Here is a 72,089-nt window from a genome sequence, read left to right on the forward strand (position 1 = left end):
GTAAATGCTTTTTTTTAATTTTTAATTTTTAATTTTTTTAGAGATGGAGTCTCACTCTGTCCTCCAGGCTGGAGTGCAGTGGCATGATCTCGGCTCACTGCAAGCTCCATCTCCCAGGTTCACACCATTCTCCTGCCTCAATCTCCTGAGTAGCTGGGACTACAGGTGCGCCGCCACCATGCCTGGCTAATTTTTGTATTTTTAGTAGAGACGGGGTTTCACCGTGTTAGCCAGGATGGTTTCGATCTTCTGACCTCGTGATCCGCCCGCCTCGGCCTCCCAAAGTGCTGGGATTACAGACGTGAGCCACCATGCACAGCCCAGTAAATGCTTTTTAAAAGAATAGAAAACTATAGAGAATATGACCTCAACTATGTAAACATATGTATAAGGGTTATGTATTTTACTAGCAAAGAAAAAATATATACTGGTAGAAAACAGCCATCATGTCAACAGTGATTATATTAGGTAGAAAAATTAGGAGAGACTTTAATTTTTTTCTTTTTTCTTTTCTATATTTTACTATTGATTGCTTATGAGTTTTATAAGCTTATGGTTGCTTATGAGTTTTATAATAAAATTTTTAAAATTTTTGCAACATGGAAAGTTATACTTCTTTATATACTAAAAACAAAAACAAAACTATCTATTTAAATACTTTTGACTTTTACTGCAGACTTACAGACCCTTGAAAGAAAAGGCAATTCCCTCGCACTAGTTCTGGTGTGACTCTCCATCTCTCCCTTCATTTCCACCTTGGTCTTTTTTCTACCTCCTACCTGGCTAGTCATCTCCACCCAAAACGCTTGCTTGGCTTAATGGTTAGAATTCAGGGAAAAGGAGATCTTGAATTCCTAATCTAAACTAAGGTTATACATGTGGGAAATAATAAAGAGAAACCAGGTGATAAATAAGATTTGAAGGACTTAAAATACCCAGACTTTAATTCCTCTAAGATTATGGTCATTAATCATGCTTTTATATCATATTATCTCTTAACATTTAATTTCTAAATATAATGTTCATGAGGAAAAGAGAAAATAGCTTGGCTTCTCTCTTCACCGAATGGTTGTTCTTAGTATCTTCTAGATGTTCCAGAACTGATGTCAGATTTGGCTCATCAGAGTCCATAAACCATATTGGTGAGGAAGATGAATAGGATTCCTGTTTAGCACAGAAAGACCTATGTTAAACATTTACATACAGACGAACCCAAATATGCAATTAAACCACACCACTAAATGGCAACATTAACATGGATTTAAACAAAATGTATGGGGGGAAAGGCAACACATTAAAACCCATGTGAGGAGTTGGACTTTTGAGACGACCATTCTCCTTGCATAGCACTGTCTGCTACTACAGCTCATAGAAGTCAATAATTTTCTTCAGCACTGGTAGGCAGCCTCTAAATGGCCCCAATCACCCTCACCTCCTGGCATTCACACCCTTGTAAAATTCCCGCCTCTGGACCTAGTGACTCACTTCTAACAAAGAGAATGCAACAAAAGTAATAACATCACTTCTGAGATGAGGCTACAAGGACAAAACGATGCCTGCCTTGGTCACCCTTCTCCTGCTCTTTCCATTGCTGCCTCTGATGGAAGCCAGTTGCCATGTGATGAGGTGCCCTATGGAGAGGCCCACATGACAAGGTATTGTAAAAGCCCTCTGACTAATAGTCATCTAGAAATGGAGGCCCAGTACAACAGCCTGTGAGATAAATCCTGCCAACATATACGTGAGTGAGCTTGGAGATGGATTCCCTCCCTATCCCGCCTTGGGATGATCATAGCCGCCACCAACACCTTCACTGCCTGGTGAGAGGCCAAGCAAGTGAACCCAAGGTAAACTTCACAGAATCCTGACCCACAGAAACTGTGAGATAATGTTTGTTGTTTCAAGCTGCTAAATTTGTTACAGAGCAATAGATAACTAATTCAAACACCATAAAATTCTAATATTTTATTCTATCACACAAACCAAATAATACCAAGAAATGCCATTGCTATACATGTATTTTTGGAACACAATTACATCTGATGTTTTTAAAAAAGCTAATGAACTAAGCATTATGTGCTTTTACCCACTAACATTTACTCTGTTACTTTGTACTGTTTTCTACTATAAATTGGGGAGAAGCCATTATTGTTATATATTAGCTTCAGAACAACTAGGTTCAAGTCACGGAAAACAATATTGCACAAACAACTTTAGGAAATACTGCTTTGAAAACTGTAATCTGAATTATAGCTGAAGCCACAGAAATCAATTATTTACCAAAGGTTCTTTTAAGAAAAACAAGTTGGCCAGGTGTGGTGGCTCATGCCTGTAATCCCAGCATTCTGGGAGGCCGAGGTGGGTGGATCACGAGGTCAGGAGATCAAGACCATCCTGGCCAACACGGTGAAACCCTGTCTTTACTAAAATAAAAAAAAAATTAGCCGGGCCTGATGGCATGAGCCTGTAGTCCCAGCTACTCAGGAGGCTGACGCAGGGGAATCTCTTGAACCAGGGAAGCAGAGGTTGCAGTGACTTGAGATTGCACCACTGCACTCCAGCCTGGTGATAAAGACTGTCCACCCCCTCAAAAAAAGAAAAAAGAAAAACAAGTTGTATGGAAGGAGGACATCATTAACAGTATATCTCTTCAATAATGGTTTATTTTACTATTCTCATTCTTCTCATTCCTCTCTTACTATGTCCCAAATCTCTTTACAGGCTAAAATTAATCCTATTCATAAAGAACACCACTTACTGAGTATTGCATTTTCTTCTTCAAATTCTTCAACATGCATTGGGAATACACCCTATGGACCATTTTTACGTGTTTAGTTTTGGGTTTTGTTTGTTTTTTTTTTTTGGCTAAAGAAACTGCAACTAGATTTAGGACCTCATTCTATTAGGTTAGTATTTGTCTAGTAAACTTCAGCATAAGCAAAATAAAATACATGTTGTTACTCTGGACTGAAACCCCTCAAAACCATATTTTAAAAATTATAAAAATAAATTAACTGAAATCATGTTTTTAAAAATCTTGTAGATGAAAAGATATGATATATAGTAGGTTTAAGTACCTATTTCAATGGTTCCCAAAGTGGGGCCCTCAGATGCCCAGGTCCAAACTATTTTAACAGGAATACTAACATGGTGACATTTGCTGTAATGGTGCAAATACAATAGTGGGTAAAAATGCTGGTACTTTAGCACAAACAAAGGCAGTAACACCAAACTACTAGTAGTCATGGTATTCTTCACTACGCACCGGAAAGGTTTAAAAAGGAAGGGCAGGCTGGGCATGGTGTCTCACGCCTGTAATCCCAGCACTTTGGGAGGTGGAGGCAGGTGGATCACCTGAGGTCAGGAGTTTGAGACCAGCCTGGCCAACATGGTGAAACCCTATCTTTACAAAAAATAGAAAATTTAGCTGGACATGGTGGTTGTATGCCTGTAGTCCCAGCTACTTGGAAGGCTGAGGCAGGAGGATTGATTGAGCCCAGAAGGTGGAGGCTACAGTGAGCTGTGATCATGCTACTGCACTCCAGCCTGGGTGACAGAATAAGGCCCTGTCTCAAAAATAAAAACAATGTCTATGATGATGCAGTGAAAATTTTACTACGTCTTTATCCTTGAATATGTCTTTTTAATATTTCAAGTGATGAAACTGGAAGTACACATGAGCATTTCTGCAGACTGCCTGAGAAAAAACCCTTGCGTGACTAAGTTGTGAAGTGAATTAACCACTTTAATGGGATACCATTTTTACTTGAAAGGATGACTGACAAACAATGTTATTTCAACTTGGGTTTTTGGGAGACATTTTCTCAAAAAATGAGATTCTGTCATTTCAAGAAAAACAACAGACAGGCCATAATAAAATTCAATAATAAAATTGCTAATAATAAAATTCAAGCTTTTGAACAAAAAATTAGTTTTAGAAAATTTATATCCACCATAGCTTTCCAAAAATATTCTGATGAGATTGATGGTGATATTGATGAATGTATTTTGATACTGTATAATCAAATGTATCAACATGTAGAAGATCTCGGTGAACCATTATTTTCTAAATGACCAATGCATGATGTTATAATATCATGCAAGGGTAAAAGATCCAAAATTCAAGAAAAACCAAGTTTTGATGGAGTATCAAAAAAGAAGCCTAGGCAACATGGCAAAACCCTGTCTCTACAAAAAGATACAAAAAATTAGCCAGGTGTGGTGATACACACCTGTAGTCCCAACTACTCTGGGGGCTGAGGTGGGAGGATCACTTGAGTCCCCGGAGACTAAGGCTGCAGTGAGCTGTGATCACACTGCTGCATTCCAGCCTGGGCAACAAAGCAAGACCCCACCTCAAAAAAAAAAAAAAAATATATATATATCTCCCCACAATGATCTAAAATGGCTATCTGTATGAGACTGGACATTGTTCACATTTTTTCAAGCAAATATCACACAATGAATTGAATGCAGATGAAAATGACATACCAAACATCAAAGAAATTTGCAAAAAATGTAAGATTGTGCTACTTTGGGTTTAGAAATGTTTTCATAAAAGCATTTATAACAATATGTGGTGAGCTTTTAAAGAATAGTTTAAATATTTCTGATTTAATTTCTAGTGATAAATACCAATAGATATAACCTATATAAACCAAAGCTCCTTGGGCCCTCAATATATTTTTAAGACTGTAAAGGAGTCCTGATTCCAAAACTTTGAGAACTGCTGCCTTCCCTCCACTTTCCTTCCTTCTCTAAAATTTCTTCCTTGGAAGAAACATCCCTTTGCCATTCCATATTAACTTACAGAGTTCCACTGAGGCCAGTTTTGCTACCTCCCTCTCACCTTTCCACCTCCCTCTCTTGACACAAAACCTAACCAAAGGACTCTACCAGCCCACCCCATTTCCAGTGATGAGCTGTCAAGGTGGGCTAAGCCAAGAAAATCTGGGTTTTCCCTGAGACTAGACCTCTCTTTCTGGGAGATCTGGAATCACAGGGACAAGGCTGGCCACCTTGGGATAGTCAGAATTCATCCTGCCTAAATGGGGAGAGGTTAGGCAAGTTTCTAGAAAGCCAAGCTGCTTTCTAGGAAGTCAAAGATAATTATACTTTCTGCCACAACTGTGAGAATGCCCATTTTCTAACATTTTTACCAAACTGATAAATAAAAGCTGGTACCTAGAAGAAAAAAAAGGCCGGGTGTGAGGGCTTACGTCTGTAATCGCAGCACTTTGAGAGGCCGAGGCTGACAGATCACCTGAGGTCAGGAGTTTGAGACCAGCCTGACCAACATGGTGAAACCCCATCTCTACTAAAAATACAAAAATTAGCTGGGCCTGGTGGCAGGCACCTGTAATCCCAGCTACTTGGGAGGCTGAGGCAGGAGAATTGCTCGAACCTGGGAGGCAGAGGTTGCAGTAAGCTGAGATCACGCCATTGCACTGCAGCCTGGGTGACAAGAGCGAGACTTTGTCTCAAAAAAAAAGTTTCCATATAATATAATTTGTTCCATCTCTAGAAACCAATTCAGCAATGAGAACTGAAACCCACCACTTGGAAGGTTTCAAGGATTTAGCTCTACCTATTGATGTGTAAAGCATTAGTTAAGGTAGAAACACACACACACACACACACACACACACACACACACCCCTATGTATTCAGTACCAGGAAACATGACTGGCTAGATGGTATAGTCATCCAACAGAAAGCGCACAGTAACTGAAGCCACTGTAGAGAAGGAAGTTATGACACAGATCTACAATATTGTTGAGCGAAAAAGCAGATTACAAAAAAAATCTGATTTTTCAAGGGAGAGGGAACATATACAAGCATAGGAGAAAAGAGATGAGCAGATGACTGGAAAATACAAAATTCTGATAGTGATACCTTCTGAGTGGGAGAATTATCAGTAATATTTTCTAGTTTTGCTGAAAAATTTTCTAAATTTCTTAAAATAAGGTTTTGTTATCCATATTATAAAAGATCCATCACCCCAGGAAACTTAACGTTCAGCACAAACTCTACAACATGTTCAAAGTTTGTTCAGTTTAATATTTAAGAGACAATCTATTTTGAAAGACATCTAAAATGATGACCAATATTTAAACCTATGCATTAATATTTTTCAATCATATGCTTTAAATTTTGTAATTTTGATAAGGTTAAGCTTTATAGCCACCTTGAAAAGATAAGTTTTCTATTTGTCTTCAAAATATGACCTAAAATATGCCAGTTTTTAAACAGTGAATGGTGCTCAAAAATTGCAATATAAATTCAGGCAATAGAATAGCACTTACATAGAATGTTTAAGTGCTTCTAACACGGCTGTTTTTCACCAGTTATGAAAACACATTACAATTATCTAAGCATCTAATTATTCAGGTCCCTTGTTTCTCCTCCATTCTATTAGTTTTATAGTAATTTTAAGGCCTGTGAGGAAGAAGTTGTCTGTGATGGCTACCACAAAGGTTACTATAAGTGGACAAATTTCAAACAAGTTTATCACCACTACCATCCCCACCATAAAACTGTCTTGATCAAGGGCAACACATTTCAAGGTTAACCAAGACAACCTCTTTACCTGTCACTGTTCAAGAAAAGGATTTTTTGGTCTTATTTAGAATTAACTTTCTGTATCTATTTTTCTCCATAAATCCACTGAGACCAATGTGTGGCTCTATCTCAAGCACCAGCAAGCAAAACTGCCTGCCAGAATGTTCAGTTTTTGTATCTTTCCAAATGTAGGACACAGCTCTCTTTTGATATCATAATGTTTTGAAAATTGATGCACAAACTTCTTGAAAGTTCAGCCAGGCACAGTGGCTCACGCCTGTAATCCAAGCATTTTAGGAGGCCGAGGCAGGTGGATCACGATGTCAGGAGTTCAAAACCAGCCTGGCCAAGATGGTGAACCTCGTCTCTACTAAAACTACAAAACTTAGCCAGATGGGGTGGCAGGTGCCTGTAATCCCACCTACTCGGGAGGCTGAGGCAGGAGAATCGCTTGAACCTGGGTGGCGGAGGTTGCAGTGAGACGAGATCGTGCCACTGCACTCCAGCCTGGGTGACAGAGTGAGAATCCGTCTGAAAAGAAAAGAAAAGAAAAGAAAGTTCAGATATACAGCAGTTGTAATTCTTCTGAAAGCTAGTTATGGGACACATTACTTTCATACTTTGCTGTTCAATAAATGTGGGGTGGAGAATGAAGTAAACTGACAGAATTACCATATAAAATAAAATTCTAAGTGCTCTGACAATAAAAGAAACTTACACACACACACACACACACACACACACACACAGACACTCTCACACACGGTTTTCCCTGCTAATCATTTTACAACGAAACAACCAGAGTAGCTAACCCAGAGCCCACAACAGCAGAGTAAAAATTCTAACACCTGGTTAAATAAAAATGCACATATACCCCTGTGAGCTAAAAAAAAATGCTTAAGTATTCAAAGACAGACAGCAATTACAGCTACTGAGAACATCACTGTAAGCAAACTGAGGCAGAGAAAACAAAGGTGCTGATGAGGAATTGAATCACCTAACCTGCAGAAACCCACTGGATGGTTTCCTAGGTTCCGAGTTGGCATTATCTTTCAGAATGATTTCTAAAAGAGATCACATAATACTGTTACAAAGGATCTGGAGAAAGGGACCCTTGCTTTATCTCTCTGGCTGTCCAGTCATGCTTTACATTTTCACTTCTTACACTCTCTTTCATATGAAATCAATTTACCGACTTCCATCAAGCCCTTAGAGACCTTTTTGTACTATCCATGACAAGTTCTTGAGGTAGCTCTGCACTTTTGACAAATTCTTAGCAGTTAACTTAACAAGGCAGTTAAGATTTTTGTTCAAGCACGATATAGCTAGAATAGGGTTATATACTCAATAAAACAAATATTTACCAAGCATTTACTGACTGGAAGATAAAAAGCACAAAGCATAATTATAAAATATTTTCCCCTGCCACCATAAAAAAAATTAAAAAGGCTTACAGAATATAGCATAACATGACGAAAGCAAAAATAGTAAGGACCAAAGAGGGGAGGAAGGGAAAATATCAACATGAACTGAATATGACCCTTGATGGTCAGACATGTAAAGACAAATTGGGTAGGGTTAAGGGGTGGAGGTCAGGGACACATCTTACAGGGGAAAAACAGCTGACAGCAGCCTGAAAGGAAAAGCGGGCAGACACCTGTACAGGACTCTTACCTTCCGCCTCGACGGTACAATGAGCCTTTCCAGAACACAGTAGCGCGCGGCCAGGCCCCGGGGAGAGGGATCGAGAGCCTGCATTTCAACTTTTCCTCCGTCAACGAGTCCGTTTCCATTGTCAGTTTCTCTTTAAACACAAACTTAAAAACAACTGGCTTAAATCTACTATCGCATCTTGCATGGTCATGTTTGTGCCTTACAGTGACAGGTTGCAAATGATAGAAATTCAACTCAGACTGTCACAAGAAAAGAAGGAAAGGCTTGTAACTATTTAAACATATTGCTAATTAAAGATGTCTGGACAAATTGACTCAAAAAAAAAAAAAAAAAAAAAATTGGCCGAAGACGCGGGAACAGGGAAAACCTCACTGAAGAATGACGCCTTAAAACTTAAGGGCCTTGGGTCCCGGCGTGGTGGCTCACGCCTGGAATCCCAGCAGCACTTTGGGAGGCAGAGGTGGGTCATTTGAGGTCAGGAGTTCGAGACCAGCGTGGCCAACACGGTGAAACCCCTTCTCTACTAAAAACACAAAAGTTAGCCAGCCTTGGTAGCGGGCGCCTGTAATCCAGCTACTCGGGAGGCTGAGGCAGGAGAATCGCTTTAACCCGTGGACTGTCAAGAGACATAGGCTGCAGTGAGCCGAGATCCCGCCACTGCACTCCAGCCTGGGCGACAGAGTGACACTGTCTCAAAAAAAAAGAAAAAAGACAAACTTTTTTTTTTTTTTGAGAGAAGTCTCGCTCTTGTCCCCCAGGTTTGAGTGCAATGGCTTGATCTCGGCTCACTGCAACCTCCGCCTCCCGGGTTCAAACGATTCTCCTGCCTCTGCCTCCCAAGTAGCTGGGATTAAGGCGCCTGCCACCACGCCCGGCTAATTTTTGTATTTTTTAGTAGAAACGGGGTTTCACCATGTTGGCCACGCTGGTCTCGAACTCCGACCTCAGGAGATCCGCCCGCCTCGGCCTTCCAAAGCGCTGGGATTACAGGCGTGAGCCACCGCGCCCGGGCAAAAAACCCCAAACTCTTAGAGGCCTTTTCCCTTCCGCGCCTGGCCTCAAACAACGCTGGAGCTCCCTGCCCCGCCCCGTCGCGGTCCCGGGAACAGTCCCGCTGAGGGCGACCGTGGGTCCCAAGAGGGTTCCGGCCGCGCGGGCTCCCACCTCCGTGCGCAGGGATGGCGGCCAAGAGGGGCCAGCAGCCCCCAAGCCAGCCCCGCGCCAGGAGCGGGAGAGACGCGCCCTCCGCCTCCCCCAACCCAAGCCTCGCGCAGTCCCGGGGGCGGGGCCGGGCCGTCGAGGGAGAAAGGGGCGGGGCCGGGCCGTCCAGGGAGAAAGGGGCGGGGCCGGGCCGTCGAGGGAGAAAGGGGCGGGGCGGGGCCGGGCCGTCGAGGGAGAAAGGGGCGGGGCCGGGCCGCTGAGGGAGAAAGGGGCGGGGCCGGGCCGTTGAGGGAGAAAGGGGCGGGGCCGGGCCGTTGAGGGAGAAAGGGGCGGGGCCGGGCCGTTGAGGGAGAAAGGGGCGGGGCCGGGGCCTCTACTGGGTAGGCCGCCGTGGGTCCCGGGACTCCCCCTCTCCGCCCTCGCCCTGCCCTGGGAGGCCGCCGCCCGGAGCCTCACCGTCGTGTTGCAGTGGAGCGTGAGCTGCGGCCGCCGCTCCTGCTTCTTGTGGAAGGTAGACGCCAACAACTTGAGCGTGGCCTTAACCCTGACAGGGACGTCTTCCCCTCATCTCCGGCGGGAGGGGCGCGGAAGGGGTGCCGCCGTCGTTGCTGCGACCACCCGGCGGGACGGCCCTGCCGAGCTCTGGCGGCTCCGCCTCTCCCCGCCGCCTCCACCTTCGTGGGAGCGCGGATGGAAAATGGCAAGGTGCACCGAGGCCTGGCGGGGGAGCGGTGTGGCGGCCTCGGGGCTGCTCCCTTTGTCACCGACTCCACCGACAGCAGGGGCGGCTCCTGTCAAGCCGCAGCTTAAAAGGGCAACAGCGGCCGGGCGCGGTGGCTCCCGCCTGTAATCCCAGCACTTTGGGAGGCCGAGGAGGGCGGATCACGGGGTCAGGAGATCGAGACCATCCCGGCTAACAGGGTGAAACCCCGTCTCTACTAAAAATACAAAAAATTAGCCGGGCGCGGCGGCGGCACCTGTAGTCCCAGCTACTCAGGAGGCTGAGGCAGGAGAATGGCGTGAACCCGGGAGGCGGAGCTTGCAGCGAGCCGAGATCGCGCCACTACACTAAAAAAAAAAAGGGCAACAGCACCACCGCCCCCGCTACCGCCTGGGAAAGGGCTGCCCCAACCCTGCCACCTTCCCTGTCACCCCTCACCCCTCACCCCGGCGCGTCCCGCGCGCACCCGTTTTGGGGGTTGCACGAGTCCAGAGCGTGCGCGCGCTCCCGGCTGCCCCCTCCTCCCCTTGACCCAGCACCTTTCTGCCCGACCCATCTAGTCCCAACATTCCTCACACTCGCCTACTGGAGGCTCAGGGCCGCACAACCACCAACTGTAGTGTGTGTGTGTGTGTGTGTGTGTGTGTGTGTGTGTGTGTGTGTGTGTGTGTGTGTGTCTCCCAAGGGAACAGAGCACTGCTGAGTTCAGGCTGATTATTAGGTCCTGGACTGTCAGCAAAATAGTCACAAGAAGGCTGTGGGCTGTTTTGTCTTTTGTGGTGACATCATGTTGCTCACGTTTTGTGTTTTTCAGAGTTCATTAGTTTCTATTTGTTCTCATTTAATATCCAGCTCAATATATTGTGTAAGTAGAATACCCCCAAACTGAAAGTCACCTACATAATGTGTGGTGAAAAATATGTCACCCACTTAAACTACAGCTTAAACTATAGTTGAAGATGTGTACACACTAGTTTTGTGTAGCCGACACTAGGTAATGGGTAAAGGCACAGGATCCTGGGGCTCTACTGCCTGGGTTCAAGTTCCAACTCAGCCATTTGCTGGCTGTGAAATACTAGACAGCTTTAAGCCTCAGTTTCTTTTTTTTTTTTTTAAACTTAATCCCAAATGTGATAGTAAGTCTCAGTTTCTTGATCTGAAAAACAGAAATTATTCAATGGGAGTCTATGTGAAAACATTAAAGTTTTTAAAGCCACTGCCTGGCTCAGGAAAGTCCTCAGCTTTAGCTGTTATTAGCTATGATTATTATTGTGTTGGCTACACGTGCATTAATGAGGTAGGAAAATGCTCAAGGATAACAACCAAATATCCAAATTATCTCATCAGACGGAGAGAGATGCATATGTGTGCATGCTCATGTTTCAGCTCAGAGCCCTTTGTCTAGAAGGCTCTTGAACTCAGAGGTCCAGGCACTATCAACTTGACTTTGCAGTGGAGTTATCACTTTTGTTGCTCAATGAAATTGACATAATGCTCTTTTTTTTTTTTTTAGCACCAACCATGTGCCGAGAGCTAACTGTGTCAAGAAGAGCATGCTTCAATTGGCTGGAGTGAACAATTCAACTTGTGAGAAATGTTAGTGTTGAGACAAGAAACATAAAACCCCAGGGTAAGGTAGGAATCACTGAAAGGCAAAGGAACTGGTGTCCAGTAATGAGTTAGGCTTTACTGGCTTCTGGCCCTACAGGTGGCTCTTTGGAGAGGAAAAAATTAAGCCAGGCCCGAGGGCACAGATCCTAAGGGAAGGCTGGCAGCCTAGGCTGTCTATGGAAGAGAAGCAGAGGGTGGCACCTGGTTGAAAGAGGGGGTTGGGGGACATAGCTTGAGCCTGTGTTTACAGATGGAGTCCTCTGATTCCTGCGACTGGGGAAGGAGATAGTGCCCGGATCAGGGGACCTCAAATCAGAACTCTTCCCACCCACACCCCTTCTTTTCAGGGCATCTTTCATTGCAAACAACAGATAAACTAGTTGGAAAGCTCAGCAGATTCTCACGGTGGTGCCTAGCAGGCCAGGCCTAGCTGCCCTTTAACCTGTGACTGAGGATGATGTCACTGGCCTGTAAACACACACTGGAAAATCTTTACATCCATGGACACGCCATGCCCCACAGAGATAGCTGTGCATGGTTCTTTAGGTTTGGGGTGCTGTGCTGGCAGTTGCCTGATAAATGTGTAGGATTAAAATGGGATGCCCTGGAGCTTAACTAGTCTTTATCCCGCCTCCCCACTCTAAAATGAAGGGGCTGCTGGTTTTGTTTGCTTTATGAAAGATGGATCTGTTATTGTTTTTAGAACCTTTGGAGAAAGATTTCTTGGGAGGAAGCGATCCTGAACCCCCAGAGATTTTCTCATTTACTGGCGCACCAGCTTTAGAGTCCTAGGTCTTCATCCTGGCTCAGCCACCCTCCAGCTGTGTGACCTTTGAGAAGCTGCTTGACTACAGTGAGTCTCATTGTCACCTATGAGTGGAGGTTGCTACATTGCTACTGTGTGGAGCACCTACCCCCAGGCACTCTTACAGGGTGATGGTGAAGATTAAATGCAATAATAAGGCTGAAGGAGGAGGATCGCTTGAAGCCAGGAGTTTGAGACTAGCCTGGGCAACAAAGCCAGACCACATTTCTATGAAAATGTTTTTTTAAAAATTAGCTGGACTTGGTGGCTTAGGCCTACAGTCCAGCTACTTGAGAGGCTGAGGTGAGACCTATTGAGCCCAGGAGTTTGAGGCTGCAGTGAGCTGTGATCGCACCACTGCACTCCAGCCCAGGAAACAGAGACCCTATCTCAAATAAATGAATAAGTAAATAAATAAAATAATAAAATAATGCATGCAATTAGTACACTAGTACATGATCAGGCACATGATAAATGCTCGATAAATGGTAGCCCCAATAAACTTTGTAATGTTTTAAGGGAGGATGTCCTTTGGACTCAGCCCAGTGACAGAGCATTTGAAAAGACTGATTTGTATGATGGCTATTTCCCACAGGTACAAGACTGTACCTCCAGGCACTCAAGGCATTGGCTCAATGGGGCACCTTGTTCTGTTTACTCTTGTTTTGGGCAGCAGCAATTGCCCTAGGGTTAAGCAGGACTGCCACCACAGACTCAATTGCCAAGAGTATCCCCCTCCCCAAGCTAGCCATGGGAAAGCCACTGGCATCATAAGACTACAGGAAATCAAAGGGAATAAAAAGCACAATTTAGTCACCTACTCTCCAGTTGATGGGCAACAGGTTTTTGCTATTTTGAACAGAGCTGTTAGGAACATTCCTTGTCCACAACCCCTGTTTTATATAGGCAAGAATTTCTCTTGCACGTAGAGTAGAATTGCTGGGCTGGGAGGAGTGTGAATATTGAACCTTATGAGATGGAGCCAAACTGTTTTCCAAAGTGGTCATACAAGTGTATACTCCCAGCAGCAGTTCTTAAGAGATCTCAGGATCTCTATCTTCTGGTGATTTCACAAGCAGTCAAAAAGAATGAATGCCAGCGATAAACAACAATAAGAACTTTAGCAATATAATATTAAGTGAGAAAAACAAATTCCAGAAGGATGCATACAGAATACTTTATATAACTTGGAAAAGAAAATGTATATATAGGCCCAGCATGGTGGTTCATGCCTGTAATCCCAGCACTTTGGGAGGCCAAGGCAGGAGGATTGCTTGAGGCCAGGAGTTCAAGACCAGCCTGGGCAACATAGCAAAACCCTTTCTCTACAAAAACTAGAAAAATTAGCCAGGTGTGGTGGTGCAGGCATGTAGTCCCAGCTACTCATGAGGCTGAGGTGGGAGGATCTCTTGAGTTTAGGTGTTCAAGGTTACAGTGAGCCATGATTACACCACTGCACTCCAGCCTGGGCAACAGAATGAGACCCTGTCTGCAAAAGAAAAAAAAAGTAAATAAGTAAAATTTAAAAACAAAATGTGGGCTGGGCACGGATTCTCATGCCTATAATCCCAGCACTTTGCGGGGCCCAAGTGGGCACCTTTTGAGGTCAGGAGTTCAAGACCAGCCTGATCAACATGGTGAAACCACGTCTCTACTAAAAATAGAAAAATTACCCGGGGTGGTGGTACGCGCCTGTAATCCCAGGTACTCAGGAGGCTGAGGCAGGAGAATCACTTGAATCTGGGAGGCAGAGGTTGCAGTGAGCCAAGATTGTGCCATTGCACTCCAGCCTGGGCGACAGAGCAAGACTCCATCTCAAAAAAAAAAGTTGTTTTTTTAAAAAAGATAAACAACATTGTCAAACAAAAGGAAACATGACAACTGATACCACAAAAACTCAAAGGATCACTGGTGGCTATTATCAGCAACTATATGCAAACAAATAGGAAAACCTACTAAAAATGGATAAATTTCCAGACACATCCAGACTACCAAGACTGAACCAGGATGAAATCCAAAACCAGAACAGACCAATAACAAATAATGGGATCGAAGTGGTAATGAAAAGTCGCCCAGCAAAGAAAAGCCTGGGACCTGATGATTCACTGCTGAATTCTAGCAAACATTTAAAGAAGAACTAATACCAACCTTACCTGAACGATTCCAAAAATAGAGGAGGGAATACTTCCAAACTCATTCTACAAGGCTAGTATTACCCTGATACCAAAACTAAAGATACATCCAAAAAAGAAAACTACAGGCCAGTATCACTGATGAATACTGATGCAAAAATCCTCAACAAAATATTAGCTAATTGAATTCAACAACACATTAAAGTTGGGGTGCAGTGTCCCAGGTTCACTCAACCCTTCCCGTTTTCCTCTCTGTGTGTGTCTACTTTGCTGTGTTCCCTGGTGGCAGCGGCGGTGCCAGTGTTGGTGCGTGGGCCTCCCAGGACAAGGGGAAAGTGAGTATGCCCTTTTTTTGCCTCCTGCCAGGCATCTGCAGCCTGGCACAAGCTCTGGCCAGGTCTTCAAGCAAGGGACCTGGAGATGTTCTTTTCCAATTTCTGGATTGGTAACTTGAGGCAAATTCTGGGCACTAGAGTCAGAACTAAGACGAGACTTGAATCAGGGGAGTCTGGGGTCCTGAGAGGCAGAGGCCTGAAACCATCTAGAGCATGTGGGGAGCTAGGTGTGTGTTCAGGCCAGTTGCTTCTCTCTGTGCTTCAATGTTCCAGGTACCCTTGGAGGGACTGAGATCCTAGGGATTCCTGGAGCCTGGCTGCATGGCCTGGCCACGCTGATGCCCTTGTGTTCTCTGTGACAGGACAGCAAGGCCGAGGAGAATGGCTTCCACAGCTTCATGCACTCCATGGACCCACAGCTGCAGTGGCAAATGGAAACCACCCGGAACCTGGTGGACTCCTACATGGCCATTGTCAACAAGACCGTGTGGGACCTCATGTTTGGTGTGAAGCCCAAGCCCATCATGCACATCATGATCTACAACGTGCATGCACCGCCTCATGGGGGTAGGGGGCTCCTGTGGCACTGGGGATGCAGGTGGCCATGTTGGCCTGGGGGAGATGCCAACCAGCCCTATGGGACCAGGTCCAGGGAGGGAGGCACGGTCCACACCAGAGCTGTCTCATAGAAATATAATGTGGGACTGAGGACAGTGGCCCATGCCTGTAATCCCAGCACTTTGGGAGGTCCAGGCGGGAGGATAGCTTGAGCCCAGGAGTTCGAGACCAGCCTGGGCAATATAGTGAGACCTGGCCTCTACACAAAAATTTAAAAAATAGCTGGGCTTGGTGGTGGCATGTGCCTATAGTCCTAGCTACTCAACAGGCTGACGTTAGAGGATCACTTTGAGTCCAAGAGGTTGAGGATGCAGTGAGCGGTGATCTCGCCCTCTATACTCCAGCCTAGTGACAGAGTAAGATCCTATCTCCAAAAAAAATTTGAAAAAACTGAGTAGACAGGTGTCCTGGTCGCATGATAGGTCCAGGGTCCCCTCCCAGATCTGTGACTTCGAGAGGTCACCTTTCCTCTGGACCTCAGTGTCCCTATCTGAGTGAGAAAAGGGCAGTGGGGAGGCAGATCTTTGAGTTTAAGCTGTGTAGAAGCTGTATCTGAAAAGCCATACTCAGGGCTCTAACTCCAGCACACAGTCCCAGCAGGGGCCAGCAGGAGGCCAGGGCAGCACAGGCATCAGGACCCAACCTCTTTCCTTCTTTGCCCACTCTCAGACCAAGGAGTTCATCTTCTCCGAGCTGCTGTCCAACCTGTACTCACGTGGGGACCAGAACACGCTGATGGAGGAGTCAGCAGAGCAGGCACAGCAGTGTGACGAGATGCTGCATATGCACCACGTGCTGAGAGAGGCCCTCAGCATCATCGGCAACATCAACATGACCACCATCAGCACACCTACAGGGGCCCATGGATGACTCCTAGCTGCAGGTACAGAGTATCCCGGCTGGACGCAGTTGCCAGGGCTGGCCCCCACTAGCCCCAAAGCCCCCCAGCCTCCATGGCTGAGCTTGTGGGCTCTTGGAACAGGTTCTGTGTCCAAGCTGGCAGACATGGGTGCTCTCTGGAGCTGTCAGAGAGCTCATGGTTTATGGTGTAAGGGCTGAGAGCTTGGAGGGGGTTGTGTGTGGGGCTGTACTCTGAGGTGGCCAGAGGCCTAGGAATGTCACCTTGGGCACTCCGTACCTGTTGTGAAGTCTGAGTCATGCTGCCAGGGAGGGCATCCAGCTCCCAGCCTGGGAGTGCTGAGAGCCAAATCCACTGCAGAGCAGGGGTGATTGTCAGGGTCCCACCTCCTCTATCTGTTGACAATCCAGTGGTGATCTAGGATAAAACTTTGAGAGTCCCATACACACAGTCAACCCACAACACACCTCACAGGCCAGACAGAGACACACAGTCCCCTTCCCTCCCTCCCAGATACCATCATAGCTGCTAGCATGTGGCTGAAGGCAGGGTCCCTGGCCCCCGCTGAAGCACTATGGCCAGCCAGCAGGGTCACGCACCTTGGCCTGTTGCTTCTAGAGGTCGCCTCTGCTATTCAGCTGAGAGGACCACAGTGCATGCTGGCCCGGCTGAGCTCTGCCCAGCAAGCCCACCCACCTCCCTTGCCATGGACTCTCCCTCTTCGGCTTTTCCCAGCAGGAAAGTCTCAGCCTCACCTATGTGACCCGCAACCCCCAACAAGCTGAGGCTCCTCTCTTAGGCTTATAAGTCTATGGCCAGTGGCAGCCAGTTGCCTGTCCTCCCTACCTCCCCCAGGGTCCCTTCAGAGGGTCCTGGGCTTTCTGACTGCCCAGAGGGGGCTCCAGTGATCACTCCAGCCATCCATCCCTTTTAGCTTCATCATCCTGGTTCAAGCAGTTTTCCTTCTCTATCAGGCCTGGTGGCTGTTGCATTGGGTTCCCAAAAGCAAGAGGTGGCCCCAGGCCAGTGGGTTCAAAGACAGGGTGCCCAGAGAAGAGGGAAACTGGAGGGGGCTGAGCATTGCTTTGAACGGTGGGTGCACTGCCCTGGGTGCCCTGGAAGAGGCCAGCGTGTATGGGGTGGGGAGGGCCACCGCAGCCCCCAGGCAGTAACTGCGAAGCTCAGGCTCCTCCCTCCATCTTCTTCCCCTTTCCCTTCCAGCCGCACTTTCCCAGGAACCTTGCCACACCTGCACCTGCACCCTCCCCTCCCCAGCCCTCCCACAGCTGCTGTGGCACACCTGTGCTCTGCACTTGCCTCATCAGCTCTCTGCTCGCTTTTCTCTCTCCTGTTTCTCTCTGCTTTCTCTCCAACTGCCAGCTGATTGGGTCAGGCAAGACCATCCCATCCTCAGAGCCCCAGCCCTGCCTTCGACCTATAAACAGATCCCTCCTCTTCTCAGAGACCTCCCTTTCCAAGCCTGCCTGAGTGGCTGTTCTGTGACTTGACAGTGGTTTCCCCCAGCCCCAAAGCCAAAGCCAGCCCCCTACATCTATGACTTATTCTGTTGTAGTGGTGAGCTGACACATCCAGGTGTGACCACTGCTGAAAACTTGTGCCCCCTTTGTGATATGCCCCTGTCCTGTTCTATAAATATCTATAAATACACACATATATATATACATATATGCATACACCAACACGTGGCGGACCGCCTCGTCTCTAGTGCTGGGAATCAGTCACCGGGCTATCCTTGGAGTCTTGTGGCCCAACAAGAGAAAGCTGTCCCCTGACATTGCCCCTCCAAAGTGCACCACCTCCAGTGAGCCTCCCTGTCATGCCCGGCCTGTGGACAGCCAGCCCCGCCATCCCTCCCTCCCCCCACCAAGCATGGGGGTGCAGTGCAGGCCTCTGTGTGGCCTGACAGTCTCTACCAGTCCTGCTGTCCCTCGGCTGAGAATCAAACCCATTTCTGGGTGGCGGGGAAGTGTGTCCTCTGCTGGCTGTGTTCTGTGTGGAGCTCAGAGGAGGGGAAAGGCCAAGCCATTTTTAGGGTGCTGTTGGGAGCTGTGAAAAGGCCACACCCTTTCCAAGGGACACTTTTCCTGGAAAGCCCCTGGAGCTTAGCTGGCTCTTATCCTGTGAAGCCGGCTCTGGCCACCAGGGGGCAGGGCCATGAACTCAGCCTGGAGGGAGCCTGAGGGGCAGCCGGCACTCTGGAGGGACAGACAGAACAGGCCACCAGGTGCAGACAGGAGAGGGAGGCAAGGGGATGGAACGGAAAACGCCTGGGGTGGGTGGAAGTCAGTGCCCTTAGGTGCTGGTACCTGTCTTCCCGGCCATGGCTAGATCATGCTTCTGAGCCTGTTGGCTGACAGGGCCGGACTGCACCCCATAGGCTCCATGGCAGTCCCCGTGGAATCCTCTAGGTGTCACCAGGCAGCAAAGAGGTAACAGGCCTGGAAGGTCCCCAGCAGCCCAGATGGACATGCTCAGACACTCCGGGGCTCCTCGTTCAGTGGCACAAACACCAGGACCCAGTGAGGGAAACGGGAATACACCAGGCTGAGCAGTATGGCTAAATCTGTTTATTCCAAAATAAAAAGCAAAATAAACAGGAGTCGCATCACCAGGAGCCGTGACCCATCCCCGCCTCCTTTCTTTGTCCTATGCTAGCAATAAATAAGTTTCCCAGCCACAAATAATGATTAGACCCTCCTCCCCATGTGCCAGCTCCAACCTCCTCTAGGTACAATACAGGGGCAGCCCTACCCTCTGGAATATACAAAACGTTACATAGACACAATATGTACACTGGGGAAGGGGGGCCACCCCAGCAGCCTGTGCCCTCGCCTGGTCCACAGTTAGCTCCACTGTCCCGCCTCAGCTACCTCTCTGAATAAGAAGATGGGGGCTCCCCTGAGGGAAAAGTTACTATGGTGAAAGTAAGGAGGCCATCAGACCTCCTCCAAACAAATCACCTCTGCCAGCCTCTGGCTCTTAAATAACAATCATCATCATCCAGAAATTTAAGGACTCAGCCCTGGTCAAGGCGGCAAAGGGTCTGTTTGTCTTTCCCCATTAGACAGAGGTCTTGTGTGGCTACCCTAATTGTAAAGGGGTGACTGGGAAGGGGTGGTAGGGTCATGGTGGCAGTGCAGACTCCAGCCCTACTTCTCCGGGCTTTGCTGACAGAGGCCTGCTTTTAATTTTTATTTTTATCCCATGACTTTTTTTAAAATCCCATAACTTCTTTTTCATAACTTTTTTTGTAACTTTTCATAAAATTTTTTTCTACTTTTTTGCCACAACTTTTTTACATTTTTTATCCCATAACTTTTTCACTCCATAACATTTTTTAATCCCGTAACTTTTTAATTTTGTGTTCTTTTAACAAACACTTGCATAGCTATATTACAATTTTGTAAAAATGAAACAGATTATCTCATGCCAAGCATGCCCAGCATTCCCACAGTATCAACACCTTTAATACTATAGTTTTTCAAGACATGCAAAATAAAATTTTAAGGCAAAAACAGCACTTTGCGACAATTTAATAATTTATTACAGTAGCATCACACTAGCAGTCAATAATGCCACTTTAGGCAAAAATTTTTCAGTATTTCCATTATACATTCTGTTTACAAGAATTTATAAATTGGTAAAATTCATTCTAAGAAAACTTGGCAAATAAAGCTTTGGACTGGAATTGGCATTTCTTTCTCTACTTTTCCTTCCCACCATTTCTTTCTTTTAAAGTATAGTATTCATATTTTAAAATGTTTTACTTATTTCAGAACTTTAAGATAGCAGTTACATTTTTTAATAGTTACATTATTTTTAAATGACTCTTTAAGATAAAGTTTTAGAGAAACTATATTATGGATAGGGCTGATTTACATTTTCAAATTTTCTAAAAATCAGCTTTGGTTTTAGAACTGATTTCTTTTTTTCATTTCTGGAAAACCTATCAGGTTTAATCAAATACTTTAAAAATAATTATTATATATTGCAATCTTTAAATAGGTGTTTTGATTCTTCCTGCAGAAATTCAAATTTATTCAGTTGAACTAGCATTTTAAAATTCTACATTTCTGATGAACTCTAACCTTCCTTCTAAGCAAATTGAAAGCTGCCTTATACTGAATGAGGAAGAGCACACATACTTAGCTGAATGAGGTATCGCAAAAGACTATGCACTTTGAAGAAAGACTTAAGTTAGTCATATGATTTCCATTCTTTTTAGCTTTCTCTTAAATATATGACAAATACCTACACAAAGAGTGGTATTTCAGTTAATATGGGAAATTTATTTCCAGACTGACATTCAGCTTAAATATGCCAGTATGTGATTTAATCCATAGGCACCTGATGAACACATTATTGTCAGAGTGGTTACAGATGCTAAATGCTATCTGAAGGTCATTACTAGTCATTGATATTTATCAGGGCAAAAGTGAAGTGATTTCAACAATAAAAGTACCTTTGAAATAATTTATCAATGTATTAGATAAACCCAGTTTCAGAATGATAAAGAAAAAATGTTAGACCAAATAGATGTGGCTAATTAACAGTGGTACAATTTCTAGCCTGAGGGTTTAAAATGGACTTAAAGTAACTGTCTTTAAACCGAACTCAAAGAATGCAAAAGCAGCAAGTTCAGAAAATAAAAGGCAAGAACAGGACTTTAAGCCCATTTTAAACCCACGGGCTAGAAATCGTACCACTGTTAATTAGCTGCATTATTTGGTCTAACATTTTTTCTTTATCATTCTGAAACTGGGTTTATCTAGTACATTGATACATTTGTACAATTTGGAAGAGTCAGTTGAAATCACAAGGACCCAATATTTGCGCTCTTTCAGTGAATGCAGGCAAATCTGTTATTCCATCAGTAAAATCGTATTGTTGTTCTCCTGTTAATGTCATATTTAGAAAAGTATCATGAGGACGCCAAACGCTAAAAATGGAGATGGTCTAGTAACTAGAAATCCCCACCCCAGGGAGTGCACATACACATCTCCCTACATCCTAATAATGTGATGTGTTTTGGAACACAGACATTAGAACTTCATGAAGTTTGAACTGTTGAGTCTTTCCCAAGCATCATCAAGTTATGATTTAGGCAATGTATGACTGAAGTCATTCATTCATCATGCATAGGCACAATCACATAAATATTGCACAAAATATGTCCCTAACTGAAACTGAGAGGTACAAAAACATATTTCACTCTTAGTAAACAAGTTTGTGAGGAAATATAACTCTGCAATTGTATAGACATGTTTCCTGATAATACATTGACATTCACAAACAGTAGACTGCACTGCAATTTATAAACATTTTAAATTGCATAAATGTCTCCTTGATTTTCAAATATAGTATAATACTGTCTACTAAAACTCCTTTTTGTTTCAACTAAATACTCTCACATATATTAGTTTATAATAATGTTTGTTATTATTTTTTAAAGTGTTTTCCATTCAAGGAAAAGAAGTAAATTCCTATGTCAGAGTAACCAAGGTGGTTGAAGAATAGGTATTGGCCAGAGAGGTCTAGATGGTAAAAATCAATCTTCAAACCTCAAAGAAGCTCCATGAACAGAGAGGAATGCCAGGTGTCACACAGCTTTCCTTCACTCTAATTCATTCTTGACTAGAGCCTGTATGCCTGTTCCAGGGACATTTAAACTCTTAAAGGATTTCTTATGATCTTTACTAAATACATTAAGAAGAATGCCAACCAGCACTCTTTTGTGTACTGGGACATGTGGTCATGTGATTAAAACAGGTAACATCAACTCTGACTTTAAAATGTATTATAGATACAAATACTCTAAGCTAGGAAAGGCTTTCCACATCTACAGTCAATGATGGGAGCCTTTCGTTCCTCAGAAATAATCACTTTTTAGGTCATCGAGGAAGAGTACAACTGCTGCAGCTCATGATGCAATATCTTCATGAGCCCAGAGCACATACAAATCCTAAGGGAACTACCATAGTACAGTGCTAATTCTTGGCACCAGAACAAATGAAACACACTCTATCCTGCACATACCTGCCAGAGCAGGCCACTTTCCTCTTATGTGAGATTTTAAAAGCTCCCCCGAAATGTTATTACTCCCATCCCAATACACAGAAAATAGGGGAAAGGCTGTTTCCAGTTCTCAGCCTTTAAACAACTCTAAATGTCAGTACTCATAGTAGCATATTACAAAGTAATAAACAGTGCACACTTGGGGGCAAATCACATATTGAGCTAATGAAGAGCTCACTGTGATTAAGATTAGATCAAACAATAGCAGAATATAAGCAAATTTTATCTGAATTCTGTAATGAATATACATGCTGCAATAACATTAAAAAAGCATGGCAGCTTATCCCAAACCAGCAAGAATAATTTTGTGCAAATAGTGGGTCTTTGTGTATTTGAACTCCCACCATGTAAGGGCAAACTCGATGTGCATGCTAATGACCTACAATTATGAAACTAAAAAAGAAAAATGCTAAAGGATGCCAGAGTGAACATCAGTGAAAGCCAGAGACCCACTCTCCTTTAACTTTCTACAAATAAACTTAAACTATAAATTACAAACATAAATAATCATGAGTGGCTCTAACATTCAAATGAAGTAAATGAATTGGGTAGGAGATTAACCCCATAATTTTGTTTCCTTTTTTAAAATTTCTTGACCAGCACTTTGATGATGGTGATGTTTATCTCCTTCTTCTCAGCAGCCAAGCCCAGCAAAAGAACAGCATACAGGAGTTGCTGCCCAAGCCTGGGTGCTCCATGCTGTCAGTGAGGCTCACCTCGCAAAGATCTTTGGAGACACGGAGATGGGGATCTGAGTGCAGCACAAGCCTCCCTTGCCCCTGCCTGCCCACCCCGCCTGAGGACTCTACTCACCACCATGCTTGTCAGCACCTGCAAGCTCCTGGGGGGCTGGGGCTCCTGGACCGGGCTCATCAGCAGGGTTCAGGGCAGTGGCTGGGAATTTGCCGTGTCCCTCGTTGTAGTCACCACAAGCCGCAACATCATCTCCGGCAGCTCCAGCAGCTTCACCTGGAGGGAAGGGTGCTCATCTGTTACACACCTACGGGCACCCACCCTCACGCCCACCCCCACCTCTGCAGAGATGTTGCACACCCCACCTTCATCTCCTCCTTGTCCTGGACCAGCCTGATGATGTCCACTCTACCTTCATCTCCTCCTTGTCCTGGATCAGCCTGATGATGTCCTCCCTACCTTCATCTCCTCCTTGTCCTGGACCAGCCTGATGATGTCCACCCTACCTTCATCTCCTCCTTGTCCTGGACCAGCCTGATGATGTCCACCCTACTTTCATCTCCTCTTTGTCCTGGACCAGCCTGATGATGTCCACCCCACCTTCATCTGCTCCTTGTCCTGGACCAGCCTGATGATGTCCTCCCTACCTTCATCTCCTCCTTGTCCTGGACCAGCCTGATGATGTCCACCCTACCTTCATCTCCTCCTTGTCCTGGACCAGCCTGATGATGTCCACCCCACCTTCATCTCCTCCTTGTCCTGGACCAGCCTGATGATGTCCACCCTACCTTCATCTCCTCCTTGTCCTGGACCAGCCTGATGATGTCCTCCCTACCTTCATCTCCTCCTTGTCCTGGATCAGCCTGATGATGTCCACCCTACCTTCATCTCCTCCTTGTCCTGGACCAGCCTGATGATGTCCACCCTACCTTCATCTCCTCCTTGTCCTGGACCAGCCTGATGATGCCCACCCTAACTTCATCTCCTCCTTGTCCCGGACCAGCCTGATGATGTCCTCCCTACCTTCATCTCCTCCTTGTCCTGGACCAGCCTGATGATGTCCACCCCACATTCATCTCCTCCTTGTCCTGGACCAGCCTGATGATGTCCTCCTCCCATTGCCGCATCTTTGGCACTGCCCCCTGGCTGTGTTCTAAGGTGATGAACTTTCCTGCAGGAGGACGGGGCTCAGACTCTGAGGCCTCTCCGATGGCCTTGCAGCTCCCCCTGCCATGCCCTGGCCTCCCGCTCACTGATGGCTTCTGTCTTTCCAGTACTGGATGAATCGACGTTCTAGCTTCTCCACTCGCTACCTCAGGTCCACCTTCTCCTTCAGGAGGTCCGTAAGGCTGCTCTGGAGCCAAAATCATGGGGTCACATCATGGTAGCGACCTGCCCCACCCCTGCCCTTCTTGGCCCATGCCAGGACTCACTCACCTCCAGCTTCTCCATGACCTCCTGCACGGCCCGGTGGGTCTCCCCACTCACAGACTGGCCCCCAGTCACTGGGGCTGGGACCGCTGCCTCTGCTTCTGCTGGGCTGAGGCCACCGGTTGAGCCAGGTGCTGGCAGCACACCCTCTGCTCTTTCACCTGCTCTTGTAACTGTGCCTGCTTCTCCTGGGCATTGGCTCCAGCGGAGTTGAAAAATGCAACCTGAGGGCAAGAGGTGAGCATTCCTGTAGGGGCATACACAGAACAAACGGGGCAGAGAGGTGGAGCGCAGCCTCTTCCTTTGGGGCCTCAGAGAGTGCGCCTGTTGGTCACAGGTGAAATGGTGTCTGACCACTGGCTCCCGGAAGGGTCGAGGGTCCAGAGAAATCAGAAGGCAGGGAAACCAAGAGCATAAAGGGGTCTTGGAGGGACCACAGAGGAAGGTGGCAAAATGGGTGCCGGGGGAGTCAGGCTCACCATGGCCTCCCAGCTCTCCAGGTCCTCTGGGTTGCTCGGCATGGGCCGAAGTGCCTCCTCCTCCTCACTCTCCAGATGTCCTTCCTCCTCCATGTCCTGTGGGGGTGGCCAGAAGGGTCCTCAGACAACCCAACAAGGGAAGTACTGTAGGTCCACCTCTGCCTCCACCCTCACTGTGTAACCCTGAGTCAGCCACTACCCAGAGAGCAATGAGCTGCTGTTCTTTATTTTTACTTTTAAGAACCAAGATCAGGCGTAGTCCCACTACCGGTTGGTGCGGGAGTTCTGACCTGCTCCCTTTCTGACCTGGGCCAGTTCAGCCATCCTTAGGCAACTTGATGGCCCTCCACTCCCAGGAGGTCACCATATTGATGCAGAACTTAGTGCAGGCACCCGGTTGACATAAGGACCAGCTGTTCTAAAGGTCTCTTCCAACTCCTCAATCCTATGCTGCTAACAGTCCCCACTTCCTCCTGGGGCTCTCTCCTCTTCCTCTGGGCAGTCTCCCTTACCTTCCCCAGGGAGAGCCATGAGGCTCAACTGGGCCTGTAGGGGCTGGTTTTGCTGGCTGGCAGCTTCTAGGAGCTCCTAAGGGGCCAGGAAAGGGTGAGAAGGCACAGAGTTTGGTAGGTTGTCCCCCTTAGGGCCCCGGCCTCAGCTCCCTCCCCTGGGTCTCCTGCAACTTTTGGTGGGCTAGGTCAGCTACCACTTTGCCACAAGCTTCCTGCTGATGCAGCTGGTTCGTGAGCTGGGTCTGCTGCAGTAACTGGCTGTGTGGCACCTGCTTCTCAGAGGTCAGCTGCTGATAGGCGGCCACCTGCTCCTGATAGGTGGCCATGTACTGCTGCAGGTGACCCAGGTAATTGGGTGCTGCTGCAGACTCTGAGCCTCTTGGCTCTTCAGCTCCACCTGCAGGAAGACCCTGGGCATGAGGGCACGTGGTTGCTGGCTTCCAGATTCTGGGCCCATTAATAGGGTAGCAAGGGCATTGTGGGGCTCTGTCACCTGCCCAGGCCCCTGGCCCCTTGCTCCAGGCCTAAGTGACTGCCTCCTTTTCCTAGAACCCCATGCCTCCTTCCCCAGCCTCAAATCTCATACCCTCTTCTCACCATTTAAACTGTAGGCCACAGACTGGTGGAAAAGCCCTGGGAGCCAACCACCATCTGCTAACTGTACTACATGCCTAATGCTTTCCAAGTATTATCTCAATTAATCCTCAGCACCTCTGTAAGGAAAATGTTAACTTCCTTTTGAATTTAAGCAAACAGAGACTTAAAGATGCAAAGTACTTGAATGGTGACCAGTGGAACCGAGGCTGGAATCCAGTTTTAATCTAAGGAGCCTTTTTGTTTTGTTTGGAGACAGAGTGTCACTCTGTGGCCCAGGCTGGAGTGTAGTGGTGCAATCTCAGCTCACTGCAACCTCCACCTCCTGGGCTCAAGTGATTCTCGTGCCTCAGCCTCCTGAGTAGGTGGGATTACAGGCATGTGCCGTCATGCCCGGCTAATGTTTTTTTTTTTTTTTGGTAATTTTAGTAAAGATGAGGTTTTACTATGTTGGCCAGGCTGATCTCAAACTCCCAACCTCAAGTGATTCTCCTGCCTTAGCCTCCCAATATGCTGGGATTATAGGCGTGAGCCACCGCGCCTGGCATAAGGAGCCTCTTATACCACTGTCTCCCCCTATGACTGGGGCCTCCATGCCACTAGCTGGGATGATGATGTCCAGACCTGGGAGGAGCCCAGGGCTACCCACCTCTAAAAGTCAGAAGGCAGGAAGCAAGAAATCATCACAGGACTTCCCTGGAGGGTGCTGGGGTCACCTGCCCACAGGCTAGAGCTGCCTCTGGCCTGGCACCTCCCCTTCCAACAGGCTGGTGCCCACCTCCCAGCCCTTCTTGGATGGGGCAGAGGTTACCGCCTCCTTTACCTTGCCAAGCTTCTCCTGCAGCTCCTTTACTTGCTGCTCCAACTGCAGTGTGCTCTTGTTCTCATTGTTCTGGACAGAGAGAAGCAATCAGCAGCCACCCACTGCAGCTGGAGACCCCAGAACTTGGTGTCTGCCTCCCATGGCACCGGGAAGGGTGGAGGCAGGTTATAAAAATCATCCCCTCTCTCCCACAGCCACCAGAGCATGGCTCTGGCTCACAGGTGCCTTTAGAAGTAACATTTCACATGAGGGCTACACTGCCCCATTTTACAGGTGGGGAAACAAAGGCCTGGAGGGCTAGGGAGGAGGGCAGGCTCCCTAGGTGGGGCAATTCAGCAGCTCCTTGAAGCTACTCTGTGGCTCAGCCAGCTGCTGAAGCCTCACATCCTGCTCCCGAAGCCTCTCCCTCTGCTCCCAAAGCCTCTCATCCTACTCCCGAAGCCTCTCCTTTTGCCCTGATATCAGGACACTCATGTGCTTATTGTTGTCCACCTGGGCTTTGAGTTCTTCTGCCACTCTGTCAACCTCCTTCCTCAGGTGCTGCAGCTCCACCTCAGAGGGCACTGCTGGAGGCTCCGGGGGCAGGGGTTCAGCTGAGAAAGGAAGCAGACAATAAGGGCCTCTGGATTCTCAAAAAAACAAACAAACACAACCCTCCTCTTGGTGCACAGCTCCTCTCAGGCTCCCTGAACTTGGCCTCACTGCTACTGATCCCTCGCACCCAGATGGTAGCCAGTCTTCCAAGCCACTTTCAGAGAGCACTGTGGGTGGCTGACAATGGGCCCTCTTTGCTGATGGGGACACTGAGGCTCATGGAGATGACAAGACTTGCTGTCTCCTGGCACAGACCTCTTTCCCTCTGCCTCAAAGCCCTTCCATGCACCCACCTCCCTGGGGGATTCTAAGCCACCCCAACAGCCCTCTGATGCCAGTCCTGCTCCCAGGTCATGCCAGCCCCATCTTACCCATCTGGTTTTTGAGTTTGGACAAGCTCCTCTCCAGCTTCTTTCCCCGACATGTTTCATGCTTCTTCTCCTTCTTCAATGTGAGAACCTGCCCAAAGCACAGGGGGAAAGGGCCCTGGAGAGAGGGGCTGGGGGCTGGACAGGCTGCCATCTCCCTCTCTGCCCCCACCTCCACAAAGCCCAGACCCAGGACCACCTCTGGCTGTACTATTCCCATTTTACAGATGCCCAGAAAGATCCAGTGACTTATCTAAGGTGGGGGGTTGAAGGGTCAGATCTCACCTCCTGCAACATTTTCCTAATCCTCTGCTGCCACTGGGCCCTCTCTTCTTTTATATGTTGAGCATATTCATCTCTCTCTAGCTGGATTTGTTTAAGCAACTCTTTCAACTGCAAGAATGGGCACAGAAGTTAGGAAGGGCTGTCACTGGTCCTCAGCTGCTCCTGGCCACCTGGGTCATCTTCCTTCCACATCCCTCCCTCTACAAAACCTCACCTGTGTCATGTGTGCATTCAGCAGTGCCTGCTCCCGTATGGACCGCTCTAACTGCCACTCAATAACTGCTTTACTGCAGCTCGAGGTCTGATGGTGAAGAGTGAGAAGTTTCGATCTGGAGAGCCTGGGCCATTCCACACAGTGCCCCTTAAAAGGGCTGGGCTAGGCTCAATATACAACTCGGTCAGTAAAGATCAAGGCCTTCCCAAGCTTGTGGTCTAGTTTTTAAAAGAACTCAGTCAAGTTGGAAGGGACAGGGAAAGAGATTGAATTTACAGCTGGCTAACAGAGGCCCAGAGAGATCAGATAATATTGCTTTGTTATTACTGTTATTGCTACCACTGTTTGAACTTTTATGGAGTGCTTCACCAGGTACCATGCTAGCAATCCCATTTAATCCTCGCAACCACCATAGGAGACACAGTTACTATGATTACCTATGTTATGTAGATGAAAACACATGGAGTATTCAAGGTTAAGTGCTTGCCTAAGATCACTTAGGCAGAGCTGGGATTTGAACACCCAGGTCTATGCGATTCGCTAAGCCCATTTTTCTTGCTAGGGGTGGGGTCACAGATAGGAAGGGGAAAATTAATCTTTTGTTCACTTTTTGAATGGATGATACATTCACATAGTCCAAAACTCAGAAGGTACAGAAGGGAAGTATCTCCCAGCCACCCTGTTGCTCTCTCCTGAGTTTTTTATGAACCCTTGCAGACAAGTTTTATGTATATTATCATAGTATGCACACACACACACACACAGGCACACACACACACAAGTTTCCTCTCTCTACAGAAATGGTGACATATTAAAGGTACTCTTCTGTACCTTCACAGTAGAAGTACCTAATACCCCACCTAGGACTTGGCCAAGACCACAGCCAGGTAAGGGCAGGGCAGGCACTTGGCCTCCAAGCTCTGCGTCCAGTGCTCGCTCCCCACAGTGGCCCCCAACTCACCCACAGCAGCTGACTCAGCCCCAGGCTGCTCTAACAACCATACACAAAAGCAGCGGGAAATGGCCATGCTGCTTTCTGGGCAGGACACTCCATCCTGCAGAAGGGACCTTTAGGCTCACTCCTCCATCTAGGAAGCCAAGCTGCCAAGGGATGGGGCAAGTGGCTGAACTCACACTGTCCTCCTTCTTCTCCTGTGTGGTGGTGACAGCAGAGAGAGCCCACTCTAACTCTGCTATACGCTGCAATGAATGTTGCAGGTGGATGGCCAGACCCTTGGACTCATCTGTAATGAGAGACTTGAGATGGGGCCCAAAGGACTCTCCCTAAAGACATGTCAAAGTGCCAGGTGGAAAGATGACAGGGTGCCCAGATTCCTACCTTCAAAATTCTTGAGAGAACATTTCCTGTGATATAGGTCCGTATTTAGTTTCCCTTTCTGTGTGTTCAATCTCTGGATTTGAACCTTTGGGAGAAAAGCCAAGCAAGTGCTGAAAGAGAAGGAAAGAAACATTCTCTGGAGGACAGGAGGGAACTGCACACCCTCCACTCACCTCTAGCTCCCTTTCAGCTTTCTGTTTCTCATTGTTTGCTTTCTTTTCCTATAGGAAGAGGAAGACAGAGCTCTTACCGGGGGGAGGCAGAGATGGCACAGCAAGAGACATGCCCCCAGAATGCCACCAATGCCCCAGGACAGGCCCATCCATGGGACCAGGTTACCAGGGACCCTGTGGGGATGGGGTGGAATCTGAGGGGTGAGCCTTCTTCCCCAAGCTGGGAGTGGGTGAGATGAGACTGGGGCCTCTACATCTGAGTGCCCCCCAAACCCAGCAGTCATGTCATGAGCAAACAAAGAAATCATGTTACTTCTTCCAGCTGATGTTCCACTTGTTTCTTCTGTTGCTTCTGTTGGGAGAGTCAAATTAAGGTGATGGAGGGTGGCCCCCTCAGCTCTACTCCCCAGACCAGGAAGCGGTAGGCAGGGACCAGGAATGGATTTTAAAGGCAAAGTTCTCAGATCCAGTGGGAACACGAACTGGTAAACTCTCTTCAAGCTCCCAAGGACAGAGGATTTGGGTCTTTGTTGGTTTTTGCCCACAGCCACAAAACTCAAAAGTCTGAATCTGGAATCTCTTGAGAGAAGAGTAACATAAACCTCTAGAGATGGAGTTTGAGAAAGGCCCCTCTTTCTGCCAGCTTGTGATTTAGAAAAGTGCATTCATTCAATAAACATTTACTGAGCACATATGGGCCAGGTATGGTTCTTCACAGCAGATATAGGATGGAAAAGGACTGACAGGAGCCCTTGGCCCTGAGGTTTCCACTCTAGGGGGCCTTTAAGTCTTGGACTCTCAGAGCTGACAGAGACCTTTGATACTCACTACCTCCTCTCAAAACACGAGCCCAAAAAGGAGAGGTGGCTTGTCCAGAATCAAAGAGCAAATTAGTGACTGAGTCACGGCAGAAATATGGGGCCCCTGACAACCAGTCGGGCTAGCAGTTCCCCGAGTGGCAACAACCCCAGGGCATGTGTAGCAAGGACTCAAGCAGGGGTGTCTGGAGAGGAGAGGGTCGGCAAAGAGGGCAGCAAAAGAAGGGCCATGCTGCATGTTCTGGGGTTCCTCCAGGTGAGGCCTGGATGCCCCAGCTCCTTATTTGCCCTTGGCGCCAGGGGCCCAAAGCCCCTTTCTTCAGGGCCCCAAGGGGAAATGAGCCCAATATTGGCAGCGTGGAATCAGGGGACCCCACTGGACTCTGACCAAAGATTTGATGGTGTTCTTCAGTTGACTGATTTTTACAGACCTGGAGTCTGGGACTACTGCTGGTTCTTGGCACGGGCTCTGAGGCACATGCAGCGAGGAGGAGGTGCAGGAGGAGTGGAGTGGGGGGAGAGGTAGAGAGAACAATCATTAGGGCTGCAGTATGTGTGGACTGTCTCAGCAGGCAGAGGGGCACCTAGTCCCTGCTGTGGGAGGAGGTTGGAGGGCTGGCCTGCAGGGTCACTGCACCTCAACCCAGAGCCTCTTACCTCCAGATCCTTCAGGGTAGCAGATGATGTAGGGCCCTCCCTGTGGATACCTGGTGCTGACTACAAGAGATGAGAGTGCACATGGAGATGTTCTGTCCCCCTCAGTGTCTGAGCCTTCTGACTTCCTTTCTTCCCCATCAACTGGCAACATTTTCTTTTCTGCCTATCTTGGACATTTTCTCCCAAAACTCTTTGTGCCAACTTCTCTCCTGGTTTTTGTCTCCCCACCATCCCACCGTGGGGCCCTTTCAGTGACTTCTGATGGCAAGTGGCTGTTCTCATTGTCCTGGCTTCCCCTTGAGACTGGGGATGAGGAAAATCAAACAGCAATGACCATATCCTGGGTGTCCTGAGTGTTTACAGTAGGCCATGTACTAGGCATTAACATAAAAACAACAATAACAAATCTCACTTAAACTTCACAAAAGGAAGTCAAACAGTACCACCTCTATTATACAGATGTGAAAAGAGAGGCCCAAAGAGCTCAAGCAACTTGCCCTAAACCATATCCCTGGCAGATGGAGAAGCAGGATTCAAACCCAGAATTCTTAACCAGTACCTAACAGTCCATCCACAATCCTAACAATTACCCTCTACTGCCCCTTGGGTCCCCTTTCCCCAGGAGCCTGGCCAGCCAAGACTCACATCCCCAGGTGAGTGGCCACCACCAGAGGTGGCTGTCTCAGGGCCACTGCCATTTGTTTTCCTGTTCCTCTCTGCTCCTGCTGGAACACCAGGGCTGTTTCTCTGCCAATATTCTTTTAACTGTGGGAAAGAAGAGCAGTAATACTCATGAGAACTATCAGCCACATCCTCCTTTATAGTTTTTACAAAATACTCTTATACACCATCTGATTTAATGACACCAACAACTGTACAAGGTGTTGTCACAATCATTTAGTGACTGAGAGGGATTGATATCATGGCTAGAAAAAAAAGAAGAAAGGAAGGAAGGAAGAGAGAGAGAGAAAGAAAAAGAAAGAGAAAGAAAGGAAAGAAGGAAGGAAGGAAAGAAAGAAAAGAAAGAAAGAAAGAAAGAAGGAAAGCAAGCAAGAAAGAGGTGATACTGGAACTTTGAAACTCAGTCTTCTGACTCCAAGCTCTGGGGTTTTGCCAAGAATTAGCAGCTGCCAGAGACCAAAACAAGAGGCAGAGGTAGAAAAGTAAACATTAAGTAGGCAGGAACTGTATGCCGTGTGGTTTAGAGTCATACATCCTCACACGTCTGTTAGTGTGAACAAGTGCACCAGTATCTCTCAAACTCTTATATCAATGTGTCCTCATGGCAGAAGGCAGCCTTTCTGTTAAATCTGGGAATTTATCAGAAAGAGGACAACCCAAACCTCATTTCAGAGAGAAGTCTGGTATACTCTTAGAAACCTATGTGACTGTCATCCCTAAGTACATTAATGCTTTTTCTCATGATCTCAGGAGAATCAAGGGAAACTGAGGCTTCAGAAAGATGTCCCACATTATTCTGTGGCACTCAAAGTACCCCAGGTTGAGATAATATGAGGAAAATTCAAGCTGTCAAGTTCAATTTCCCAAGATCTATTCCACAGAAGATGAGCAAATCTCACTTTGGAGACCACTGAATGAAGGGCAGTCTGGTCCCAGAACCATGGAGAATTAGAATATGAGGTGGAGAACTCAGGAAAGAAATGTTAAAATCTCTCTGGAAAGTAGAAGCCTGGGAGAAAAACCAAACCCAACCCATTCCCCCACTGCCACCCAGAGACACTGTCAACATTTTGAGCTCATGGGGAAAGTGTAGGCTTTTTCCATTGTCAATGTCTATGTTAAGGGAGTAAGGCAGCCTGAAACCTCTTGCTCCTAGGTCCCATAGTCCATTCCCCTTCCAGCTGGAAATTTGTGCTGTGACCAGAGGAAACAGAAATGGGGTGAGAACGCTTAGGGGACTGGGTTGTAAGATCAAAGGCTGGTCTTGCAGTAATGACAGTTCCTAGGCAAACTGTGACATCACTACATTCCACTCCTCCTGGTTAGGGGGAGGGACAACATCAGCGCAATGTCTGAGTCGCCGCTCCACAACAGGGGAGGGAAACACAGGGTTGAGACCCAGGTCCTTGGAGACGCCAGCGCAAAGAGCCCAGGGAGGTCGACCTTGAGGCAGCAGGAGGGGAGGGCACAGTCTGCAGCAGGGAGCCCCAGGAGTCACCAGCCCAAAGTCACCCAGGGATGACTGATGATGGTGGGGCCTGGGGCTGGGGGACCCAGGTCCTTGGAGACACAAGCCCAAAGAGCCCAGGGAGGTTGAGCTTGGGGCGTCTGGAGGTGAGGGCCTAGTAATAGAGTGGGGATCCCCAGGACTTACCCACTCAAAGTCAACCTGGGGCAATTGGCAAGGGCAGGGACTGGGCTGCTTGCTGAAGGGGCAGGGCTGACTGACAAGACTTTGTTGGGGGAACCCCAGAGGTGCTGCAGTTGGGCGGCCCAGTCCAGTGTGCCTCAGGAGTGGTATGGACTCTGGCAGTGGTCTTCTCATCAGAGGGGATCTGTGGTTGTGTTGGGGGGCCAAGACCTGGTGCGTTTTTAACTTTTTCTTTGCTGCAGCCAATTTGTTCTGTCGAGTTTCTTCTGCCATTGTGGGGTGGGGAGGGAGGTGGGGTGGGGAGGGAGGCAGGGTGGGGAGGGAGGCGGGGTTGGGGCCACATCAGCGAAATCCCAGTGAGCACTGATGAACACCTCCACTCGCCTACCAGGCAGCTGTGTGACTGAGCCAGAGGAGGTGTAACCAGGGCCCCAGTAGAATGCAGAACAGGGGCGTGTCCTTCATGCTCCAAGCCCATTGGTCAGTGACAAAGATGAAAGGAAAGGGGGCGTGGCCAGGCAGCAGTTTGTCCAGAGGGCCCTGTGGCTCACAAGGAAAGCTGCCCATGCAACTGCTGTCCCCGCCCACTCTAAGAGAGTGGAGGGACCACCCACTCTGGGACAGGGGAGGGGCCGGCTTTTGCTTTAAAAGCTTTAAAACTTTAAAAAATATATGTGTGCATACTTTATATATATGTGTGTCTGTGTGTGTGTATCTATGTGTTCCTCCAGAGCTGTCTTCATTATCCAGCTTCTATGCAAGGTCTATGACTTTGGCCTATATTTTTAGTCTTCAAACACAGTACAAAAATTACCAGTATTACCATAACCGAGATAAAGATCCTATAAAAATAGAAAATCCATAGCGTGCTTGATGATTAATGAAGCAGACTATATTATCCAACATTCCAATAAGGTAAAATAATCACAATGTTTCTCTTTTTTGGAAAAATGTTTCTCTTTTTCTCCTACGTTATTGTTAACATTTTTTTTCTTAAACAAGAAACATGTTTGATATCTGTAACAACACAAAGCTTTTGGGCCAGATGTGGTGGCTTGCAACTGTAATCCCAGCACTTTGGGAGCCCGAGGCAGGTGGATCACCTGAGGTCAGGAGTTCGAGACCAGCCTGGCCAACATGGTGAAACCCCATCTCTACCAAAAATACAAAAACTAGCCAGGCATGGTAGTGGGTGCCTGTAATCCCAGCTATTCGGGAGGCCAAGGCAGGAGAATCACTTGAACCTGAGAGACGGAGGTTGCAGTGAGCCAAGCTCACACCACTGTAGTCCAGCCTGGGTGACAGAGTGAAACTCCATCTCAAAAGAAATAAAATAAAATACAAAATAAATTTAAAAAGCTTTCCATTTAATAAGCACTCAAAGCTCTTTACTGGTTTGAGACAAATACAAGGCCCATTTTTCTAGAATCACCTGGCCTCTCTAAGCCTTGCAAATGAAACTGAATTTCTCACTTGATACTTGGTCATGACTTGCAATCATGAAAACCAAGAATTGTGTTATGTCACTGTGTACTGCTTGTTACCTGAATTCCACACTAGGCTGGGATCAAGGGTTGAATCTTTCAGATTTGCTCCGTAACCTGTGTGCTTCTTATCCCAGACCAAACCAAGTTTTTATCTAGAGTTCTACAATTTACAGTTAGTAGACAAGAGTAATGTAATCTCTGGACTAGCAGCACCAGCAGCACCTGAGAAATCTTTATAAGTGCAAATTCCCAGGCCCTACCCTGGACCTGGTGAATCAGAAACTCTGGAGTAGGGCTCAGCAATCTGTGCTGCAGTCATCCCTCCAGGTGTTTAAGATCCTCTGCCATACAGCAGGTAGAAAAATGTGTTTCCTTCTGTATGTCCAAAGCCAGGGATACCATATGTTCTGTCTTGATATGAAACAATGACATGCAATTAAGACACATAACACGTAACTCTCCTCACTACTCCCACCCTCCATCCAATGTGTTTATTTTCATGAGTTCCATAAGAAAACAAGCGGCAACCAGAGGTTTACTCTAAAAAGTATGTTACAAGTATCAGTTCTCATCCAGCCTGATCTCATACAAAACCATTTCCATCCTCTTACTGCTAAAGTTTTAAAAAAGTGTCTTCACAATGTAAGACTCAGGCACACTAGGAGTTCTATAATAAAACACCAAGTAGATTGGAATGTCCAAACTTACTAGAGAAGAAAAGTGGAATCATTGGGTATATTTTCAAATTGCATTCAAAGGAAATTTAAGTTCTGAATTTGTTCACCTTCATACTTCCAAGTTAATAGAATTCAACCAGAGCACTCCATTCCTTCAAAGCCTCTAGCCAGGCAAAGTTTTACTGTATTACTTCTTGCTTTCAATGGATATAAAGCAGAGTCCTGGTAGGCACATTTTGTATACCTGCAAAGATGCAGAACTAAAGAGTTCCATCTGTTCCATATTAAAACAAAAGTCCTGTAAACCTTGGGTGGTGAGTGTAATACTTCAGCACTAGCACCAAAGCCTCAAATAGGAAAAGATACCAAGAACACCACTAGCAAACAAAACTAAACTCTCGGCCGGGAGCAGTAGTTCGCACCTGTAATCCCAGCACTTCCACAAGCCAAGGTGGGAAGATTACTTGAAGTCAGGAGTTCAAGACAAGCCTGGGCAGCATAGCGAATTCACATCTCCACAAAAATTTTTAAAAATAGCTAGGTGTGGTGGCACACACCTGTAGTCCTAGCTGCTTGGCAGGCTGAGGTGGGAAAATTGCTTCTGCCCAGGAATTTAAGGCTGCAGTAGCTATGATTATGGGACTGCATTCCAGCCTGGGTGACAGAACAAGACCCAGATAATTACATTCTCTCCTGCTCCTGTTTACACTAAAATCACTAAGTTAAAACGCTTTGAAATTTGGCAGGATAAAAATTAAGTGAAATGTGACTTTGGAGTTTGGAGAGAGAAAGAAAGAAGGAAGGAAGGAAGGGAGGGAAGGAAGGAAGGGAGGGAGGGAAAGAAAGAAGGAAGGAAGGAGAAAAGGAAAAGGAAAAGAAAGGAAAGGAAGAAGGAAGGAAGGAAAAGGAAAGAAAGGAAGGAAACAAAGGAAAGAAAAAACAAAAGAAAGAAAAAAAGGAAAAGAAAGGAAAGGAATTAATATACATCCAACCATTAAAAATGATGATGCCAGAAAATATTTACTGCCACAGAAATATGCCCAAAATATAGAAAGTGACAAAAGGCTATCTATTATGATTCTACTTTTTAAAATGTTTACATGCATAAAAAAGTATAAAAAGCAACAAACCAGAATGTTTTGAGTGACAAATATTTTTCTTAATATTTGTCATCCAAATTATTATAATCAGGGAGAAGTGTTTTCATTTATTTATATTTAAATCTCTTTTCTTTTTCTTATTTTTTCTCCCATATGTATCCCATGTAGGCTAGAATCCCTGCCTCTTGAGGGAAACCGCCCACTTTTGGGAATTGCACTACATAAAGCTGCCCCATCTTCCTTTGAAGAGATCTGGAGACATTTTTGTTTCAAATTGTTTTATTTTTCTCAGAATATATATATATATATATATATATGTGTGTGTGTTTTTAATATATGAAATTCAGGAAAAGACAAAGGAAAGGCTGACTCCCTTCCACCCTCCTGGGGCTACTCTTCCAGGATTGTTTATCCTGATAATTAACATTATTGCATGAAGACCCAGTTGAGAAAAAAATTCTGTGGGAAATTCATTCTTTAATAGTTAATAAAAGCCTTCACATGCTGAGTGTCAAAACCTGCAATTTCTCTTGATCCTTAAAAGGCTTGTAAATAAGACAGTTCAGTTGAAGAAACTATACTGTTAAAGTCAAATATTTTTGGAAATCAGCTTTGAGTCTTGGGGATTTAGAAATTTACATAAATGATCTGACTCTCAGCAAGCTCTAAATAAACAATAACTATTTGATGGGATAATTTAAAGAGAGCCTCCCATCACAGTGATCACTACCTGCAAAAGTGATAATTCACTAAAAAATTATGCCTCACTTTGTAATAACTTAATATCACAGTGGTAATTTTTAATCAATAAACTGGAATATAATCAGATTGGGGAAAATGTAAATCTGTATCAGTCCAGTGAAACCTACCAGCAGGGAGAGAAAAGATAAAAATATAAAAATCAGATTGAATTTTGGGGGAAAGCTTAAAAGAAATGCAGTTATGCCTCTGCTGCCATACTCAGCATGGGACATAAAGAGCCCCACCACAGGGCTTGAATTTACAGAAGTCTATCCAGCACAGCTTTATCTGACATTGGGTCTTCCTAACAAACAAAAAGAAATCTTATACTCTTGCTTGTTAGTATTTAATACATGCATTATGTGCTTTTTAATTTTTTGGTCTACTAAAGAGTAGCTGATAGTGCTGTTTCGAAGGCATATCTTCTCTGCTTCTGACTAGCAATATGAAATTGGTTAAGTTATTCAACATCTCTACATTTCAGTTTCAGGAAATGAAGTGGACAAAGAAGACCATCATTAGGCAACATGTACCTCCAGTATTCTGTATTATGTGGAGATATCAAGTCCGTATGTGATTACTCAAATCATAGTTCCAAAAGAGTTCAGAATGAGACATATAGAATTGAAAGTCCTGTTTATACAGATACTGGTTAAAGCCCAGGGATTAGATGGGTTTAAAATGCTTTATCTCTATATAGAAAAGAGTACAGGACCAGGAAAGGGCCCAGGGGCATACCATGATTGAGCTGAGGAGACAGTAAGAGAGTTTCAGTGACAAAGGAAATGCAAGGAGAGGATGGGGTTTGTGAAACCAGGAGAAGAAAGCCTTCATCACAGAAGCAAGTGATAAACTTCACTGAACACTTCTAAGACATTTTGGACAAGAATAGAAGAGTTACCTTTGGATTTCACTGCATGTAGCTTAACAAAAGTTCATAAAGGCAGTGAAAATGAAAGCTCAATTAGAGTGGTCTTAGGAGAGAATTCAGGTGATGAAGTAGAGAATGCGACTATAGATGGCTCTTTCTAGAAGTTTTACTTTTAAGGGTAGCAGAGAACTAGAGTAGAGCTGCATATTTAGTTCCCCCTCCTCTCTCTCCTCCATCTCCAGTTTCTTCTTCTTTCCATGAGTGTAACAGAATGAAATTTAGGGCATAATCCTGTAGAAGGTAAGAAATTAATGATGCAGGAAAGAGATTGGATAATTGTCCAAAATAAGTAAGTTCTCAGGCGATGCAAGGCAGTGGGCTCTAGCACACAAAGGGGTTGACATCTGATAGGAATTTAGTTGTTTTATCCACATAATTATTTTTTCAGAGAAAAATTAATGATTTATTGATTATTTTTTCAGAGAAAAATCTAATTGTGAAAATATAGCTGAAAACCAAACATTAGCTCTATGTGTGTGGTAACTTGTGATGTAAAATGCATTTCTCAATAAAGGTCCTGGTCAAAAATTTTAAAAGTAAAATACCTTGAGGGAACTATAGTTAGAGGACAGCAGGATGAAGGATAATCATCAGAAAGAATACAAAGTGGGCCAGGCATGGTGGTTCATGCCTGTAAACCCAGAGCTTCAGGAAGTGTTGTTGGGAAGATCACTTGAGGTCAGGAGTTTGAGACCAGCCTGGGCAACCTAGACCCCCATCTCTACAAAAAAAAAAAAAAAAAAGAAGACTACAGAGTAGAAAAAGCAGAGTGAAACAGAATCTTCAATACAAACAGTAGGGGGATTTTAGCAAAGAGTAGCTGACTTAGATGGTGCTAAGATTTGTATGGAGTTCAGTGCTGAGAGGTCTTTTTAAAAAGCAATTTAAATGTGAATATTGCCTTGTTTACATAGCTCAAATAAAATGCAGTATAATGTGCAGAAAACAAAAAAAAGTAAAAAGCTTAAATAATCTTTATTCTTAGGACAATGTTTTTCAAATAAGGATTATGGCTCACTATTGGGTCATAACATAAAATACACTTCTTATCGTGGATGGCTCCAAGAAAAAGAAAACCCAAGTTTAAGAAGGCTCACCAATAGAGAGTTTACCTATGTCATATAAGAAGTCCCAGTTATACATCCACTAATAATAGATCCAGGTACATGCTAGTGTTTGCATTTTGGAACGGTCTTTCTCTCACGTTTGTTGTCTCATGGTCACAAGGTGACAGATTATCCCAGGCCTCATGTTTACATTCAAAGACTGAAAAACACTGTGGTGAGTAGGAAATGCCCCTCCCCAGAGGTGACTCCCAAGTCCTCATTCCCAGACCTGTGACTGTGTTGCCTTACATTGCAGATGTGCTCTGCAGATGTGATTAAATTAAGGATCCTGACATGAAGGGATTCACCTGTCTTATCTGGGTGAGTTCAATGGAATCGTAAGAGTCAAGGGAGCCAGGAGGTTCAGACAGGGAGGTGTGACCACGGAGGCAGAATGATGTGCAGTGAGAAAGACTATTCATGGGCTTGTGAAGTTAACTGAGCAGAATGTAGGGTTTTCAGGATATTGGCAATGAGAAAATGATAGCGGTGAGTGAAATCATCTGGATGTTCCAGGGGAGAACCTGAATAGCTTTCTTTGCAGTTGGTCAGCTGTTCATTTTACTCAGAAACTGAGATATGCTGCTACTTTTTTGCACATCCCTCCCCTGCCTTTCTTGTTCAACAGATGGCCACCTGTACTAATGCTTTCAGGAATGTGAGGCTACTGGACATGAAGGCCATCAGCTCCTCCAAACTCATATATATATATTCTATCTATCTATCTATCTATCTATCTATCTATCTATAGCTCACTGAAACCTTTGCCTCCCTTTTCAAGTGATTCTCCTGCTTCAGCCTCCTGGGTAGCTGGGATTACAGGCGCGCACCATCACGCCCAGCTATTTTTTGTATTTTTTGTAGAGACATCATGTTGTCCAGGCTGGTCTCAAACTCCTGACCTCAAGTGATCCTCCCACCTCGGCCTCCCAAAGTACTGGGATTACAGGCATGAGCCTCCGTGCCTGGCCTCCATTATATTTTTAATCCCTCCCACTCCCACAAATCCTCTTGCACTTTGTCAGTCATTTGTCTCTCCTGAGTCTTTAATGTCTCTCGTTCTAATGATGCTTTCCCCTTAGGTCAAGTCATACTCAACATTCTCTGTCTGTCTCCCTTACTAAATCTACTGTGCTTAACCCTTAAATACAAAGTGTTCCCAGATTTTCATCTTATCTAAACTCTCTCTTCACACTTTAATTAGGTGATCTTTTCTCTCACCTACAACTCTCAAATCTGTATCTCCAGCTCTGATAATACCCATGAATCCCAGGTATGTATACCTGACTGCCTGCTGGATAGTCACCTGAAGTTAAAAAAAAAGAATATTTATAATTGAAATTATTCCCACCCTTCTTTCATCCCACCCAAAACGTGTGCATTTTCTTTGTTCCTTCTCTCTAGGACCATCTCCACTCTGCAGCCGACAACTGAAGCCAGACATTAGGGCACCATGGTTAACTCTCATTAGCTGGAAACATTATTGTTATTTGTTTAGCATAACTTAAATATGATGTATTTTATATATTTAAAAATATAATTTGTGACCCCACATAGGGTCCTGAAGTTGATGCAGATGCTTGAGGTATTGTATTGTATATATTTATTTTCAGCTGACTTAGTCACTGGAGGCAGATGTGTGAAGGAAGTCTCCTTCAGTGACTCATCAGAGAAACTCAAAATAAGTTGCCAGGAATAAAACAGCATAATTTTAAAGGAATTCTCTTCTTACACATTGTGCACCTGTCAACCTCAGACTGGATAAATTAATTATGTTGTGATAGGATAGCCCCAGAGAGCCAGCCTTTCAAGATCTATTCTTCTCTATAATCAATATAGCAATTTAGCATTTGAACCTGCCTCCAAGCAAAAGGGCATACAACCAACTGTGAAAAATCTTTGTGTTCTACTCAGAGTCCTCTGTTGGTCATGGGAAATTATTTTTAGTTAAAAAATCAAAAATTAAAAAGAAAAATTATCATTATGGCTACTATTCTTTTCAAGTTGAACATAAAAGTTGAGATCAACCTGTAAACTTCTATGTTCAGGCAAAGAACACAAAAATTGATGAAGATAAAAAATGTGGTTGGCTTATTGGGAAAAATCATCATTTTTAATTAAAGAAAATAAAATATTGAAAGTAAATATACCAAGCAAGAATTATAGAATTAATGTTATCAAAATGACATGAATGGTCTCATATACTAGGCAATACCTCCGCCTCCCAGGTTCAAGTGATTTTTGTGCCTCAGCCTCCCATGTAGCTGGGACTACAGGTGCAATCCACCAACGTCTGGTTAATTTTTGTATTTTTAGTAGAGGTGGGGTTTTGCCATGTTTGCCAGGCTGATCTTGAACTCCTGACCTCAAATAATCCACCTGCCTTGGATTCCCAAAGTGCTGGGATTAAAGACATGAGCTACTGTGCCTGGATTGGGGGTGGGAAACCCCAACCTCCCTCTGTGCTCTTTGATAACAAGCTGGTCTGTGATTTTTGAGCATATCTTCTCTTATTAGTCCAAGGCACTCACAGTTATCCAGGAAACCTCATCTCCCTTTGCAAACCACAGCCCTCCCATGCACAAACTGCTGGTAAACACCTGAGCATGCTATGCTACTTTAGATTTTTGCATTTCTGTATATGCAGCTTCGTCTACCACAGCTCAAAGCCAAGCTATCGTTCAGCTGTCACCTCTTTGGTAAAGCCTCTTTACATTTTCCAATCATATTTTATTACTTTGTCTTTTATGTGTACCTTTCAATACTATACTTATCACTCTATTTAAAAATATTTCGTTACCTTTCTCTCATCTGCACTGTGAATTCTTTGAGGGATAGTCCATGACTCTTGTTCCTCATCTTCCTTCTTTTTTATGATCATCTTCTATATAATAGAACTTGGTATATTACAATTCCAATTAGTGTTTGTAGAAGTGATTTGAACCCATGGTCATCTCATCCTTTTCCCTACCATCTTACTCAATAACCTATAACATTAAAAAAGTTTTGTCAAGAGAATTAATTAGACACTGCAAAGGGCATAACTGAAACAGAAAATATACCCCAAACCTAGAAATGCAAATCAAAACCATGTGGACCGAGCAAATAAATGTGATACCTCCTTATTCCTGCAAGAATGGCCATAATCAAAACATAAAAAAAATAGATGTTGGTGTGGATGTGTTGATCAGGGAACACTTATACACTGCTGGTGGGAATGTAAACTAGTACAGCCACTATGAAAAACAGTGTGGAGATTCCTTAAAGAGCTAAATGTAGAACTACCATTTGATCCAGCAATTCCACTACTGGGTACATAGAGATAAAGGTGTCGTTATATGAAAAAAGATAGTTGTACATGCATGTTTATAGCAGCATAATTCGTAATTGCAAAATCATGGAACCAACCCAAATGCCCATCAACAAGTGGATAATGAAACTGTGGTATATGTATGTGATGGAATACTACTCAGCTATAAAAAGTATTGAATTAATGGCATTTGCAGTGACCTGGATGAGATTGGAAACTATTATTTTAAGTGAAGTAAACTCAGGAATGGAAAACCAAACATTGTATGTTCTCACTGATATGTGGGAGCTACGCTATGAGGATGCAAAGGCATAAGAATAATACAATAAACTCTGGGGATTTGGGGGAAAGGATGGGAGAGGGGTGAGGGATAAAAATCTACAAATAGGGTGCAGTGTACACTGCTGAGGTGATGGGTGCACCAAAATCTCACAAATCACCACTAAAGAACTTACTCATGTAACCAGATACCACCTGTACCCCAATAACCTCTGGAAAAAAAAAAGAAATCATAAGCTGAACTTGTGGCAGCCTGACAAACTTGCCTAAACCAGTTCACACAAAATCTTGAGTTTTAAAGTCTACATGGAAATACTGGGCTTGTCAGGCACACAGCTGTAAATGAGAAACATCACCCTGTCGCTAACCCAAATCCTTGCAAGTTATACCCAAAATCCTTTCATTTATACCCTAAATGAAATTCTAATCCACTTACTGGCAAAAAGAGATGACTAGACAACTTTTCTATCTCAGCCTGAATTCAGATAAGAGGAAGAGGGAAATCTTTCCTAGGAATTCATAGGCCTATACCTCATCTAGGTTGTGGAGGTTTGAATTTATATTACCCATGTAGCTCAAAAATACAAAGATGTTAAGTTAAAGAAAGAATTGGTTCTTGAAGGACCTGCATATCATAATGCTGTCTTCCTCCAAGAGTACCCTGGGTGTAGTGACCACATGTCTTTGGAGTAGCCTGATTTTTATACCATTCTGTTCTTTTAAATAAAGGCAATCTGTCAGATATTTACCAAAAAAAAAAAAAAAAAAGAAAAAGAAAATATACTCCCGACCTATAAAAAGTCTTATAAATATTTATTTAGCAGAGTAATAGGTATTTAGAAGTAAGCATAGTAAGCATATTGATGCTAACCTTTAGATAGATCAATAGGTAGATTCAGGATAGAGTGAGGACCAAGGGGGTCTCATTTTTTGGTGACTTTTTTTATTGATTGTTATATTTGCTAACTCCCAAAATATGCTTGTTTTTCTTTTCTCAACCTGTCCAAGTGCATGTATCCAGAAAATATACATCAGTTGTGTATGTTTCCATATGTTTTGTATGTGTGTATAAGAGAGGACAATAAAGATGTTTTTCATTAAAAATAATTAAAATATATTTTCACAAACATTAGAACTTCATTGCCTCAAGCCCTGAAGTATCAAAATAACTCAACAAACTTATTTATTCATGAGGGACCTCTTCCCCTAGGATCCATTTATTGCCTCCTCCTATGTTGCTTTGGGAAAATCAGTCTTATTCTATGAGACCATTCCCAGCACAGGTTGAAGTTATATTGCCTTTCTGTGTTCTATTTGGTCCACTTTTTACTGCTTCTGTGTTGAGAATCAGTTATTCCTTTTCTTCTCTGGGGGAATTTCAAATAGCTCCTTGTGCCAGGTATCATTTTTCTGAAGATTCTGTTATTTCAGATCTTCTAGAGAACAGGTGGGTGAGAAGGACGGAAAGAACACATTCAATCAGCTTGTATTTTGCCAAGTAAGAGATTTTATGGTAACTAAATCACAGTTTGAAATTACCTCTGGACATAAGAGAAGAAGATATCTAGAGGAGAAAGAGTTGAGAGCAGTAGTTGAGTCAATGGATAGGGTTTGGTAAATACTCTGCAGGGAACTTATCTATCTTGTTTAAACAGGGACAGAGAGGGTCTCAGGTATTTAAGGATAAGAATCATGATATGGGAGAATCAGGCATGAGCCAAGAGGCACATAAGAGTGTGAATAACCTAATGTTTATGGTTGGCAGTAAATATCCACTCCTGAGTCCTTAAAGGTATTTGGTCTTGGTTGTAGATGACAACTTCTATGTGGACCACACAAATAAAAGAATGCAATTCAGGCTGTTTAACAAAGAAGAAGGAGTTGTATGTTTTTCCCTCGGACACCGACCACTTAACCAGTTAAATGACTCAGGAGAACAAATTTGAAGTGATTGCTGAAGGCAAATACTTCCTCTAATTTTCCCTGGGTCCTGGATCCAGTCTTTCTGAAATATTCAAAGAACCTCGATATTTGGGTTAGGTTCATCTTCGTTTGTATGCACATTTTTTCATTCAACAAAAAACACTTCTTCAGCTTCTATTATTTTTCCAATACTGTGCTGGGTGCTGGGGACAGAGAAAAAGGCATTATCTTTCCTCTCTGAGCTTACAGCCTGGTGTGGGAGATAGAAACAGAAAGTTAGCAGCTACAGCAGGGAACACGTGAGAGGTGGAAAGGTAAATAAGGGAGGAATGCTCTTCAGGAAAGTGTCCCATCAGAAAAGAAGTGGAAAAAATGGTGTGTGGGGTGGGGGAAACTTTGGTTTTAAATTAAGGGTCTGCCATTTTCCATCCATCATGGGTTCTGCCAAATATTTTCTGAGATGAAAAACTCAGGTCTTTGTGGGATTAGCTTTTTCCTCTAAAGGCTTTTGCTGGGTGTGTGGCTAGGGCTTTTTGGAATGTTGAAGATATAAATATAAGCTAGTTTTTAATTCCTTTTCTGTATTTTTCTATTTGAAATCTCTAGTCCCAGAACTTGAAGGGAGTTTCTATGAGCATTATTTTTTCTTTTCTCCTTCTCTTCTACTTTATTTATTTATTTGAGACAGAGTGTCACTCTGTCACCCAAGAGTGCAGTGGCATGATCTTGGCTCACTGCAGCCTCTTCCTCCTGGGTTCAAGTGATTCTTGTGCCTCAGCCTCCTGAGTAGCTGGGGTTACAGGCCTGGGTCACCTTGTCCAGCTAATTTTTGTATTTTTAGTGGAGATGGTGTTTCACCATGTGGCCCAGGCTGGTCACAAACTCATGAGCTCAAGTGATCCACCTGCCTCGGCCTCCCAAAGTGTTAGGATTACAGGCGTGAGCTGCTGTGCCTGGCCTACATTATCGTTTTCCTTACTTGCTTTTCCCAATTACTCTCTCCTTCTCTCAATTTTTCTGGGTTTTGGTATTTCTCATTGTCTTTGCTTTTTCTTCCCACCCCTCAGCATATTTTAATTTCTTTTTTTTCTTTCCTTTATCTTCATCTTCTAAATTATCTTTATTTAAACAATTCACTCAAAATTGTAAAGGAATTGATTCAGATTAATTTAGCAAATACTAAATTTCTAGAAGTGACAATTCTGCCCTCTGAAACTATTTTACAGTCTCATAATGAAGACAGAGATAAATAATATAGAAATCTTTTCTCCTAGTGCTTTCAAGCAGATAGAGGAAGTAAATCATGTACATGTAACTCTACACTATAGGTCAAAAAGTCCTATGATAATTATAAAGTGCAATGGGAAAGGAGGGTTTTATGGGTTCCACTTTATTCTTGCTCTCCCAAATTTTAAATTCATCTTTTTTTCTCCTGTCTTTATGTCCTGTGGACTTTAAGCTATAGCATCACATGCAAAGACAATGCATTCATGGATTGCTGAACCAGCTTCCATGATTATGCAAAATCAACTTCCTGTAACAATTTCCTAGCATATTATTTCCTAGTGGTCCTGTCTCTCTAATGGAACTCTGAATGATACAGTCAGTAATTCCACTTTCTTATTTCTCCGGTTTTTCTTTTTTCCAGGCAAATTTGCAGCCCAAAGTGACTGAGACCATGGAGCGGGGAAATCATTCGGTGGTGTCTGAGATTGTTTTGGTGGGACTCACCGGTTCTTTGGAGATGCAAATTGTCCTCTTTCTGGTTTTCTCTGTGTTCTATGTAGCAGGTATTTTAGGAAACCTCCTCATTGTGCTCACAGTGATCTCCGACTCCCATTTACACTCCCCTATGTACTTCCTGCTGGCCAACCTCTCCTTTATTGACATGTGGATTTCCTCCATGACAGTGCCCAAGATGATTTCTGATCTTTTCAAGGAGAGAAAAGTAATCTCTTTCCAAGGCTGCATTGCTCAGATGTTCTTCATTCATGTTATTGGAGGAACTGAGATGGTTCTACTTGTTTTCATGGCCCTTGACCGATATGTTGCTATATGTAAGCCTCTCCACTACCTGGCCATCATGAACTTCAGAACTTGTACTCTACTCCTAGTGGCTTCCTGGACTATTGGAATCATCCATTCATTGATTCAACTCGTATTTGTTGTTACCCTACCATTCTGTGGTCCCAATGAAGTGGGCAGCTTTTACTGTGATTTTCCTCGATTTTTTAGGCTTGCTTGCACGATCGTCTACAAATTGGAGCTCATAGTTACTGCCAACAGTGGATTCATCTCTCTGGGGACTTTGCATTTTGATTAGCTCCTATATCTTCATCTTGATCACTGTTTGGCAACATTCTTCAAGTGGCTTATCTAAGGCCCTCTCTACACTGTCAGCTCACATTACAGTGGTGGTCTTATTTTTTTGGTCCATGCATCTTTGTGTATTCATGGCCATTTCTCACAGTGCCTGTCGATAAATTCCTTGCCATTTTTGATGTAATAATTACTCCATTTCTGAACCCTACCATCTATACTTTTAGGAACAAAGAGATGAAGATGGCAATGAGGAGAATATTCAACCAGGTGCTGAGTTTCTGGAAGTTGTTTTAAGTGATTTCGATATAAAGAAAGACAAGCATTTCTAAAATTCCTGGCCCATGCTACAGACATGAATCCAGTGAAACATGGATGTTTTGGTTACTAATTTATTTACCAATATGCAGGATTTTCTTAATGTGTTCTTTTGCTCATACCAAGGAGGATATTATATTCTTTTTTATGAAATGCGTTTGAATAAAAAGTATTAATATAGAAATGTTTCTACATTTTCCCCACCTCTCCTTGATAAGAATTCCAGGCTGACCTATTACATCTTACTTTGCATTCTGAGGAGAATCTTTCCTTGTCAGATTGATTTTTGGGGTTTTGTGATGCAGAATCTGAAGAAAAGTGCTTTGGAAATATGAGACAGATTTGCAATTATCAGAGAGAGGCTTTTTTTTTTTTTTTTTGGCAGGGTCTCACTCTGTAGCCCAGGCTGGGGTGCATTGGTGCAACCTGAGCTCACTGCAGCCTTGACCTTCCAAGCTCAAGCAATCTTCCTACTTCAGCCTCCTGAGTAGCTGGGACTGCAATGTGCACCACCATGCTTGGCTGACTTTGTTTATTTATCGTTTTGGTAGAGATGAGGTCTCACTATGTTGCCCAGGCTGGGGATAGTATTTTTGACTCTGAGGTAATATGTGGAAGTAGCTATAAAATGTGAAGAAAACATGAAAGGTAAAAATAGGACTTTTTTTTTTTTTTTTTTTTTGAGATAGGGTCTCACTTTGTTACCCAGGCTGGAGTACAGTAGCATGATCTTGGCTCATTGCAGCCTTGACTTCCTGTTCTCAAGTGATCCTCCTGCCTCAGCACCCCCAAGTAGCTGGGATTATAGGCAAACGTCACCAGGCATGGCTAATTTTTGTATTTTTGGTAGGGATGGGTTTTGCCATGTTGCCTAGGCTTGTCTCAAACTTCTGAGCTCAAATGATCCACCTGCCTCAGCCTCCCAAAGTGCTGGGATTACAGCTGTGAGCCACAAAAAAAAAAAAAAAAAGATTTAAAAAATATTATTGTCTCTATATTACCCTTTAATGTATATTGTCCTTCAATAAACAAAACAGAAGTAAAGAGCTAAGATTATTTTGAGATTTTTTTTGATCACAGCATCAGCCTAAAACGGGTTACTAGGTTATGGCTTCTTAAGCATTTCAGCTAGTGCATATGGTAACCGAATTAAGCCTTAAAATTACTCTAGTTCTTTCAAAAGCTGTGTTTCTGTACTGTCAGAGGATGTGAACAATGGAGGCCTAGTAAGGGGCAAGAACAATGACCTATTTAATAATTCCATTCCAGCTCGTCCTTGACCTAATTACACTGAAATCAGCAATAATTCCTCAGAGGTAGGTAAATTCTCTTCTTTTTCAGTAACATGATTACAAGGACAGACTCTTTAGCCAGACTGCCTGCCTTCAAATTTCAGCTACGCTTTTTACTAATTCAAGTTACTTAACCTTTTTATGTTTAACTTCCATCATCTATAAAATAGAGGTAGTTTGAACTGTATGAAATTCCTCATACTTGACTGTTTTTAACTTACAAAAGTGGCAGTTCCTTATAACTAAAAGCATCTTCCTCATAAGGTTTTAAAAAGTAACAGAATTAGTATTTATAAAGTGCTTTAAATAATTCTTTGTCTATAGTGTTACATAAGTGCCTGTTCAATAAAATGAAATAAAACATTAAAACAACTTCTTCATCAGTTTTGATGACTTTCTCTCATACTATGTGCAAATTGTTTCTTTTGTTTCTAACTCTATTCATTAATCTTTGATCAAGAACTTGTTCTTTTCCTAACAGGACTGGAGTATATATTCTTCAACTATTTTAAATGAGAGAATTCCTTGAATATAGAGACTTCTAAATGCTACACTTCAATTTACTTTTGATACTTTCTTTTTCTTATATTCAAACTGCCTTCTTCTGTGCTATGTCATATTTCTACATAGCTGGTTCTGGTTATCTATGGTGCTTTTTAGTGTGCTGGAGAAAGTTACCAAGCTGATTAGCTTACAAAAAAATTGTATAAGTAGAAATTTGGTTGATCAAAAAATATATTGTCAGCAATCTAAGGGTGAATAAAAAATAAAAAAATTGAACATTCACTATATTCTAATTCCCATGCTAGGAACTATCGAAATTGTGTTAGTAGCGTACAATCCAATTGTGGAAAATTGTACAACCCAAGTTTCTCTGAAGTGAAAAATTACTGAAAGTATTTCAAGGGTATGGTATGGTGGGCAGATTCAATGAAAGGGTTTGAGCAGAGGGGATTCATGAATTTGTGAATGCTGTGGATGGGGTTGAGGCCCATGCTGACCAGTCCTCTGAGTTCAGTACGTGTCCTGGCAAGGAGAGAAGCTCACAAAAAGCTCTGAAGGCTAAGAGCAGGTTGATAACACAGCACTATCAGGGAGGTCAGACACCTACTGTACTTCATTGCCTAACCCGGGGCCTACAAAGCCTGATAAGATCTGACCCTGCCAATCTCACCCACTGCTTTTTCTCTTCTCTGCTTGGGGCTCTCAGGCATTTTGTACTTTCCCTTTACTTGAATATAATAAGCTTGTGGCCTCCTGAGACCTGTACAGTTTGCAGAATGCTTTGCCCAGGTGTAGGCAAGCCTGGCTCCCTCTCATCATTCAGGTTTCAGCTTGAGTGTCAACTCCAAGAAAAGGCTTCCTATTTAAAGAAGTTCCCTCTTGGAGGATGACGTCAGCAAGATGGCTGACTAGAAGCCGCTAGTGCTTATTCTTTCCACAAAGGCAGGAAAAACAATGAATAAACAACTACATTTTAATACAAATAACTAAAGGGAAGCACCAGAATACATCAAAGGAGTAACAGAAACGCTGCTGAGCACAGAAACTCAGGACAGCCACATAGAGAACAGAAGCAAACACTGGGACTCCACCACCAAATTCCTCAGCAGGGATCAGATAGGAACTAGGAGGAACATCTCCCTGTGCTGAAAAAGTAGGCAAGAGGATTCCAGCAACCCCCAGCAACACCTTAGATATATACAGTCCTCAAGACTATACTTTCGGGGTCATATCTATAAAGTTTGTTACTAGATATATACAGTCTTCACCACTGGGACCCCTTGGTCCTCACAGCCACTAAGCCTGGCTGAGAGAGCTGACTGGAGTCCACACAGCTGTGTTCCCTCCAAGAAGGAGCTGGACAATGTGCCTTATACCCTGTGGCCTGGGCAGCTACTACGCTATGCCATCTTGGGACTGCAAGTACTGCTGGAGTGTGTCTTGCTCTCAGGGTGTGGAGCCACAGCACCCTTTCATTTTTGAGGGTGAACTGCCTTAAACCACTCCTGCCTGGTGGCCCAGCATCCCCAAGCTCAGCTGGGAGCAACTGCTATGCTCTTCCATGTGGGGCCAAGCTGCAGTGAAGAAGCTCTACCTACCCCTCTCTCAACACCCTCAGGCTGGAGGTGGAAGCTGAGCACTCCTTCCTGGGAATCTGTGCTTTGGCAGAATGGCTCCATTTACCTCTTAGCCAAGGCTGCACCCCGCCCCTAGTGGCCTCAGCTGAAACTGGATTGCCTCCCAGGGAAACAATCCCTGGGCAGAACTCTGCATCCCCGGAAAATGGAGTCTGGACCACCCAGAGCAGTCACACCCCTTGGGCCTGAGTGGAAGCAGCACTTCTCCCTTTGGACTACTGGTGCTTTGGCTGAACTGAGCAACTGCACATTCCAGGGCTGAGGTGACATGGTGGTACCTTGCATCCCAGGGAAACAGAGCAGTGGCTGATCTGAAACACCCCAACCCTACAGGCTAGAACCTACAACTCTAGAACCCTGGTTCCCTGGAGCTGGACTAGCTCCCTAGAGTCTGAGCTGCTGAGACATTCCTCTCCCTGGAGCGTGGAGCCATTTGCTGTGCTACTCCTTGTCCCCAGGGCCCAAACAACAGCAGTGCTCAGCCATTCTGGAGAACTCACCTCTGCAGCACCTGGGTTCATAGAGTCTGGGATTCTCCAGAGTCTAGAGTCACCATTACATGATGCCTCATCCCCAGTGACCTGGATTGCCACTGAACATATTGGTTCAAGTTCCCAAATTATGGCCATACCCTGCACCCCAGGCCCCAAACTCCAGATTACTTCTTCCCTGGTGTCAGGCCAATGCTGCTCTCTGCCTCACAGGGGTAGAATCATAGCTACAACAAGGCCCCAGCTGCTAGGGAGTGCCTCAGAGTCACAGATTCTGGCTCTATGGGCCACCTACATCCAACCTTGTCACAGAGAGCAAACCTTCACCCCAAGACCCAGGTGCCACAATAGGTTCATGAGACCCTGAGCCTTGAAGCCTGGCCCCAAAGATCAGCTGCTGCTCCAAAGATCTGCACCTGTAACTCAGCACCACTGTAGCTCCTTCTAGGCTGTGTTAGACCTGATACCTAGAGAATTCCCATGGCTAAATCTCAGTAGTGTGGGGAAACCAAGAAGAGGAGGCTCCAAAAGCCCTTGCCATAGAGGAAATAAACAACCTATACTACCACTAGACTACCACAAACATCTACAGCCTAGGCCACTGAGATGCATACAGTTATTGCTGTCATTGAATGCAGCCAGAGAAGCTGCATGGAGAGCATATCACTGCCCCCACCTGGAAACCCTTCCTAACAGTACACTAAGATCCAACTGCAGGTTAAATTCTTTTCCTATAAAATTATTCTAGAAAGTTGGGACGACGCAATTTTTCCACCAGACATACAGACATCAATGCAGAGACACAAGAAACATGAAAAAGCAAGGAAATATGACACCACCAAAGGAATAAGGAATATAATAACTGTTTAGTAACAGACCACAATGAAAAGGAAATCAACTAATTGCTGAAAAATATCCAAAATAATAATTTTAAAGAAACCCAATAAGATACAAGAAAATAGGCAATTCAATATAATCAGTAAAACAATTCACCATATAAATGAAAAATTCATCAAGGAGATAGATATGTTAAAAAAGAACCAAACAGAAATCCTGTAGCTGAAGAATTCAATGAATGAAATAAAAAATACAATGTCCATCAGTAGATGAATGAATAAAGAAAATGCAGTACAAGGATGCAGAGCAAGATGGCAGAATAGAAGGCTCCACTGATCATTCTTCCAGCCCCTACAAGGACACCAAGTTAACAACTATCTACACAGAAAAAAATCTTCATAAGAACCAAAAACAAGGTGTGCACTCATAGTACCTGGTTTACACTTCATATCACTGAGAGAGGCACTTAAAAGATAGAAAAAAATGGTCCTGAATCACGGAGGTCACCATCCTCCACCCCTGGCAGCAGTGGTGTGGTGCAGAGAGTGTCTCTGGGTGCTGGGGGAGGGAGAACACAGCAATTATGAGGCATTGAACTCATTGCTGTCCTGTTACAGCAGAAAGGAAAACTGGACCAAACTGTCAATGCCCGTCTGCAGAAGGAACCAACCCCAGCCAGAGGGGAATCACGGACCCCAGTGTTCTGAATTCAAGTGAGTTTTTTACTACATATACACATTGGTGTACTATTCAACCATAAAAAAATGAGATCTTGTCATTTGAAACAACATGGATGGAACTGGAGGACATTACGTTAAGTGAAATAGCCAGGCTCAGAAAGACAAACATCACATGTTCTCATTCATTTGTGGGAGCTAACAATGAAAACAATTGATCTCATGGAGACAGAGAGTAGAATGTTGGTTACCAGAGGCCAAGAAGAGTTGTAGTGGGGAGGAAGTAGGGATGGTTAATGGGTACGAAAACACAGAAAGAATGAACAAGATCTAGTATTTGATAGCACAACACGGTGGCTATGGTAAATGACAATTTAATAGTACATTTAAAAATAATGAAATGGGTATAATTGGATTGTTTATAACACAATGGGTAAATGCTTGTGGTAATGAATATTCCATTTACCCTGATGTGATTATTATACACTGTATGCCTGTATCAAACTATCCCATATACCTCATAGATATATATACCCACTATATACCCACAGAAATTGAAAATTAAAAATTAAACATGCTCTTGAGTGACCAGTGATTCAATGAAGAACTTAAGAAAGAAATTTAAAAAATCTTTGAAACAAATGAAAATATAAACTCAACATACAAAAACCTACAGGATACAGCAAAAGCAGTGTATCCCAAGGAACTAGAAAAGCAAGAATGCACAAAATCCAAAATAAGTAGAAGGGAAGAAATAATAATGATTGAGCAGAAATAAAAAAAATTGAGGCTAAAAAATACAAAAGATCAATAAAATAAAAGTTGGTTTTTTGAAAAGATAAACAAAATTGACAAGCCATTAGTGAGACAGACCAAGAAAAAAAAGAAAATACATGAATGAATAAATAAGAAATAAAATGGAGACAAAACTGATTCTGCAGAAATACAGAGGAGCATAAGAGACTATTATGAACAAGTATATGTCAACAAATTGGAAAACTTCACAAAAATGGATAAATTCCTGGACACATACAACTTATCAAAACTGAACCAAGAAGAAATAGAAAACCAGAACAGGTTAATTATGAATAACAAGATTGAGTTAGTAAAAAACATCTCCCATCAAAGAACAGTCCAAGACCTAATGGTTTTATTGCTGACTTCTTCCAAACATTTAAGGAAGAACTAATACCAATTATTTTCTAACCTTCCAGAGAATTAAAGAGAAGAGAATTCTTCCAAATTTATTCTATAAGGTCATCATTACCCTGATATTAAAACCAGAGCAGGACACAACAAAAAGAGAAAGTTGTAGACCAGTATCCCTGATGAACATAGATACAAAAATTCTCAGCAAAATACTAGCAAACCAAATCCAGCATCACATTAAAAGGATCATTTACCTTGATCAAGTGAGATTTATTTCAGGGAAGTAAGAATGATTCAACATACACAAATCAATTAATGTGATATGTCACAGCAACAGAATGAAGGAAAAAGCCATATAATCATCCTAGTAGATACATTAAAACATTTAATAAACTTCAACTATCATTGTTCATGATAACAACTCTCAACAAACTAGGAATAGAAGAAGCACATGTCAACACAACAAAGACCACATAGGACAAACCCACAGCTAACATTATACTGAATAATACTGAATGAGGAAAAGAACTGGAGCAAGACAGAGATGCCTACTCTTTCCACTCTTATTCAACATAAGTCTGGAAGTCCTAGCCAGAACAATTAGGCAAGAGAAAGAGATAAAGGGCATCCAAATTGGAAAGAAGAAAGTCAAATTGTCCCTGTTTGAAAATGACATGATCTTCTATATACAAAACCTTAAAAACTCCACCAAAAAACTCTTAGAACTGATAAATTCAGTACAGTTGCAGGATACAAAATAAACATAAATATCAGTGTGTTTGTATATACCAACCACAAACTAGCAAAAAAGAAATCAAGAAAGCAATTCCATTTACAATAGCTATTAGAAAACTACCTCGGAATAAATCGAAACAAGGAGTTGAAAGATCTCTACAAGGAAAACTATAAAACATTGATAAAAGAAATTGAAAAGGACATAAAAATGGAAAGACATCTCTTTGGGAGGCCAAGGTGGGTGGATCACCTGAGGTTAGGAGTTCGAGACCAGCCTGGCTGACCTGGTGAAACCCCATCTCTACTAAAAATACAAAAATTAGCTGGGTGTGGTGGAATGCAACTGTAGACCCAGCTACTCGGGAGGCTGAGGCAGGAGAATTGTTTGAACCCAGAAGGCAGATGATGTTGGCTGTGGGTTTGTCATAAATGGCTTTTTATTACTTTGAGGTAAGTCCCTTCTATGCCTATTTTGTTGAGGGTTTTTATTATAAAGCGATGCTGGATTTTATCAAATGCTTTATCTGCGTCTATTGAGATGACCATATGGTTTTTGTGTTTTAATTCTGTTTATGTGATATATCATATTTATTGGCTTGTGAATGTTAAATCTTCCCTGCATCCCTGAAATGAACCCCACTTGGTCATGATGTATTATCTTTTTGATATACTGTTGGATTCAGTTAGCTCGTATTTTGTTGAAGATGTTTGCATCTATGTTTATGAGGGATGTTGACTGTAGTTTTTTCTGTTATGTTCTTCTCTGGTTTTGGTGTTAGGGTGACACTGGCATTGTAGAATGATTTAGGGAGTATTTCTTCTTTCTCTATCTTTTGCAACAGTTTCAGTCAGATTGGTCCCAATTCTTTGAATGTCTGGTGGAACTCAGCTGGGATTCCATCTGGTCATGAACTTTTTTGTTGTTGGCAATATTTTTTGGTTATTGATTCAATCTTGCTGTTGTTATTGATCTGCTCAGGGTTTCTATTTATTCCTGATTTAATCTAGGAGGGTTGTATATTTCCAGGAATGTATCCATTTCCTCTAGATTTTTTCTTGTTTGTGCATGTAAAGGTGTAATATGGTTTAAATCTGTGTTTTGCTGCCATCCCCCCTTGTTACTGTATCATGAGTGAGTTCTCAGAAGATCTGGTTGTTTAAAAGTGTATGGCACTTCCCCCCTCTCTCTCTTCCTTCTCCTGGCCATGTGAAGTGCTGGTTCCCCCTTTGCCTTCTGCCATGATTGTAAGTTTCTTGAGGCCTCCCCAGAAGCTGAGCAGATGCCAGAATTATGCTTCCTGTATAGCCTGCAGAACCATGAGCCAATTAAACCTCTTTTCTTTATAAACTACTCAATCTCAGGTATTCCTTTATAGCAGTGCTACAATGAACTAATATGAGATATTCATAGTAGTCTTGAATAATCTTTTGTATTTCTTTGGTATCCATTGTAATATCTCCTGTTTCATTTCTAATTGAGCTTATTTGAGTATTCTCTTTTCTTTTATTGTTTAATCTTGCCAATGTTTTATTAATTTTGTTTATCTTTTCAAAGAACCAGCTTTTTGTTTCATTTATCTTTCGTATACTTTTGTTTCAATTTCATTTAGTTCTGCTGTGAATTTTGTTATTTCTTTTCTTCTGCTGGGTTTGTATTTAGTTTGTTCTTGTTTCTCTAGTTTCTTGTGGTATGACATTATTTTGTCAATTTGTGCTGTTTCAGACTTTTTCATGTAGGCACTTACTGCTATAAATTTTTCCTCTCAGCACTGCTTTTGCTGTATCCCAGAGGTTTTGATAAGTTGTGTCACTATTATCATTTATTTCAAATAATTTTTTAATTTTCATTTTGATATTATTATAAACCTCAAAATCATTCCAGATCAGATTATTTAATTTCCATGTATTTTTATAGTTTTAAAGGGTCCTTTTGGAGTTGATTTCCAGTTTTATTCCACTGTGGTCTGAGATAATACTTGATATGATTTTGATTTTCTTAAACTTATTAAGACTTATTTTGTGGCCTATCATATGGTCTATCTTGGAGAATGTTCCATGTGCTGATGAGAAGAAGGTATAACCTGCAGTTGTTGGAAAGAATGTTCTGTAAATATCTGGTAAGTTCATTTGTTCCAGGGTATAGTTTAAGTTCATTGTTTCTTTGCTGACTGTCTGTCTCAATAGTCTCAATAGTCTGTCTAGTGCTATCAGTGGAGTATTGAAGTCTACCACTATGATTGTATTGTTGTCTATCTCATTTCTCAGGCCTAGCAGTAATTGTTTGATAAATATGGGAGCTCCAGTGTTAGGTGCGTATAAAGTTAAGATTGTTATATTTTCTCGTTGGACTAATCCTTTTATCATTATATAATATCCCTTACTGTCTCTGTCTTTTTTTTTTTTTTGGCAATTGTTGCTTCAAAGTCTGTTTTGTCTAATATAGGAATAGCTCTCCTGTTTGCTTTTGGTTTCCAGTTGCATGGAATATCTTTTTCCACTCATTTACCTTAAGTTTATATGAGTTCATATGTGTTAGGTGAGTCTCTTGAAAATAGCAGATATTTGGTTCACATTGATTGATTTGTGTATGTTGAACCATTCTTGCATCCCAGGGATAAATCCCACCTGATCATCATGAATGATCTTTTTAATGTATTGTTGAATTCAGTTTGCTAGTATTTTATTAAGGATTTTTGCATCAATAGTTATCAGAGATATTGGCTTATGGTTTTCTCTTTTTGATATGCCCTTGTCTGATTTTGATATCAAGATAATACTGGCCTCAGAGAATGAGTTTGGAAGTATTTCCTCTTCTTTTATTTTTTTGAATATTTTGAGTAGGATTGGTATTAGATCTTCATTAAGTATTTTGCAGAATTCAACAGTGAGGCCATCAGGTCCTGGGATTTTCTTTACTAGGAGCCTTTTTATTACAGCTCTGACCTTGTTACTTATTATTGGTCCGTTCAGGTTTTGGATTTCTTCCTGATGTAGTCTTGGTAGGTTGTATGTGTCTAGGAATTTATCCATTTCTTCTAAACTTTCCAATTTATTGGTGTCTAGTTGCTCATGGTAGCAACTAATGATCCTTCAAATTTCTGCAGTATCAGTTGTAAACCTTTCTCATCTCTGATTTTATTTATTTGGCTCTTCTCTCTCTTTTTCTTAGTCTGGCTAAAGATTTGTTAGTTTTGTTCATCTTTCCAAAAAGCCAATTATTTGTTTCATTGACTTATGTATTGTTTTCTTCTTTTTAATTTCATTCATTTCTGCTGTTATCTTTTTTATTTGTTTTCTTCTACTAATTTTGGTGTTAGTTAGCTCTTATTTTTCTAGTTCTTTAAGATACATTGTTAGATTACTTATTTAAAGTTTTTCTTCTTTTTTGATGTAGGCATTTATAGCTATAAAATTCTCTCTTGGTACTGTTTTTGCTGTATCCCACAGGTTTTGGTATGTTGTGTTTCTTTCAAAATTTGTTTCAAGGAATTTTTCCATTTGCTTCTTAATGTCTTTATTGACCCACTGGTCATTAAGAAGCTTATTGTTTAATTTCCATGTGTTTGCATAATTTCCAATATTTCTCTTGTTATTAATTTCTAGTTTTAGTCCATTGTGTTCAGAGAAAATTTGGATATTATTACAATTTTTTCAACATTTTAAGACTTGATCTGTGACCTAACATAGATCTATTCTTTAGAATGGTCCATATGTTGAGGAAAAGAGTGAATAATTTGTAGCCTTTGGACAAAATGTTCTGTAAATATCTATTAGGTCCATTTGTAGTACAGATTACAGATTAATTCCTATGTTTCTTTGTTGATTTTCTGTCTAGAAGATCTGTCCAGTGGTGAAAGTGGGTTGTTTCTAGGTATTTTTTTTAACTGGATTCTATCTGTCTCTCTCTCTCTCTCTCTTTTTTTTTATTTTTTTGAAATGGAATCTCGCTCTGTTACCAGGGTGGAGTGCAGTGGCATGATCTCAGCTCACTGCAATCTCTGACTCCCTGGTTCAAGTGATTCTCCTGCCTCAGCCTCCTGAACAGTTGGGATTACAGGCATGCACCACCACACCCAACTAATTTTTGTATTTTTAGTAGAGATGGAGTTTCACCATGTTGGCCAGGATGGTCTTGATCTCCTGACCTTGTGATCCACCCACCTTGGCCTCTCAAAGTGCTGGGATTACAGGTGTGAGCCACTGCACCCGGCCTCTACCTCTCTCTTTAGCTCTAGTAATATTTGCTTTATGTATCTGGGTGCTCCAATCTGAGTGCATGTACATTTAAAATTGTTACATTGTCTTTCTGAATTGACCTCTTCATTATATAATGACCTTGTGTCTTATAGTTTTTGTCTTGACATCTATTTTGTCTGATATAAGTATAGCTACTCCTGCTCTTTTTTTGTTTCCATTGGGATTTAATATCTTCTTCCATCCTTTTATTTTCAGTCTATGTGTATCTTTATAAGTGAAGTGTGTTTCTTGTAGGCAACAGATTAATACGTCTTCTTCTTTTTTTTGTAATCCATTCAGTCACTCTATCTTTTGATTGGGTAGTTTAGTCCATTTATATTCAATGTTATTATTGACAAGAGAGGACTTACTCCTGCCATTTTGTTATTTGTTTTCTCATTGTTTTGCGGTCTTCTCTTCTTTCTTTCTTTCCTTCCTGTCTTCTTTTTTGTGAAGATGAATTTCTCTTTTGATATGATTTAGTTTAGTTTCTTGCTTCTTATGTTTTTGTGTTTTCATTGTATGTTTTTTTTTTTTTTTTCTGACAGAGTCTTGCTCTGTTGCCCAGGCTGGAGTACAGTGGCGCAATCTCTGCTCACTGCAAGCTCCGCCTCCCAGGTTCATACCATTCTCCTGCCTCAGCCTCCCAAGTAGCTGGGACTACAGGTGCCTGCCACCAAGCCCAGCTAATTTTTTGTGTTTTAGTAGAGACAGGGTTTCACCATGTTAGCCAGGATGTTCTCAATCTCCTGACCTTGTGATCCACCCACCTCAGCCTCCCAAAGTGCTGGGATTACAAGTATGAGCCACAGCGTCTGGCACCATTGTATGTTTTTTGGTTTGAGGTTACCATGAGGTTTGCAAATACTATCTTATAACCCATTACTTTAAGCTGATAGCAACTTAACACTGCTTGTATAAACAAAGACACAAAAAAGCCAAAAGGAAACTAATAAAAATTTTATGCCTTAATTTTTTCCCATGCTTCTTTTTTTATTTTATTATTATTATACTTTAAGTTTTAGGGTACATGTGCGCAATGTGCAGGTTAGTTACATATGTATACATGTGTCATGCTGGTGTGCTGCACCCATTAACTCGCTATTTAGCATTAGGTGTATCTCCTAATGCTATCCCTCCCCCCCAACCCCACAACAGTCCCCAGAGTGTGATGGTCCCCTTCCTGTGTCCATGTGCTCTCATTGTTCAATTCCCACCTATGAGTGAGAACATGTGGTGTTTGGTTTTTTGTCCTTGCGATAGTTTACTGAGAATGATGATTTCCAATTTCATCCATGTCCCTACAAAGGACATGAACTCATCATTTTTTATGGCTGCATAGTATTCCATGGTGTATATGTGCCACATTTTCTTAATCCAGTCTATCATTGTTGGACATTTGGGTTGGTTCCAAGTCTTTGCTATTGTGAATAGTGCCGCAATAAACATATGTGTGCATGTGTCTTTATAGCAGCATGATTTATAATCCTTTGGGTATATACCCACTAATGGGATGACTGGGTCAAATGGTATTTCTAGTTCTAGATCCCTGAGGAATCGCCACACTGACTTCCACAATGGTTGAACTAGTTTACAGTCCCACCAACAGTGTAAAAGTGTTCCTATTTCTCCACATCCTCTCCAGCACCTGTTGTTTCCTGACTAATGATTGCCATTCTAACTGGTGTGAGATGGTATCTCATTGTGGTTTTGATTTGCATTTCTCTGATGGCCAGTGATGGTGAGCATTTTTTCATGTGTTTTTTGGCTGCATAAATGTCTTCTTTTGAGAAGTGTCTGTTCATGTCTTTCACCCACTTTTTGATGGGGTTGTTTGTTTTTTTCTTGTAAATTTGTTTAAGTTCATTGTAGATTCTGGATATTAGCCCTTTGTCAGATGAGTAGGTTGCAAAAATTTTCTCCCATTTTGTAGGTTGCCTGTTCACTCTGATGGTAGTTTCTTTTTCTGTGCAGAAGCTCTTTAGTTTAATTAGATCCCATTTGTCAATTTTGGCTTTTGTTGCCATTGCTTTTGGTGTTTTAGACATGAAGTCCTTGCCCATGCCTATGTCCTGAATGGTATTGCCTAGGTTTTCTTCTAGGGTTTTTATGGTTTTAGGTCTAACATGTAAGTCTTTAATCCATCTTGAATTAATTTTTGCATAAGGTGTAAGGAAGGGGTCCAGTTTCAGCTTTCTACATATGGCTAGGCAGTTTTCCCAGAACCATTTATTAAATAGGGAATCCTTTCCCCATTGCTTCTTTTTCTCAGGTTTGTCAAAGATCAGATAGTTGTAGATATGCGGTGTTATTTCTGAGGGCTCTGTTCCATTGATCTATATCTCTGTTTTGGTACCAGTACCATTCTGTTTTGGTTACTGTAGCCTTGTAGTATAGTTTGAAGTCAGGTAGCATGATGCCTCCAGCTTTGTTCTTTTGGCTTAGGATTGACTTGCCGATGCCCATGCTTCTAAATGTTTTGTTGTTTCTATTTATATTTTTTTTGTGGTGTCTATGCCTCAAAAAGTTGTTTTATTATTTTTCGTTGGTCTTCAATTAGTCTTTCTACTTAAGAGTAGTTTTTGCACTGCACTTAGAGTATTATAATAATATGTGTTTTTCTGTATACTTACTATTACCAGTGAGTTTTGTACCCTCAGCTTATTTCTCATTGCTCATTAATGTCTTTTTCTTTCTAATTGAAGTATTCCTTTTAGCATTTCTTGTAGGACAGGTCTGGTGTTGATGAAATTCCTCAGTTTTTGTTTGTCTGGGAAAGTCATTATTTCTCTTTCATGTTTGAAGAATATTTTCACTGCTATACTATTCTAGGGTAAAAATATATATATTTTTTTCCCGTAGCACTCTAAATATGTCATGCCACTCTCTCCTGGCCTGTAAAGTTTCCACTGAAAAGCCTGCTGCCAGATGTATTGGAACTCCACTGTATGTTATTATTTCTTTTTTTCTTGCTGCTTTTAGGATTTTTTCTTTATCCTTGACTTTTGGGAGTTTGATTATTAAATGTCTCGACATAGTTTTCTTTGAGTTAAACCTGCTTGGTGTTGTACAACTTTCTTGTATTTGGACATTGATATCTTTTTCTAGGTTTGGGAAATTTTTTGTTATTATCCCTATTTTTTTTTCTCTGATTGATCAGTTCTGCTATTAAAAAACCTCTGATGCATTCTTCAGTATGTCAATTGCCTTTTGAACTCCAGAATTTCTGCTTGATTCCTTTGAATCATTTCAATCCCTGTTAAAGTTATCTGATAGAATTCTGAATTCCTTTTCTGTGTTACCTTGAATTTCTTTGAGTTTTCTCAACACAGCTGTTTTGAATTCTCTGTCTGAAAGGTCGCATATCTTGATTTCTCCAGAATTGGTCCCTGGTGCCTTATTTAGTTTATTTGGTGAGGTCATGTTTTCTGGGATGGTGTTGATACTTGTAAATGTTCTTTGCTGTCTGGTCATTAAAGGGTTAGGTATTTATTACAGTCTTCCGTGACTGGCTTGTTTGTACCTGCCCCTCTTGGAAAGGCTTTCCAAATATTTGAAAGGACTTAGGTGTTGTGATCCAAGCTCTATCTACATGAGGGGGCACCCCCAGCCCAGTAATGCTGTGGTTCTCACAGACTCATAGAGGCCACTCCTTGATGGTCTTGGACAAGTTCTGGAAGAATTCTCTGGATTACCAGTTAGAGACTCTTGTTCTCTTTCCTTACTTTCTCTCAAGTGAACAAAGTCTCTCTGTCTGTTCTGAGCCACCCAGAGCTGGGGGTGAAGTGACACAGGCACCTCTGTGGCCACCATCAATAGGACTGCACTGTGTCAGACTTGATGCCTGACAAACAATGCCTACCCAAGGGCTTGCTATAACCACTCCCTGGCTACTGACTATGTTTGCTCAAGGGCCTTGGGCTGTACAACCAGCAGATGGCAAAGCCAGCCAGGCCTGTGTTCTTGTCTAAGGGTGGTAAGTTTCCCCAGGCCCCAGGCATGTCCAGAGGTGCTTTCTGGGAGTCAAGGACTAGAGTCAAAAGCCTTAGAAGTCATTTACATTGTGTTCTAATATACTGTGTTTCAGTGGCTCTCAAATCACAAGACACAGTCCTTCCCACTCTTCCCTCCCCTTTCCAAAGGGAGAGGAGCCTCATCCATGGTCACTGTCACCACATGCCCACAGGTTGTACCGCCAGAGTATCATCCTCTGGCTCTGAGCCCAGTTTGGCACTAGAACTCTTCTAGGTGTTGCAGTCCTTGTGGCCTAGACTGCCTTTTGAATTTATTGAGAGCTCTGGAGTACTTTACTTCATGGTGAATGATGGTGAGGCTTGAGGGCACTCACATTCAGATGCTGGGATTGGTGATTTCCCTCTGGCTAGGGATGGTTTAAATGCTCCCTCCGCAGGTGGGTGTCAGCTGATTTGGTCCAGTTTTTTCTTTCTGCCAAAACAGGGCTGCACTGAGTTCAATGCCTCACAATTGCTGTGCTTTCCCTTTCCCCAGAGCACAGGAATGCTCTGTGCACCACCCTGCTGATGCCAGGGGAGGTTCAAGGGGTGGTATCAGCAATTGAAGACTGTTTTTCCTACCTCTTCAGTGCCTCCTTCAGCTATATTAAGCTAAAACCAGGTATTGCGAGTGCTCTCCTGATTTTTGGTTCTTATAAAGGTGTTTTTTTTGTGTGTGTGTGTGTAGTTGTTAAACTGGTGTTCTTGCAAGGGGATGATTGGTGGAACCATCTGTTTTACCATCTTTCTCCCTCACACCTCCTCTATTGCCAACCTTCCTTCTTTCCTTCCTTCCTTCCTTCCCCTTCTTTCTTTCTTTTCTTTTCTCTTTCTTTCTTTCTTTCTTTCTTCCTTTCTTCCTTTCTTTCTTTCTTTCTTTCTTTCTTTCTTTCTTTCTTTCTTTCTTTCTTTCTTCTCTTTCTTTCTTCTTCTTTCTCTTCTTTCTTTTTCCTTTCTCTCTTTCTCTTCTCTTCTCTTCTCTTTTCTCTTCTCTTCTCCTTCCTTCCTTCCTCCTTCCTTCCTTCCTTCCTTCCTTCCTTCCTTCCTTCCTTCCTTCCTTCCTTCCTTCTTCTCCTTCCTTCCTTCCTTCCTTCTTTCTCTTTCTTTTGAGGTTCTGCTCTGCAGCCCAGCCTGGAGCCCAGCCTGGAGCACAGATCATAACACACTGCAGTCTCAAACTCCTGGGCTTCAGTAATCCTTCTGCCTCAGCTTCCAAGTAACCGGGACTATAGGTGCGCTATCATGCTGGGCTAATTATATTTATTTATTTAAAGATGTGCCCTCATTATGTTGCCCAGGCTGGTCTCAAACTCCTAGCCTCAAGTGATCCTCTCACCTCAGCCTCCCAGTCACTGGGATTATAGTCATAAACCACCACAACACCTGGCTAAGTTATACCTTTTTAGGAATAGAATAATTTGTCTATTTTGTCTAAGTTTTGAAACTCACTGGCATCAAAGTTTTTAATAGTGTTTTAAAAATTTCTTTTTGTTATAGTCCTTTGGGTATATACCCAGTAATGGGATGGCTGGGTCGAATGGAATTTCTAGTTCTAGATCCCTGAGGAATCGCCACACTGACTTCCACAAGGGTTGAACTAGTTTACAGTCCCACCAACAGTGTAAAAGTGTTCCTATTTCTCCACATCCTCTCCAGCACCTGTTGTTTCCTGACTTTTTAATGATTGCCATTCTAACTGGTGTGAGATGGTATCTCATTGTGGTTTTGATTTGCATTTCTCTGATGGCCAGTGATGATGAGCATTTTTTCATGTGTTTTTTGGCTGCATAAATGTCTTCTTTTGAGAAGTGTCTGTTCATATCCTGCTATAAAGACACATGCACACGTATGTTTATTGCGGCATTATTCACAATAGCAAAGACTTGGAATCAACCCAAATGTCCAACAATGATAGACTGGATTAAGAAAATGTGGCACATATACACCATGGAATACTATGTAGTCATAAAAAATGATGAGTTCACGTCCTTTGTAGGGACATGGATGAAATTGGAAATCATCATTCTCAGTAAACTATCGCAAGAACAAAAAACCAAACACTGCATATTCTCACTCATAGGTGGGAATTGAACAATGAGAACACATGGACACAGGAAGGGGAACATCACACTTCGGGGACTGTTGTGGGGTGGAGGGAGGGGGGAGGGATAGCATTGGGAGATATACCTAATGCTAGATGACGAGTTAGTAGGTGCAGCACACCAGCATGGCACATGTATATATATGTAACTAACCTGCACATTGCGCACATGTACCCTAAAACCTAAAGTATAATAATAATAATAATTATAATAAAAATAAATAATTAAAAAAATTTCTTTTTGTAAAAAAATCTGCAATACCATATAGATATATTCCCTTCTTGGCTTTCTCTACTTCATTCTGTCTCTTCCTGTATTATGTGGGTATTACATTGAATAGAGGATTGCCTAGTTGTTGGTCTTTTCAAAGAACCAACTTCTAGCTTTGTTGGTCTTCCCTATTTTTTCTTTAGGTTTGGTGTCTTTGATCTTACTCTTTATCTGTCTACTTTATTTGAATTTATTGTGTTCTTTTTCTTACTTTCTATGTTTCCAACTTTCTATGTTGGAAAGTTAGATACTTAATTTTTTGGCTTTCTTCTTTTCTCATATATGCATTTCCACTGAGGTACACATAAGCTTTCACAACCACATGTTGTTCAGTTTTCTTTTCTTTTCTTTTTTTTTATTATTATACTTTAAGTTCTGGGGTACATGCGCACAACGTGCAGGTTTGTTACACAGGTATACATGTGCCATGTTGGTGTGCTGCATCTATCAACTCGTCATTTATATTAGGTATTTCTCCTGATGCTATCCCTCCCCCAGCACCCAACCCCCTGTCAGGCCCCAGTGTGTGATGTTCCCCTCCTTGTGTCCATGTGTTCTCATCGTTCAACTCTCACTTATGAGTCAGAACGTGCGGTGTTTGGCTTTCTCTTCTTGTGTTTCCTGAGAATGATGGTTTCCAGTTTCATCCATGTCCCTGCAAAGGACATGAACTCATCCTTTTTATGGCTGCATAGTATTCCATGGTGTGTATGTGCCACATTTTCTTTATCCAGTCTATCATTAATGGGCATTTGGGTTGGTTCCAAGACTTTGCTATTGTGAACAGTGCTGCAATAAACATATGTGTGCATGTGTCTTTATAGTAGAATGATTTATAATCCTTTGCGTATATACCCAGTAATGGGATTGCTGGGTCAAATGGTATTTCTAGTTCTAGATCCTTGATGAGTCACCACACTGTCTTCCATAATGGTTGAGCTAATTTACACTCCTACCAACATTGTAAAAGCGTTCCTATTTCTCCACATCCTCTCCAGCATCTCTTGTTTCCTGACTTTTTAATGATTGCCATTCTAGCTGGCATAAGATGGTATCTCATTGAACCACATGTTCAGTTTTAAGTGTTTTTTAAAATTTCTACAAATTCTTCATTAAAACACAAACTATTTTGAAGTTTTAAAATTTCCAAACATGTGGGAATTAAGAATATGTTTCTTTCGTAAACTTGTAAGTTGATAGTACTGTTTTCAGAGGTTGAGGTCATATTCTTTGGAATTTGTTGAGATCTATATTCTTTTACCTAGTAAGTTTTTGTAATTGCTCCATATGTGTTTAAAAAATGTATATTTTCTAATTGTTGGGAATAGAATTCCATATATTTAAATTAGATCATGATTGTTTAGTAATTAACATTGCTCATGATTGTTCAAATCCATAGCATTTCTAGTTTTTTCTGCTTGATCTATAAGTGGTGTAAGAAATATATTTCAGTTTTCTCTTATGTCGAAAAAATGTTGTATTTGATCAATGTTTTCTTTACACATTTTGAGGCTCTTATATTAATTGCATACAAGTTCAGAATGTTACTGGTGAACTGAGTCTTTTGTCATTTACTCATACTTTTTGACTTTATTTATTATTTGAAATAAATACAGCCATGCTACTTTTCTTTTTGGTATATAATTTTCCTATTATTTTACCTTCAACCTTTGTATATCTTTATGTTTTTAAGTATGTGTCTTGTAAATAGCATATAGGTGGATTTTAAAGTCAATTTTGATATTGTCTAAAAATATGTAAATATGTAAATCTTAGACAATAGTTTACTTTATTGAATTGTTGTAACAGCTGCTTGTTGGTAGTGGCTGTGTTTAAGAGGGATCAACCATTTGATTACATCTATTGATTGTAAAAATTATTCTAAGCTAGATTAGAAAAATTAGTCAAATAGATTTTAAAGATGATTTGTTATTAAATATTGACTCTGTATTCTGCATTGTGCCCCGCTGCTTGCTTGCCTTTACTGACTATGTTATGGTAGTGTGTGGTGATGGTCCTGAGGCTGATCAATGGCAGCCCTTGGTAAGAGTTAATATGAAGCAATAATACCTGAGGAATGATGGTAACAATAAAAACAGAGGGAAAGATCAGAGGACTGTGAAAGAAGAGTATGTGAACTTCTTATTAAATATAGTCAAGGAAGGTTTTTACAGAAAAGGTATATTTATGTGAAAGCTTTGTGATGTCACAATCCTCTTATACTTTAGTAATTAATATGTTATAACTTGACAGTGCTTTCTAATGGAAAATTTCTGTAATCCAAGGGCCTGGGTTTGGGGCCTTGTGGAGCTCAAAGCATCTAAAAAATCAAAATTGCTAAAGTTAAATTTAATTTTATATTCTGTGGTTTCTCAAATAGTTACTCTTTCTCCTTCCAGCTCTGCTTCCCAAGTATTTGAAAGTGCTGGATTTCTCAGTTAGTTACTTCTATTGACTTATTTTAAAGCAAAAATATTTCTGTACATTCATCCAAGACACCACTACACTTGATACCCAGCAGGTACTTTTCTTCAATTCTTTTGTCCTTTTTATTCCCTGGGTGAAAATCAATGTAGACTCTGAGGTATAATTCCAAGGAAAATCCAATCAAGAGAGGATAGTCTATTCCCAAGACTCGGTACCATCATTTGGTCACTGATATTCAAGGTTGTTAATTAGAATCTTTTTTACTTGCAAAAAACAACATAAGACTCTTTGTTTTGGGAAAGGTTACAACCTCAGTAAGAATGTGAAATTATCATCTTCTGAACCTAGAAAAATGCTCCTACTTCATGTACCATCCTGCAAAATGTATGTAAAACAAATGTTTTATAGTTTAGCAGACTAGACATTAATCTAACCTATCCTTGGATAGTTGATCCATCTCTGAGCATTGCTCAGTAAATATTTCCCATTAATTTAATTTATAATTTAATTCTTATTCAACATGTTTGCTGCAAATGTATTCTGGACAGGGCAGGGAGGAGAGTATCAAAATGAACAGACTATGACTGTTGCTGATGGTTTTGGGGAACTGTTTTTTGGGGAAGGTGAAGTTAAATTAGATCTTGAATGGAGAGTGGGATTCCAAACAGAAGAACATATTCCAGGAGGTGGAGGAAGTACCATAATATTTTTGTTCTTCCTATTCCTTGTTTCTTTCAACTCTTTTATTCTGTATTTCCTTTTAGCTTTTCATGGTAGATAAATTCCTAAGTGATGTTATCAGTTTCTGTGTATTATAGACTCCCAATTTTGGTCATTTTTAGTTCTCAGCATTACTCAAGCTACTTTTTCTTTCTTTCTTTTTAGAAATTATAACTCTCATACAATTGAAGCTTTTTATCTTTTCACAAAAGGAATTAACCCATCATCTGAGGAGGATAGGTTAGATTCGTTGGCTTAACTCAAAGGAATCAACCCACCATCTGAGGAGGATAGATTAGATTCGTTGGCTTAACTCAGGTAAGATACAGTTTTGGGTCCTACAGCGCTTCTTTGCAAAGAGGACTAAAGGCATTTTCATCATTGAGTATGAATCATTTCAAGGCTCAGAGAAGATTCATCTGTTGTTCTTTTGATGTGATACAGATGAAGAAGACAGTAAAATGGGGTAAACGTCAATTCTCATTTAAAAATGTTACCATAGGGAGCTGAGATCAGGTATAGGCAACATTTTAGAAGCTGAGTTGAGTTGTTGATGTCCCTTATTCTGGTGTGCAAGGAGGGCAGGGTGAGAGCTGGAGAGTTAGAGCAGCCTGGAATAATCAGGAAGCATAGTGCAGTTAGGGACATATATAACTAAAATAAAAATATGATGAATCAAATTTACATAAACCCAGGTAACTTCATTGATTTCCTCCTATGACTTCATGTAGAGCTGGCTCAATATTAAGTGGGCTAATTGAAAGTATTTGGAAAGAGTAATTCTGAAGGCTAAGAACTTAGAAGAGACTAGATTTGTGAGAGAAAGATGTAGTGGAAGTTACTGGACAGCCAAAGGGAAGTATGAAAGTAGTAGGTACCAGAGAAGGAGTAGATGATGGTATGGCAAGAGATGGTAGAGGAGCCACAGACACTCAAGACCCACTTTGCCTTCATTGAAATTCTGTTGAGTACTTGGATAGTAAAAGATACTCCTGAAAACTATCTGCCCCTGAAAATAATCTTTGACTTTACATTGTCAGTGACTTACAGAGTAGCATAGTGAAGAATGCTTGGAATCTGAAGTCAACTTGCTCTTTAATATTTTTCTTTAAAGAGAAATGCATGTGTACCATAGAAAATTTATAAAATAAAGTAAGAAGAAGAGGAAAAAACACCCATAGTCCCTCAATAGAAAAATGGCAACTATTAAAATTTTGACATTTCCTTCAGATACTCCTTTTTGTTCATTTACATTTTTAAACAACAATTGCAAGAATTGGGTTTGAATTTGATACTTAGGTGTGCAAAATCAGGCAATCCATATAACCTCTTCAAGTCCTTATTTTCTAATCTGTAAAATGTGGATCATATTATGTTTCCTACATTCTTCATGGGCTATTTTATAACAAAAGATATGAAAGATTTTTAAAGACTATAAACTGTAAGGAAAAAAGCAAATCCATGCTATAAATTTTGGTATTTGTTTCCTGGAGGAAATGTTAATGAAAATGATAAAAAGTAACAAGCAGCATTTATGGTAGGACAGAACTTGAAGAAATTGACTTAGTTGTAATTATGTGAGGGAATAGGAGCATTCTCAATTCAGATGAGTTTTTAACTGACAGGGCTAATCATAAGGACTAATGATATTCTAACATAAAATATCTTGATTTCCAGAGGATATGGTACATTTATAATATAATATTGTTTTCTAAAGCCCAATATGAGATCAGAATTAACAGAAATATGACCTTCAAGATTCAGGAAATAATTGGATTATATTTGTAATTAGACAGACCCTTATTAAAGTTTTATAACAAAGATTTATTAGCATATTCCTTAATGTGCTAATGGGCTAAATGATGTGTAGATAGTGAAGAGACTCAAAGAAGAACGATTAACGTGTTTGAAAGGGTTGAGAAAGGAGATGCCATTAATAACAGAAAAATGTTTATTATGGATATCATAAAATTAAGGAGAGGTAAATTGTTAAAAAATAACTCTATGATTGAGTCATTGACTAGTAAGTTTAGTTGATGGCTTTTTGGGCAGGATTTCACTTGTATAAAAGATCACTATCTGGTGAATAGTAGTAGTTTCTGTCTCTACTGAGGATTTAGCAGAAGTAAGTAATCCTAAATAATCATCCTTAGTAGATTATGTCTCAGGGTTTGGAAAGGAGTAAAGAAAACAATTTATGAAACACTCAACAGAATGCCAAAGCAGATTGTGAACTTTAAAATTTGCATATACTTAAAGTTACTTTGTGCACTGTGCATTTAGGTATGATTTGCTCTTTGGCCTCTAAGCAATGATGATTCTATCATTCTCTATGTGAATGACTATAGTTAGAATTCTTGTTTGAAGAGGTACCCTCTTTAGATTCAGCCGGTAGAATAGTCATTACTTATAGGGGAAGATGATAAAAGTTTTGCATATTTCACGATCTACATAATTTCTTAGACAGTAGGAAATGGTGAACAGTGTGAAATAATGCACAGAGATCATGAGGATGAAGATTTAGCTACTCTATGGTATTTGGGGTTCTCATGAGACCAGTTTTAGGAAAGTGGAGGCAAGGGTGTCATTGATGGGCAGTGGAGCAGATAGTATTAGGAGGAATAAAATTTTGAGGCCAGAACTATTATTACTCAATTTGATAGTATCTTAGATACAATAAGATAGATAACTTGTCTAAGGTTAGGGAAAAATGGGAAGGTAAGTGGTTAAGTCATATTTAAACCCAGGAGTTTGACCTGCTATTCATTTTTAACAAATATATTACCTCTGTCTGTCCAGATTATTAAACATAAGGAGGAAAACACATGGGTTTAAATAAACTATCTAATATCCTAAATTGAGATTTGAAAAGACTAACATGATTGAATTTTTATTGTAAATTGTCATTCTTTATTATCTTGTA

The 72,089-nt window shown here is 42.3% G+C and overlaps 5 pseudogenes; 2 read left to right on the plus strand and 3 right to left on the minus strand.

The window, feature by feature from the left end:
- Positions 1–1,950: 1,950 nt before the first annotated feature.
- Positions 1,951–10,686, minus strand: LOC129013912 (uncharacterized; annotated as a pseudogene).
- LOC129013776 (uncharacterized) lies at positions 9,766–23,948 on the plus strand (annotated as a pseudogene).
- A 692-nt stretch (positions 23,949–24,640) lies between these two features.
- On the minus strand, positions 24,641–25,258 carry LOC129013913 (golgin subfamily A member 2-like; annotated as a pseudogene).
- A 371-nt stretch (positions 25,259–25,629) lies between these two features.
- LOC129013775 (putative golgin subfamily A member 8F) lies at positions 25,630–34,353 on the minus strand (annotated as a pseudogene).
- A 12,764-nt stretch (positions 34,354–47,117) lies between these two features.
- Positions 47,118–48,270, plus strand: LOC129013777 (olfactory receptor 4F15-like; annotated as a pseudogene).
- Positions 48,271–72,089: the final 23,819 nt, after the last annotated feature.

Source organism: Pongo pygmaeus, chromosome 16, assembly GCF_028885625.2.
Source record: "Pongo pygmaeus isolate AG05252 chromosome 16, NHGRI_mPonPyg2-v2.0_pri, whole genome shotgun sequence".
Classification (NCBI taxonomy): Eukaryota; Metazoa; Chordata; class Mammalia; order Primates; family Hominidae; genus Pongo; species Pongo pygmaeus.